This window comes from Ctenopharyngodon idella, chromosome 21 (assembly GCF_019924925.1).
Source record: "Ctenopharyngodon idella isolate HZGC_01 chromosome 21, HZGC01, whole genome shotgun sequence".
NCBI lineage: Eukaryota > Metazoa > Chordata > Actinopteri > Cypriniformes > Xenocyprididae > Ctenopharyngodon > Ctenopharyngodon idella.
In genome coordinates this window covers 28,893,707-28,965,795 of record NC_067240.1, presented here as the reverse complement: position 1 = coordinate 28,965,795, position 72,089 = coordinate 28,893,707, and the positions used below count along the sequence as shown (strand labels likewise).

The 72,089-nt window shown below is 37.5% G+C and overlaps 3 protein-coding genes and 1 pseudogene across 5 annotated transcripts; 2 read left to right on the top strand and 2 right to left on the bottom strand.

Annotated features, from left to right (window-relative positions):
- Positions 1-8,605, top strand: part of LOC127504155 (E3 ubiquitin-protein ligase TRIM39-like) — a 10,299-nt pseudogene extending 1,694 nt beyond the window's left edge.
- Positions 8,606-12,410: 3,805 nt separating this feature from the next.
- Positions 12,411-25,587, bottom strand: vdac1 (voltage-dependent anion channel 1). Its single transcript, XM_051878660.1, has 9 exons — positions 25,454-25,587; positions 24,498-24,567; positions 20,534-20,583; positions 18,505-18,657; positions 18,350-18,402; positions 17,148-17,375; positions 14,918-15,068; positions 13,732-13,789; positions 12,411-13,232 (listed from the first exon to the last, which is right to left on the bottom strand). The coding sequence occupies exons 2-9, from the start codon at positions 24,562-24,564 to the stop codon at positions 13,141-13,143; spliced, it is 852 nt and encodes a 283-aa protein (XP_051734620.1). The 5' UTR covers positions 24,565-24,567; positions 25,454-25,587; the 3' UTR covers positions 12,411-13,140.
- An 8,550-nt stretch (positions 25,588-34,137) lies between these two features.
- On the top strand, positions 34,138-50,941 carry cct6a (chaperonin containing TCP1, subunit 6A (zeta 1)). Its single transcript, XM_051878654.1, has 14 exons — positions 34,138-34,383; positions 37,932-37,995; positions 39,180-39,314; positions 39,400-39,573; positions 41,271-41,374; positions 41,494-41,604; positions 41,697-41,856; positions 41,950-42,032; positions 45,064-45,160; positions 45,234-45,381; positions 45,796-45,929; positions 47,678-47,780; positions 48,302-48,374; positions 50,594-50,941. The coding sequence occupies exons 1-14, from the start codon at positions 34,247-34,249 to the stop codon at positions 50,661-50,663; spliced, it is 1,593 nt and encodes a 530-aa protein (XP_051734614.1). The 5' UTR covers positions 34,138-34,246; the 3' UTR covers positions 50,664-50,941.
- Positions 50,942-51,756: 815 nt separating this feature from the next.
- On the bottom strand, positions 51,757-68,107 carry rnf14 (ring finger protein 14). Of its 3 annotated transcripts, none has more exons than XM_051878655.1 (9): positions 67,965-68,107; positions 60,821-60,981; positions 60,599-60,729; positions 59,735-59,770; positions 58,404-58,907; positions 57,245-57,473; positions 56,894-57,066; positions 55,902-56,032; positions 51,757-52,469 (listed from the first exon to the last, which is right to left on the bottom strand). In XM_051878655.1, the coding sequence occupies exons 2-9, from the start codon at positions 60,969-60,971 to the stop codon at positions 52,412-52,414; spliced, it is 1,413 nt and encodes a 470-aa protein (XP_051734615.1). In that variant the 5' UTR covers positions 60,972-60,981; positions 67,965-68,107; the 3' UTR covers positions 51,757-52,411. The 3 variants fall into 3 exon arrangements, with proteins under 3 accessions (XP_051734615.1, XP_051734616.1, XP_051734617.1); XM_051878656.1 differs by having other exon boundaries at positions 67,797-67,989; XM_051878657.1 differs by lacking the exon at positions 59,735-59,770.
- Between the last annotated feature and the right edge of the window lie 3,982 nt (positions 68,108-72,089).

Below are 72,089 nucleotides of genomic sequence, written 5' to 3'. Positions count from 1 at the left end.
CTCAAGAGCAGAAGAAGAAGAACTAACGATTACAATAGGTGCCATCGCACCTTCAGTGCTTGGCCCCTAATTACACAGTCCTAAAACATATCTGTTTATTTTGAGGAGAGAATTAATAATTTGTATTTTTCTGATCAGCAGCCCCTAGTTTAGTTTTTTTGTGGTTCATCTTGAAAAGGCTTAAATAAGGGAAGAGCAATGGCAGAATCGGCATCAATATCATCAAAAGGAAGAGAGACCAGAGGACAGAGTGTAAGTCTGACTGCAGGTAAGTTAAGAAAAAAGATTTGCTGCATGACTTTCATTTTCCTTTAATGGAAAACATTATTTAATGGATGACTATTGCTGAAGAATGTACAGCACAAGTGAATTTTTGAACAGCTCATTCTTAATTATGGCAATTTTCCACACTTCAGTCATAAGAACTATGAAATAACACAAACAAAGTAGGCCTATGAGAATTATGTAGTGAGCAAAAATGTTAAACAAATCAAAACTATCTTATATTTAAGCTTCTTCAAAGTAGCCACGTTGTTCAGATTCTAGCTCTGCACAATGTTCACATTCTGTCAAACTACATTTGATTACTACTGAAGGTCATTAATTCTCATAATTTCTCTTTCCAGATTTGTCATCCTCCAGTGGTCCACTGACTGAAGAGCTTCAGTGCTCTATATGTCTGGACGTGTTCACTGATCCTGTCAGCACTCCATGTGGACACAACTTCTGCAAGACTTGTCTGAATAAGTGCTGGGACAACAGCCAGACCTGCAGCTGTCCATACTGTAAAGAAACATTCAAGCACAGACCTGATCTCAAGATTAATACCACACTTCGAGAGATTGTAGATCACTATAAGAAGAAAAGTCCTGAGAAAAAAACAGAAGTTCTAAAGAAACTGAAGTTCTGTGTGACATCTGTGAGGAAAGAAAGCGGAAAGCCCTGAAGTCGTGTCTGGTGTGTCAGAGCTCTTACTGTGAAACTCACCTGGAGCGTCATTTGAGAGTGGCAGGTTTAAAGAAACACAAACTGATCAATCCTGTGAGTAATCTGGAGGACTATATATGTCAGAAACATGAGAGACCTCTGGAGCTGTTCTGTAGAGATGATCAGACATGTGTGTGTCCGATGTGTGACGTGACAGACCACAAGAACCACAACACTGTTCCTTTAGAAGAGGAGAGTGAAGAAAAGAAGGTAGAAGTTACGATTAAAACTACTTTTAATGGTCTTTTAAGGCCTCAACACACATTTTATTTAAACCTGTGAAATAAAAGCTTATTATGAAAACAACTGTGTAAGTTTCCTGACAAGACAGTAAATCTCTGTTATGATAAATGTGTCTGTGTTGTTCTGCCTTTAGGCTCAACTGATGAAAACACAGAAAGGTGTGCAGCAGATGATCCAGGACAGAATCAAGAAGATTCAAGATATCAAACACTCATCAGAAGTCAGAAAAGTCAGTTAAATTATGTAATTCAGAGGACTTTTCACAGTTTGTATCAATCCACTTGTCTTTGTTTGTTCCAGACAGACTGTCAGTGTTTAGTGGTGGGGATTTTACAGTGACTCTTTCTGCAGGGTACATCGATAGACCAGTAGGTGGCGACAAGCGACAAGTCTTTGAAAGAATCATTGATCTTAACTGATTTGGTTTAAAGGGTTGCGTGTTTAAAGGGTTCGGTGCATGAATCAAACTGCCAAATTCAGGTGAACTATTGAAATTCCGAAACACTTATGACGTAACGAAGCCTCGTTTACCAAAATCACATGATTTTGGCACTCTGAACCACTGATTCGAAACAAAAGATTCGTAGAGCTTCATGAAGCAGTGTTTTGAAATCACCCATCACTAGATATTGTTGAATAAAGTCGTTATTTATTTTTTATTTTTTTGGCCTACAAAAAGTATTTTGGTTGCTTCATAACATTAACGTTTTTTTGTAAGTTCACAGCAAAATCACCAGAGTTAAATCAACTCTGATTAGAGTACATATGGTCCCTCTCTAAATAGTGTTAAAGTAACACTGAAGCAGAGTTAAAATTAATGAGATAATTAAGCGATTAAATAAGTGGTGATTGAGCGTTAGTGATGAACACCTGCTGTTAACAAGCAAAATCAGTGACAAAAAGAGAAACACAAGAACTACAACTGACTTCAGCCACAGTCTTAGATGAAATCAGCTGAACATAAAATATATTATATCTCTCAAGATCTCAGGAAAGGAGGATTATCTTTTCTTCAGTGATTCTGCTTGTTAACAGCAGGTGTTCATCACTAATACTCATTCATCACTTAATTAATCGCTTAATTGTCTCATTAACTTAAACTCTGCTTCAGTGTTACTTTAACACTATTTAGAGAGGGACCATATGTACTTAAAGCAGAGTTTATTTAACTCTGGTGATTTGTGTTTTGTGTTTGCTGTAGACAAAGTAACTGCCAGTATTGTGTCTATAATGTGAGATACTGAATATTAAATTAGTGTTTAGTGAATTTCTGTATAAAAGCACTGTTGCAATCGTGATTACATGCTGCTTTTTTATTCGTTTTTACTTTGATCACTTTGAAGAAACATTCAGCGCAGTCAGTTCAGGATGGAGTTATTTTGAAAAACCCTTAATACACTGAATTATGAGCTACAGGTGCTGGTCATATAATTAGAATATCATCAAAAAGTTGATTTATTTCACTAATTCCATTCAAAAAGTGAAACTTGTATATTATATTCATTCATTACACACAGACTGACATATTTCAAATGTTTATTTCTTTTAATTTTGATGATTATAACTGACAACTAAGGAAAATCCCAAATTCAGTATCTCAGAAAATTAGAATATTGTGAAAAGGTTCAATATTGAAGACACCTGGTGCCACACTCTAATCAGCTAATTAACTCAAAACACCTGCAAAGGCCTTTAAATGGTCTCTCAGTCTAGTTCTGTAGGCTACACAATCATGGGGAAGACTGCTGACTTGACAGTTGTCCAAAAGACGACCATTGACACCTTGCACAAGGAGGGCAAGACACAAAAGGTCATTGCAAAAGAGGCTGGCTGTTCACAGAGCTCTGTGTCCAAGCACATTAATAGAGAGGCGAAGGGAAGGAAAAGATGTGGTAGAAAAAAGTGTACAAGCAATAGGGATAACCGCACCCTGGAGAGGATTGTGAAACAAAACCCATTCAAAAATGTGAGGGAGATTCACAAAGAGTGGACTGCAGCTGGAGTCAGTGCTTCAAGAACCACTACGCACAGAGGTATGCAAGACATGGGTTTCATTCCTTGTGTCAAGCCACTCTTGAACAACAGACAGCGTCAGAAGCGTCTCGCCTGGGCTAAAGACAAAAAGGACTGGACTGCTGCTGAGTGGTCCAAAGTTATGTTCTCTGATGAAAGTAAATTTTGCATTTCCTTTGGAAATCAGGGTCCCAGAGTCTAAAGGAAGAGAGGAGATGCACACGATCCACGTTGCTTGAGGTCCAGTGTAAAGTTTCCACAGTCAGTGATGGTTTGGGGTGCCATGTCATCTGCTGGTGTTGGTCCACTGTGTTTTCTGAGGTCCAAGGTCAACGCAGCTGTATACCAGGAAGTTTTAGAGCACTTCATGCTTCCTGCTGCTGACCAACTTTATGGAGATGCAGATTTAATTTTCCAACAGGACTTGGCACCTGCACACAGTGCCAAACCTACCAGTACCTGGTTTAAAGACCATGGTATCCCTGTTCTTAATTGGCCAGCAAACTCGCCTGACCTGAACCCCATAGAAAATCTATGTGGTATTGTGAAGAGGAAGATGCGATATGCCAGACCCAACAATGCAGAAGAGCTGAAGGCCACTATCAGAGCAACCTGGGCTCTTATAACACCTGAGCAGTGCCACAGACTGATCGACTCCATGCCACGCCGCATTGCTGCAGTAATTCAGGCAAAAGGAGCCATAACTAAGTATTGAGTGCTGTACATGCTCATACTTTTCATGTTCATACTTTTCAGTTGGCCAAGATTTCTAAAAATCCTTTCTTTGTATTGGTCTTAAGTAATATTCTAATTTTCTGAGATACTGAATTTGGGATTTTCCTTAGTTGTCAGTTATAATCATCAAAATTAAAAGAAATAAACATTTGAAATATATCAGTCTGTGTGTAATGAATGAATATAATATACAAGTTTCACTTTTTGAATGGAATTAGTGAAATAAATCAACTTTTTGATGATATTCTAATTATATGACCAGCACCTGTATAGTAACACTGACCTTTGTCTTATAAAACACCACTAATAATTTGTTGATTGACCTGGTTGAGCAGAGAAACACAGAGAAGGAGAAAGCAGCCCATGTTGAGCTCTTCACTGATCTCATCCGCTCCATTGAGAGATGTCAGACTGAACTGCTGGAGATGATGGAGGAGCAGCAAAAAGCAGCAGAGAAACAGGAGGAAGAGCTCATTGAAGAGCTGGAGCAGGAGATCACGGAGCTAAAGATGAGAAAGACTGAGCTGGAGGAGCTCTCACACACTGAAGATCACCTCCACCTTCTACAGGTCAGTCAACATCTCTCTGATCAATGGTAATGCAGTATATGACACCATAACACTCCCCATGCTGAAGGATTTCTCCTCTCTTCTGCTGTAGACCTACTCATCCCTGTGCAGCCCTAGAATCACCAGGAACTTGTCTGAGATCAGTATGAAGACTGATGCGAGTCTGGAGACTCTGAGTAAAGCTCTAACTCAACTGCAGGACACTCTACAGGAGAAACTCACGCTAATTGGTACGACAGTATCAAATACACCATACAGATATATATTCATCATCTTTTTATATAGTAAAAAGAATCAGTTATGAATAATGAGTCTGGTTCAAGCTGAAATAAGGGAAGTGTGTGATTATGTAGTTACAGGTCTTGGACTGTACACTGAAAACTTAGCTTAACAATAAATGAGAGAGAGACGAGAGTTAGTGGTTACTCAAGTGGTCCTCTGTTGTCTGAGGATAAACATTGTATTTCAGAGTCATTAAGACTCTGACATCACAGTATTTCTTTTTAGCAAGAACCCTTTTCTTAAGTCTTTTTTTTAAGTTGAAAACGGTGTCGTGTAAACGGCCCGAGTTATTAATTATGATGCTTCCTGTAGGGAAAAATGTTTTTACAGTATTTCTGGAAATTTCACAGTTATTTTGTTTTCAAAGAGAAAAAAGGCTGTACAGCATAAATTATGCCTTCTAGTTATGAAGACGCTTTCTTTAACAAAGGACTCAACTTCCAACTTTGCAGTTACGACTAGCACAGAAATTATGTTGGCTAAAATGTAGTGTTTGTTAGTGATTTAAAATTCCATAGTTTGTATGATTGCAGTTGTATGTACGTTTCTAACGGAAAATGAGCTGGAAAATGTAGATTAAAGGATTAGTTCACTTTCAAATGAAAATTATTCCAAGCTTTACTCACCCTCAATCCATCCTAGGTGTGTATGACTTTCTTCTTTCTGATGAACACAATCTGAGATATTTTAATAAATATCCTGACGCATCCGAGCTTTATAATGACAGTGAACAGGGGTCACGAGTACGAAGCTGAAGCAAGTGTCTCCATCCACATCCATCCATCATAAACGTACTCCACACGGCTCCGGGGGGTTAATAAAGGCCTTCTGAAGTGAAGCAATGCATTTGTGTAAAAAAATATCCAGACCAGTTATGAAATAAAATATCTAGCTTCTGCCAGACTGCCTTCTATATTCAAGTTATGAAGAAAGTGTAAACTGCTGTCGCATCAGTTAAGCTATTTTCATAAGTTGAATAGGGAAGGTGTAGGACGTAGCGTAAGCTTCGTGAACTGCAAGAGTTTTACACTTTCTTCGTAACTTGAATACGGAAGGTGGCTTGTGCGGAAGCGAGATATTTTACTTCATAACTTGTTAAATATGGATATTTTTTTTTACACAAACGCATTGTCTCACTTCAGAAGGCCTTTATTAACCCCCCGGAGCCGAGTGGAGTACATTTATGGTGGATGGATGTGGATGGATGCACTTTCTTCAGCTCATACTCATTGATCCCTTTCACTGCCATTATAAAGCTCGGATGCATCAGGATATTAAAATATTTCAGACTGTGTTCATCAAAAAAGAAGAAAGTCATACACACCTATATATATATATAGATATATATATATACTGTGTATATATATATCTGTGTGTGTGTGTGTGTATGTGTGTAATCTCTAGTTGGAAGTTGGTGAAACAAGACACGATTGCTTAGTTTTAGAAGTTTTTATTAGTTTTTATTTTAAATTTATAAAAGTACTTTGTTGGTATTACTTTTTACCTGACTTTATTTACATATGTGACTTTAAAGGAATCCAAAAGTAATTGGATTACATTACTTTCATATTGTGGTGCTTGGATTACGTTACTAAATAATTTTTGTAACTGTAACAGAATATATTTCAAAAGTAACCTTCCCAACTCTGGACCTTGGTAACTGTAGCAAAAGTTATGTGTTTTAAAATGAAATCGCACCAGTTTCACCAAAACTACAAAAGCAGACAATCAAATTAATAGACATCATGGGTTTTAGAGGCAGATCTGATCTTCGTGAGAAGAGAGGTGTGCCAGAAATATCAGGCCTGTAGCTTGAACAGCTCAGCGGTGCTAAAAAAGACACACACATTGATCAGATAAAACATGATATTTATTCAGTTCTTTAAATATAACCTTAAAGCTTGTCTATAATTCCACACATCTCATAGATCTGATGATGTTTTATTTTCATTAGTCTCTGCAGAGCTGAAGAGGATGCAGCAGTATGCAGGTACAGTGTGTGTGTCTGCACTATACTCACAGCTTCATTACTGAACTAATGATTAAAAACCGATTAAATATTAAAAACATTATCATCACAAAATCTTTGTATTTTGCATTTGTAATTTATATTCTTTGTTTTCTCAGTGGATGTGACTCTGGATCCTGATACAGCTCATCCAAGCCTCATCCTGTCTGATGATGGAAAACAAGTGAGATGTGGAGACATTAGTCAGAAACTCCCAGACAAACCAGAGAGATTTGATCAATGTATACTTGTTTTGGGAAAGGAGGGATTCTCCTTAGGGAGATTTTATTTTGAGGTGCAGGTCAAGGAAAAGACTAACTGGGATTTAGGAGTGGCCAGAGAATCCATTATCAGGAAGGGAGAGATCAAACTGAGACCCAGTAATGGATACTGGGCTGTGGTTCTGAGGAATGAAAATAAATATAAAGCCTTTGATGGTCCTCCTGTCTCTCTGTCTCTGAGAGTGAAGCCGCAGCGGGTCGGTGTGTTTGTGGATTATGAGGAGGGTCTGGTCTCCTTTTATGATGTGGAGTCCAGCTCTCATATCTACTCTTTCACTGGTCAGTCTTTCACTGACAAACTCTGTCCATATTTTTGCCCAGGCCTTAATGATGGAGGTAAAAACTCAACTCCACTGATCATCACACCTGTCAATTACAATAAATGAATTTATACCCCTAATATGAAATACTGGATGAAAATAAGGCTGCATGTAAATAATGTTTAAAAACATCAAAAATGTATGTGTTAACTCAAAGGATGAGAATCATCAGTTTACATCATTTACAAGTGATTAATTGTTGTTAATTGTTTTATTGTGTCCAATATTAACCCTACATGATTATCTCACCATATGTAGCAGATATTTTTGAGTGGGATTCACAACAATTAATTGAGTGTGACACGTTTGGTGCTTTAACACTGCGCTTGGCTCGGTTTGCTTTTCCACTGCCATTAGTACCGCTTCAAAGTGGGTGGGATTATAGACTGATCGTTATAGTTGCGCTGTACCATGCAGTGGAAAAGTACCATTAAAGTCCCCCTGTAGTCAATAATTTGATCCCTCAAAACTCATATTTGATCACCAAAATGACATATTTAAACATATTTTTCCTTGAAATTCCTTAAAATAGCTTGATTGTAACTCTACACCCTTGCCTCATTTAGTATATGGGGTTCTATGAATATGCTAATTAGCCCCGCCTCCACTTACTCCCACCAGCTCAGAGATCCACTTGTTGACAATCACACGTTAGCATGATTGGTTAAGGTAGTTTGTGACGTCAGAAACACCAGCGAATTCAAACCACGGGTTTAAGACTCTTTTTTTTTACTGCAGTTTTAAAGAGAAAATACTCAGCAATGGTGTTGACTGATGAATTTGCACTTGCTTTGTCTTAAAGCATATTAAAAACATCACATAGACATATAAACAACATTAAAAACTTGATTTTCACCACAGGGGCACTTTAATATTCAACAGTATTATTGATCTGACTGCACTGACACTATTGGATGAGAGCATGAGGAGGACATCACTGTTTTCTGCAGAGCTGCTTTATAGATGAAATTAACTCATTCAATAATTGATGATTTTACAATGGAACTGAATCGACACTGAACTGACTTCAGCTGAACAATGACATTATCACTATTCTCTTTTAGAGCTGCCGAAATGAACTTTTTGCATTAGTGATCATCATTTTCCTGTTATCACTGTAAAACTGCTTTGAAACAATCTGTATTGTATAAAGCGCTATAGAAATAACTTGACTTGATTCTTACATTCTAGGTTCACAACCATAAATCAGGGTCATTGGTTTGATTTGTACATACAATTCACACATTCTAGGTGGCCTTATAAACATGTTAACTGCAAAAGAATTAAGAGTGAGACCATCAGGAATTTTACACCACTTCTGTAGAAGCGATCCATATGTTTGGGCAGTTACATAAATCTGAAACGCTTTGAAATTGTAATTATTTTTATGAGTTTCTTGTTTTTGTGTTTTCATATTTGAAAGTTTCAAAGTATATCATGAGATCAGTAACAAAAGACAATATATGAGGTTTTCTTATGAACGTAAAACTTTACCAAGATAATTAAAAGATGTAATTTTGTTCTTCAGAATAAAATGAGTTTGATAAAGTAAAATGTCACAAGGTTTCAAATGTAAAGTTATTTGTCATTCTATCTTGGAATCAATCCAAAATGAAATAGAGAAATATACCTGAATATGTTGCAAAAAGTACATTTATCACAAACAGTAATATATCTACTAATGTGTGCATTTATGGGATAACATCTATGAATAAGTTATTTCACTTTGTTAGAAATAATATATTTATACGGTAATGTGCCATGATACAGTATAAGGTGAGGTTTAAGCAAAGAATACAGAATAACACAAGACACGTCACTCGTATTGTTTTGAATGGGAGAAAGTGCAACGCAAGGATGTGGTACTAGGTTTTATTGAGCAATCTTAAAAAAAGTCAGTTTTATGTTATTAATTTGATCTTGTTACTAGCTAAATTCCACATTCATAAATCTAAATATCTAAATACTAAACCTCTTAATACCTCACTTCAATTAAATTGTCTGAAAACAAAAATACCTTAAAAACATTAGCCTGTTTGAAATTCTTTTCCTTTTTTCAGTGTCATGTAATTCTCATAATTTGTCAATATGTCCAATTTATATTATGTCCCCCAGGTGTTTGTTTTTTTTCTCCTTTGTATTTTGTTATTACCTGTGAACTGCATAGAGTGTAAAAAAATATGGACGTAGTGACCATGACGTCATCCGTAGATTTCTGAAGAGCATTTTTGAAGCAAAAATGAGGCCGCTGCCATCTTAGCAATGGGCAAAGAGGCGGGACGTGGTTGGAACTGAGGTGACTGATTACTGAAACCACGCCCGCCTAGCGTGACGTGATCATGTTATCAGGCAAAGGATAAATCTATCTATCTGAGACACTATCTAAAATATTAATAAAGATAACAAGTTATATCATTTTTTTACGATTACGTAAAAAAAACTATTTAGATGCTCCAGCACCAGTAATTGTAATTTGTGTCGGGTGTGCAAATAACAACATGAAAAATCAAACAGGACTTCATACCTTTATAATGAAAAAGCGATCGCGAGATGAATCCAATCCGTTGCATGTGTCCATGAGCGTCCATTGAAAAACAAAAAAACAGTACTTTTTGTCCACAAAAGTGTTAAATCCATTAAATATTGATATATTATCCATTGTTTGCATCACATTTCTTCTGAATGATCTGCTCTCTATCATCGTTCTTCAAGAAATGATGCAACTTGAGCAGCGTTTATGTTGTAAAACTGTATATGATCATATATATCTCACAAACAAATGAATCTGCGTCCAAAGTATAATTTTTCAAAATGCAGCAGTTAAATAATATCCAAGCAGTGCTGTCGGAGTTTTATTCCCTCCCGCCATTGTCATTGTAGTAAATCTCAGGAACAAATCTTTTAGCTAATGCCAAGCCGATCCAACAACGTGTGTTCCGTTTATCTTCTGCATGCGTGCACGTCTCAAGTCTCGACCATTAACGCAGCAAGCCATATTATTTTATAATTGTATATATTATTATTTTATAATTGTATAAATTAATCCAGAAAAAAAGCACAAACGCGGCAGAGATGCCAAATTCAGCGGCTGGAATTAGCTGAGGTAACATGACGGCTCACAGACAGCAGCGGCAAACCTGTCACTCAAATGACCACGCGCTTAATTATGCAGAACTTTAAGACTTAATATAATTTAAACGGATGAGTTATAAAAAAAAAATTCACCCCCCTCAGAGTTGTCATGAAGGGCAAAATTAGCTGTATAGACCAAAACCACAATTTGATCCAGGCTGTAAACATGTTTTTTTCTGCTGTAAAGTTGGTCATTTTAACATGGGGGTCAATGAGATTCTGTTCTCTTTTGGAGCCTGTCCCTAGCGGCCAGTCGATGAATCGCAGTTTAAGTCACTTCCGTTTTGGCTTCAAGAGAAACTGGGGGAGGTTGCTGCTTAGGGTGCTGTTGTGAGTGTCAATAAAAAAATTAAAAAAGTGCAACGCACAATATGGCGGAATAAGTCCCGCCTTCTAAATAAGAGCCAATCACCGATTGGTAAAGTCATCGCATCACTGCAGCGGCCATTAGAAGCAGTATATTCTATAGTACCTATAGAAACAGTCAGACGCGCGCCTCATAAAATAAGGCAAAAGAGACACGCATTTAGGACTGCGTTATGCATTAGCTTGATCCAGTCTAAAAAATACAGGTTTTTTTTTTGTCATGATCTGAGCGTTTAGAAACAAAATTTATGAGACAGTTGTCAGATTTCATTGGTGATTTCAAATATGAAATGTAATCAAAAGCTTGGCAAACAGCTTTGGAGAATTTGATGTTTCCCCATTCAAAGAGATAGAAGCTGCACTTGAATGCCCGAGAGGCGTTTCTAAGATGGCCGCCGAGTGAAATGACTTGTCTTTGGTTTAAGCCTTTTTGAATTAACATGGAACAATCAATGAATCAGTCATTAAAGGAGTTTCTTATAAAGTTGTTATTAGAACATTTATTAGAAAAGAAAAGACCATTTACAAAAAGTTGGGGATTTTGTAAGGCTGTATCATTGATGTTTACATCTGAGGATTTGGTTAAAATTATTATGCCTCTGGGGACAGCCCTAATCATTTTTCACACACACACACACACACACACACACACACGAAATCTGAATTAAATGGTACGTCCAAAGATTTCAGCATTTTCCTGTGCGACGGAGGAGTTTTGGACTGGACACGCAAAACTTATTTGATCACTTGCAATTAATAGACAGTCAGCCTGAAAAGATCTGATTTGAGGGAAACATCTGATTGGCCTGCAGTCTGAACATACCCTAACTCTACTCACACTACATTTTTTGGGAAGTAATAGTACTTTTACTTGAGTATATTTTTTCAGTACTCTTTCCACCCCTGCTCTCAGGCAACAATGTTTAATGTTGATTATCTTCAAAACTTACAGTGATAAAAATGACGAGTTAAGCTTATCAATCTCTGTTTATCCACTTGGACACACTTTAATAGATTTTCTTTTTTTGCACACTCTCCTCTATTCAGACTAATGTCGGAGGGTGAGTGGTTGATTATGACTTGATGTATAAATTACAAATTTGAACTCATTTACAATTCTAAACAAAAGCTAAAAATGTTTCCTATCATCATTTTTAACAAATAAGCTTTTGATTTATGTTTTATTAAAGGAGATTTTGAAAGAATGATTGGCACAATGGCGCCCTCTCCCGTGCAGCACTGAATATAATGCATTTTCATTTCCATTTTCACACCCCTGAATTTACACACCTGTGTCAGCCTTGTGGTTTCATCGATGGTATTAATACAATGAATATTGATTTGGATTATAATGTTTTATTGCATTCTTAATCACAATTTTCTGAGACACCTTAAAGTGTGTGTAATATATATATATATATATATATATATATATATTATTTTGAATAAGAAATCAAACTGCACAATCCAGTAGTGTGGTCCAGGTTCAAATGTTTTATTCAACTTAAAGTAACCATACTGCCAAATCCACAGTATTCTACTCCTACATTTAAAAACGGAAGACTACATCCACCTATTCAGATCTTTAAAGCTCTTCCCCGGCACATCTGAAGGTTGTTTCCAATCTCCTCTAGTCCAGGGACAGCTGAAAGAGTTTGCCATAGAAGGTACAGGCAGTATGCAGCAGTAAAACAATAATGGACAAGATACACGTGTGGTTTCACTCGCACAGACAAGACAAACACGAAACGCACCCAAAAGTCTGGTGTCTACAACTAAAGTCGTGAAGTCGGAGTGTGTTCTCTTATATACGGGTCCCTTCTTTCAAGGTTTGTTGGGGTGAAAACCGTGGATCAGGAATGTTGTCACCTAGTGTTAGTGTTTTCTGATGTAAACGTCTCTGTTTTTAGCGGCTCTTCCCTCCAAAAATCTGTAAAATATTCTGTCATGATCAACACTGAAATAAATAATCTCAATAATGTACTGAAAATACATTTTTAAAGCCATTTACGCTCTTCTTTCGTTCTGTGTGACCTATAGCAGTGTCGTTTGTAACACTCTCAAGTAGTGAGCCACCACTAATGCATAATTTGACCGAGTGTATGTCCTCGGCCAGGGAATCTAAGAGAGACAAGGTTTGTGAGGGTAGGTAAAAAAAAAAAAAAAAAAAAAATCAAGTCAGGATTATTGCAATCCTCGGCTTCCTATGCCTCAAACTCCAGACCCAAACCCAACTTGTGGCCGCCTGCATTAATGTTCTTCCCATCCAGAAGAGCAGAAAGGGTCAGCTTGATACCTGAGCCAAGAGATGAGAAAAATTAGACAAGGAACATTCACATCCAGGAGATCTTACTGAAAGTAAAGGAACTGCTTATACATCAGTACTAACGCTGCACTGGTAAACAAACGCCACAAACTAAAGCTTTTTAAATAGTTTAAACCAGGGATGTCCAATGCCCTGATGAGTTCAGTTCATGCATATTAATTCAGATTCATTTCATAAAAAAAATAAATAAAAAAAAAGGTTTTCATTTTCCAAAATGTGCTTGTCCACACTGAAACAAGTTATTAATGCTCTATTAATGCTCAAGAAAACAATCCTGGAGCCGCCACTGCCAGACACGCCTGAATATTTCTATCAATCATCAAGAGCTTGATTAGCTGGTTCAGCTGGTTAATTCAGGACTGGAGCTCAACTCTGCAGGATTGGACACGCCTGGTTTAAACAGTTGCATATGCGTTTTGAAAAGGTTCAATAAACTTTATGCACATAATTTACATCTAGACATACTTACCGGGCTTCAAGGTTTGAGTATATCCCAGGCCGACAAGGCTAGAATTATTCACTTTGGCCTGTAAGACAAACAAAAAGTGTCACTGACATTGACAACAAATATAATTTTGTAGGATAATTTTTTTATAATTTTATAACTTTTTACTGGGATAAATGTTTATAACTCAGATATAAACACTGATGCCTACGGAAGCGATCAAAATAGAGCAGATCCCCTTTTGAAAGTAACCTGGCGCTTCAAATAAAGATTGTATCATTACATTGTTACACCAGTAGGTGGCGACAAGTGACTGTTAAAACATGTATTTGTCATTGAATCATTCATTCAAGAGATTCGTTCAAAAATGCAGATTCATCCAGTAATGAAACAAGTGAAATATTTATGAGTGAGTCATTGAATCATTCACTCAAACCGATTTTTTTAAATAATGCATTCAAATTAATTAAACATTTTAAATAGTCTGCAGCAATTAACATTTTGTCAGAACTTCTTGTAAATTAAATGTTATTTTGATTAGTTGGGAGCATTGTGGGAATATTTAATAAAAAAAAAAACAATTGTGATTCTCAATTTATCCAGAATTGTGCAGCTCTAAAACCCAGTAATCTGAGTCTTATATAAAAAATAATGGATACATTTTGGATAATACTCTATATCGTGATTCATTTTTCACTTTATTTTTTATAATCGCAATATATCATGACACCCCTAGAAAATAGACAATTACCAGTTCTGTGGGGTGTAACAGAAAAGTAACATAAATAGTGTAATGAAATACTGTAATAATATTACTTTTGAAAGAAGTAACAAGAAATAAATTACGTTTTGAGTAACAAGCCCAATACTGCATGTCGTACACCCCTAAATCCACTAAATGTTTATTAACTCCTCCTGAAACAAAAGCAGCTGTCAACGCTGTCGTCAACACTGTTGTTTCTTCTTTTACACACGCAAACGTCGTCTTCTGCTCACGCTTTGCTCCCGCAGTCAACACCAACTACTAGCGTTGAAAGACGCACAAATATGGGACTATGAACACAAAAGGCCACCGTAGGTTTGACGCAGGCGTATAACGGGCGATCTAGAAGTGGGGATTTATTCAGTGCCTCTTAACACAGGTTGCATCATTAGATACCTAGATAAGAAAAGTGGCAATGCTAACTTCACTTAGTTTCTCCACACATACCGAGAAGGAAGCGTCGGCATCGATCTGATACTTGGCAGCGATGCCGAAGCGGGTGTTGCTGTTGCCGGCGGTCCAGGCCAGGTTAACTGCCGTCTCCAGGTTATCATTCACTTTCTGGTAAATGGAGCCGCCGAATTCTGTTCCATCATTCCTGCGATTTGAAAACACATTATTGAGACACATCTTTCTAATCTTTTCCATTCAAAACTAGGCAATTTTTCTTTAAAACAGTAAATGGTACTAAATTAATAGGTCAGATAAACTGCTCTAGACACAAAGAATCCCAAAGAATATTTCAACTTCAACCATGTTTCAAATAACACAGATCCAAAAATGGATAGACATAGTTTATTGCATATTTATTGCTTTGAATAATCAGATAAAGCCACATTTTATTAGATTTTTTTTTTTTTTTTTTTACATGTTTGCACCATTTATAAGTGCATATTTACCATGAAACAAGATCCCAGATGGCATACATACATCACAGAGACGTCTAATTGTGTTTACATTTGAAAGATGTATTTTTTTAGAGTGTTTGTTTGCTCATCTGCAATACGTCTCTAAGACGATTCCTGTCACATGTTATATAGACATTAATGAAATGCCTTTAAGAAGTTTATGATTTAGAACGGGTCATGAACTGTGTTGTTTTATTGTTTTATAATGTTTCCTGGGGTGCACTTATAATGTTAGTATGCTTTCTACATCAAAAATTGTCATAATTTAGAAATAAAAGACATTTTTCCCACCCTGATTTTAGCCCTCTTATTTTGAACGCTCTGTTTTAAGGGGCGTGTCTGCTGTGAGACTTCAGTGTAAACGCCCACTGCTGTGATTGGCTGACATCTTTGCATATGAAATAGATAAATATTACTTTCTCTAAAACTTTTAGCACTTTACTATTACAGCTCTCAAGGTTAACTAATCATGAAAAGTGTTGCATTACATTTAGATCTATGGCATTATATTTAGATCGTGGCATGAAAGGTTGCAGTGATGAACATTGTAGTCGATCACAGACATGTTGTTGAGCTCATGAAAGCAGTGATCTCGTCACTGAAACTCAATTTCTGCACACTAACAAATGCTTTCATCATAACTAACAGTGCAAACACAATGTAACTAAGAGATTCGTTGAATAAAACGGGAGTCCAGAACTCAGTCACTGATAAACTCACGCTGTTTGATTGACAGCTACAGCGATTGTAAAGGGAGCGTTTTTTAATCGCTTTCTATATATAATTTAATTACCGTTTAGATAACAGATTATTTTTATCCTACTAAGAGAAACAATGTGAAATTGAGCGTTTAGTCACTGGTTTGATTTACTGACACACAGACAAAGATCATCTGACTGTACATGAATCATTAATATCAGATCAGGCATTAGAATTAACACAGTTACTGACATGTTGTTTTATTACTGTCGAGTCCATATCGTAAAAGTCTGTTTGCAAAGCCTGCGCCGAAATGCAATTGATTTACCAAAGAATCCACAGTGAAATGTACGGAATACAAATAAATAAAGCTCAACTGAGACATTCACATTGTTGAAAATAAATAACCATATTCCTAGCATTAGGATCCTTTGCAAGGTAATGTTATTTTATTCCTGTATCGCTCTTCTCTCCTGGTCATCACACTAACACACCAGTGGGCGGGGCTAACATTGCAATGACGAAGCAGGCGTTGGTTTCTTCTGCGGACACGTTCAGGCACATTCCGGCACGAGTCATTTGCTGGGCCTTTTATTGGACTAACAAGGAAGTTTTCAATTCTGAAACTTACAGGATATTCTTATAGTAAGATGACCTCTTATACATCAATAGCTCAAGGAAAAGTTGATTTCTCAATTCATGGCCCTTTTAAAAGATGTTTGTACACAGCAGACGAAGTGCTCTTTAAAAGACATCTTGAAGACATACGTGTGCTATCTGGGATGTTTTTACTGTAAAGTAGCAGCACTGATGAAGGTTGTTCATTCTTAGTGCACTAATCTTCGTTATATGCAGCCCTAAACACAACTGCACAGATCTTTTATTTGAGCCTCAGTGATATAAAGAAGTAGGCAGTGACATCCGTATGCTCCTTCCTGCTGCAAAGCCCTTGACAAATCCAATCGCCAGGGAATAAACGTATATATAAATAACCCACCTTTCTAACCTTGAGACTGGAAAAACAACACACGTCTACATCTCACTACTGCAGGTTTGATGACAGTACATACACATTTGTGTGGAGTTGAAACTCGTCGGTCTTGTATCCGACAGCAAAGTTGCTCTGGGAGACCCGGTTCCTGCCCGCCTCAAACGTCATCTGGTACCCGGCCAGCCAACCCTCAAAGCCCACGACCACGGCTCCGTGCACTGCGGTGCCGTTGATGTCATAGTCCACGTCACAGCCCAGGTTGATGTGCTCGTGCTGGTAGCAGCTCTTGATCTTCCCGCTCTTCTTCCTATGGGAAGTCGTCAGAGAAAATGTATTCAGAAATGTACTGGTGATTCTGTGCTGTGTGACTCGTGTGGAAAAATAATTATAAATCATCATCATTGTTACTATTATTATATAGGCATATTGATATAATCACAATTTTGAGAAAATTGTGCAGCAAACCTATAATTATTTTAATCAATTAAATAAAAAAAATTTAAAAAAAATTTTCTCAAATTGTGCAATATTTTTTGGACAATTTTTGATCAACTTAAAACCATTGGCATATCGGCTATAGCAAGAAAAAGCCCAATATAACACATTTATTAGCCTTGCCAATTTAAATATTCAAGCACAAGAAGATGAGTAAGAGAACTCAGTTTGATACTCGCTGTGTGAGAAGTTTTGTGTGCACAAACATCCGAAGCGCACACCCAGAAAGCCGCTTCTCAGACAACGCCCGAAAACTGAATTGAGTTCTCTTTTACATCTTCTTGCAAATACACACATAATAATGTCAACATGCCTGTCTTGGCGGGTATCCTAGTAATCATGTTATCTTAAGTGAACTTAAACAAAAAAAAAAACACATGTACAGTATCAATATATTGGATCCGTGCATCCAGTCTTAAAGTGACAGCAGCCTAATATTCCTGCTGCTGCCTGTTTTTAATGTTCATCAAAAAATAAATAAATAATTCGCTCAAAATAATGCATGGGTTTTTGAACGTTGCTAATTTCAAAACACGATCAAAACAGTAATCTATTTTAATGATACATCTTCAAATCAGTGAAAACATAATACCATGAACAAAACACATGTTCACATGTCTGCTATTCACTGGTCAAAAACCTCAAAACTCCACTGAGCTTGATTTTGGTAAAGTGTTAATAACATGACACATGCAAGTGTCTGACTATATTATATTATATATATATATATATATATATATATATATATATATATATATATATATATATGTGCTGAACGAGACATACCCAGTGTTTGGAGAAAAGGAGGAATCAAATGTCAACTTCAGCCCTTTGGCCAACTGGGGAAAATAAAGCAGAATTCATGTTAAAAGACAAGTCTGTAACTCATTTCACATCAAGTGTATTTCATGTGTACTGGATCAGTTTTTCAGGTGTCTCACCTGGTCCTCTAGAGTGATCTCCGTGCCGAGAGTGTTGTCAGTGTTCCACTTCTCGGTGAATGTCAGGCCGTGTTCGGCCCACTTGTACTTGGTCTCCAGCGTTCCTGCTACCTTGCTGGTCTCCGTGTTAGCCGAGCCGGAGCTTTTGAATTCCTACAGAAGCAGGAGAACATGATAAACGCTGATGGGTCAATCAGTGAGAACAAGTACGAAAAAAAGGGTGTGTAATCGCTCAATCAGCGTTTCAACCGCAGAAAGATGTCAGTAAAACAGATTGTAAACAATGTCACATAATATCAGAAAAGCCATTCAGTGTCCATAAATCGATAGTTAGCTATAAAAATTAACTCTAGAGAGGAGCATATATGAACTATATTCAGGGCTCCAGATTGTAACCAAATGGTTGCATTTTACGACCTTTTTTTCTTGTCGGTGCAACTAACTTTTGTTAGAGGTTGCATTGGTGGCACCACCAAGATGTAGGAAAACAAAAACTGGTAGCACTTTTATTTTTTAAAGGGGACCTATAATGCCCCCTTTTCACAAGATGTAATATAAGTCTTTGGTGTACCCAAAATTCCCCACAGATCATTTATTATAACTTGTCAAATTTGCCCCGATTTGGGTGTGAGCAAAAACACGCCGTTTTTGTGTGTGTCCCTTTAAATGCAAATGAGCTGTTGCTCCCGGCCCCCTTTCCAGAAGAGGGCGGAGCTTTAACAGCTCGCGCTTCGGTCGCTCAACAACAACGAAGCTGGAGAAGCTCACACAGCCAAAATGAGGATATATATATATTATATATACACACACACATTTTGCTTTTGAAATCATAGTTAGACATTATGAAATCACTATACAAAGTATATTTTTTACACTGAAGTATGACGTAGGAAAAGTCTAAACAAAAACGTTTCTTCAAATTGAGACTGAATGGGGGTTATATGCAACAAATTATGTGCAAACAAAAACTCTTTGTATATGTATTTTGTTAAATATAGACTAAATATAGATTCGTTAAATATAAATAATATTTTACTCAAGATGTCTTTACATTTCTTCTTCTCACTAACATTTAGATATTTAAATTGAACAAAACAGCAACAATGAAAAGAACTAGCTAGGTTAGCTGATTATCTAGTCCATACATACCGCTGTCAGAATATTACTATTTTTCACTATAAAAATTAGGTTTTGCACGTTATTGTTGTTAATAAATGTTCATTTTATCTGCATCTCAACTTAAGCTCAGTGCTTTTGTTAAATGTGCATTTCCAAGAAATAAACCTAAAATTATTAGTAACTGCACTTATTAATTCAAAACAGCATTAATTTTATAATTAAATATCCAAATCAGGTGCTGGTGCCTCCGTCTGTATAACCGGTGCTACTGCTCTCAAACGTCAGTCTGGGGCCCTGATATTACATATTCAATATATTTTTCCTTAACCTGTTAGTGATGTCTTCATTATTTAATGTATGTTTAAAAAATCTGTCATGAAAACAACCCATCGCTTAAATGTTTATACTTCAGCAACGAATTGGAGTAGAAACATATCATTGAATATACAAACTGCTTTATGTGCAGTTTAAATGTCTGTGTACAACTCAGTTTTATTTGAGTGTTGATTATTATATCCAAATAAAGCAATTATCATTTAAATCATCTGTCACACCAAATGGTATGACAGTTTTAACATACATACATCACCTTTCATTGTTGATGGCAGGTTTGAGTGCCAGACATTACCAGTCCTCTCGCTCATACTAACACGAGTAAACAGTCAAAAGATCAAGTGCTCTGTACATTTTTTCGTGTCTGCATTAAACTCTTGGCTTCCCATGGCCAAAAAAGCAAGCATTAATCATTTTGGCTTTATAAACTTCACATCAGCAGTGTTTCAACTATGTTTGTCTCACTGTGAGTGAAATATCGACATCTGGACAGAAATCACATCAATATTTTATCAAGCTCGGCAGTATAATGGCGTTGTTGATTATGTCTGTGACTTGAAATCCACTGTCTACTTACCAATCCATTCTCTGACCTTGTTTTCAAGTCCAACTTGATAAGACCAAAACCTGCAAATGACAGACAAACATCACTAACACAAAACAACATGAAGAGCGATCTGACCGCTGACTTACTGCATGTCATTGTAAAGCAACATCTGTAACTCGTACACTACGAGTTAACCCAGAAGTTCAACATGAACATTACTGAAAATCCTCTGGGGTTTGTTTCACACCTCTGAGAGGATCTCAATATCTCAGTGAATTACATATTCAGTTTAATAAGCCTCCCGTCAAAAGGGTTTTCAGAGGAAGTTTCCATCAACTGTGTGAAACGGCAGATCGATAAAATCATGAAAACAAATCATTTTATAATATAATTTCATCATATTATAGCAGATGCTCTATTTCTGTTCAATGTCTGTTTTTGGAGGATTCTGACTTGGGTTTTTTCTTCAGCCGATGTAATAGAGTTCAACACTTGGGTTGCTGAAGTAAAAATCCCATTCATTTTCTCCATACGGGAACTGATTTTTAATGATAAATTATGAGCCATTAAAGACAAATGTACTGTGAGCTATGAGGTTAACTGATTAACTTTTGTTGAAGCCGTCATCCAGCATTATTTACACTTGTTTTTAGAATAACATTGGAATTTCAGGTGAAAAACTACATTACTAATGATTCTGCAAAGTGCCCACTCCCATGAAGCAATCTGATTGGCTGAGAGGTCTTTCCAGCCATGCGATATTCTACCAGTATCACTTCACTGTTTATATCACTCCGCTTGTTTCTGCAGGATCTACACTGGCAGCATTTCTCACAGCGAGCGTCAATGGTGGAGGAGCAAACCCACTATAATTTTACAAATACTACTGTTATTATGTCACGGCATGTAGTTTTAGGAGCTTTTAGGCGAGAATGTAGTTATTTAGACCTCAAATATAAAAACACTTAAAAAAAGCAAAAAAATGTTTCGGTCACATGTCAAGTAGGCTTTGAAAGGTCACATGACCAAAATGTTTGCCACTTTTTCATTAAAGCAGTGGTTTTATCATGCAATTGATGTTTTTCTTCATTGTTAGAGTCTGCGGGCCTTTTTGAAGTGTTTTCTTATTTGAAGTCTTTTAGTCTACGCACCTCGCTTGGACAGATTAGATGGTAAACAAACAATCAGTTCTCGTAATCATCGTAGGCTCTTTCGGCGGTGGACAGGGGTCATCGTAGGCTCTCTGATTGTTCTGCGGCTACACAGCCCCATACGCAGAAGAGTGCGACACACTGTGTGTTGTGACACAATCCTCCGATAACCGTCATTAACATTTTGTGTTGCCACAGTTGACCTTCTGTTGGCCTTCATTGCTCTCGCGCATCGATGAGTCTTGGGCGTCCAACACCCTGTCGCCGGTTTGTGTTTGTCCCTCCTCAAACACTGTTGGTTAATTCTCACCACTGCTGACCGGGAGCAACACACAAGCCTTGCCGTTTCAGAAACTCTGACTCAGTCGTCTTGCCATAACAATTTTACCCTTGTCAAAGTCACTCTTATCTTTATTCCTGCTCATTTCTAAACACACTGATTACGAGAACTGACTGTTTGCTCAAAATAACAGGACTGTGTTGCATTTCTATACAAAACCTTGTGCATTTTTTGTGTTTTTAAGATGCACAGTGCAGTCCCTCTGATTGTTCCCTGTGACATTTGCCATGCTTGCTATGTTTCAAATGCTTTTTCTCAAATCAAAGTTTGTAAAATTAGAAATAGCCAAATTACAACAAACTGCTCTGCTTGTTGTAATGGTGAGAAAACGCTTCAAAGGTTACATTTTTAGGCTGGTCTGCCTCAGCAGTCTACCAGCGCTCGTCAATGCCAAAATAAGAGAGATGGCCACTCAAATGAAAGCAGGCGGGGCTTACAGTTCACAAATTCTAACGCGACGCTTTAGTTTTAACAGTGTGTGGCAAGATTTAAGTAGCTAAACATTTAATATTTGACCACTGTCTTACAACAGAAATGTTCAGCAACTGACAGTAATATCCTGTGATGCAAACTACTAGGGCTGGGTATTGACACAAATTCCAAAATTCGATTCGATTTCGATTCACAAGCTTGCAATTCGATTCGATTTCGATTAAATTCGATTCGATTCAATTTAAATTATTTTGGATATATATAAGGAACAGTAGCTACATGCCAAATTTTCTCAAGGAAAAAAAAAAATCTCTCAACTAATGCTGTAAACTATACATGTGAATCAGTTCTACATTACTATAACACTGAAGGTTAAAATTAACTGATTTGTATACAAACATTTAAATTAGTGTAAGTTATCCTTAAATCAGTAAAAGTTTTTATAATAATAAAGTTAAAATACTAACTTTACAATTATGTAATTATATTTCTACTCCAATTCGTTTTTTGAAATACATTATTTAAATGGTGGCTGTTATAAAAACTTGATGGATTTATTTAAACATCCATTAAATACTGAAGAACATTATAAATTATAACGAATGTGTAATATGGTGCATATATTTAACAAAATGCTCCTCTCTAGAGTTCAGTTTTATAGCTGACTAATGAGTTTATGGTCACTGAATATGGTTTCTGAGGTAAATGTGACGTTACGTGACATTGCTTACAAACTGTTTTATTGACGTCTTTCGCGTTTGAATCACTGATTGAGCTATTCCATAAGACAGGATAGGCCTATGGATTTCGGTAAGTTGTATTGTATCTTTCAACATACCTTTGGGTGTTCATTCATGTTTATTTCGCGCTGTAACTGGTATTAAAGCGGAGGAGAGGATCAGTTCACACACGCTTTGCGTTGCCACCTCTCTTGATCTGAGGCTACAGCCATCTGTCATGCCACATTAAACAGCGGTTATTTTTTGAATTTCGTAATAAAATGGACAGAATTTGAAATCTGAGACTTTGTTTCATATCAAAAGTAACAAAGCACAAAGCTTATTGCCATTTATTGGATGGGAAGAGCGCTACAATGTTCTATTCATTCATCAACTGAAAATAGACTAGACTAATCGATTCTTGGGATTTAAGAATCGATATCGGTTTGTAAAAATGAGAATCGATTAAAATCGAGAAATCGATATTTTTTTACCCAGCCCTACAAACTACTCAACTTTAAGAAATTTCACCATTTTGAATTGAAAATATGCTATCATTTATATGATTCATGTAATTCTAGGGATGCACAATATATCTGCCACCATATCGGTATTGACCGATATATGTTAATGTTATCATTATCGGCCAGACAAGAAAATTTGGCTGATATATTAAAGCCCGAATATAATGGATTATTCAGCTGAGACACTTCAGATGCGCACTGTTCACCATGATGGTTTTGAATTGCTTGAAATATGATTGAAATCACTTCAAAAAGTAAAATACAGTTAAGTACAGCTCAAGTCTGTCATATGAGCTACATAATATTATAATGAGAATATTATAATAGTGTTTCGGACATGGCTTTTAATGGTGAGACTTTTGTCTTTGCAATCAGGGCTCTCAAAAATTATATATAAAAAAATTTAATTTAGATTTATCGGCCAATATATCAGTTATCGGCTTACAAATATAAAGAATTATTGGTTATCAGCATCAGCCAAAATTTACATATCGTGCATCCGTATTAAATTCATAACTGAAAGTGACAAGACAATAAATGTTTTGCATTTTTGACATACTAAACATACAAATAAGAATGTGTATATTTTAAAATAAAATATTATATGCAAATAGTTTAAATTTATTACTTCATAACTACAATTAGACCTAGAATTTTTTACGTTCTTATTTTTATTTTTTCGCTGAAATCCCTTTTAATCCCTCAATTACTTCATTCTTTTAAATAAAAAGACCAAATAGACCCCCCCCCATTCAAACTTTAGCCCCCACCAATGTTCAAGACACGGTTACAGCCTTGACACTAATATATAAACAGGTGAATTCATACCGTATCCTTTGGTGAAGATGTCCCTGGCAGACTTGCCCAGGTCCACATATGTCGGAGGAGCAGCCATTGTCTGCAATGCAGAGAGAGCGTCAGGTGAGCAGGACAGAAGCCGGCAGAGGTCACGTCAAGGTCACATGGGGAGTGGTGTTCACTGCAGAGCCAAATGACCTACCGCTTCCCCTCTCTAGACATCATGGGTGGAGTCTGACAGTCCAGCCACACCTCTGTGGATCTAAGGGGCGGAGCTTGACCTAATTAGGTTTAGGGGTAGGTTATGGGTGTGACTGGACCTTCAAGCTCCACCCACTAGAGAGAGGCGGGGCTGGACGTCAAGCCTCCTCACCCATTTAGAGTTATTTTACACAAAAAAAACGTAATCAACATAATATACAAGTCATTAATCATTTAGTGAGGAACACGCTAGCTCTTGTGTAACATTTTACAGAAACTAGAGAGCACTAACCAATCAGAAACGATTATCAACTGATGCAGATCATCTCAAAACGGCCCAAATGTTGATTGACACATGAATACTTCCATCACACACACACATTACAATGAGGCCTATTCCCTTACACACACTATACGTGATCCACGCGTATATTAAGCCGGAGAGCACTAAGAGAAAGAAAGCACAAAGGACATGCAAATGCTATTCATCTGCTTGCGCAGTGAGACAATGACAAGAGTCATACATGCGCGTATGCATTCAAATAAAAAATCATTAAACAGGATAAAAGCATTTAAACAGCACGCGCACATTTGATCTCGACAGCGCGCACTCGATGCTCATGCGAGCGCATTAAAAGCATTAGTTGTAACATTCAGGCCCTGCGCGCGACATTGATGCGCTCCACCATCAAAATCACACGAGTCACTAAAATCACCACAGAATCACCCTCAGTGACGAGACTTTAATATCCACCTTAGGATAAATGTCTTAGCTCTGAACATACCTCTGTAAGGTCGTGAGGAGGACAGCGCCGAGCGGGCAGGACTCACAGCGGAGAGGATGAGACGTGCAGAGAACCACGACAGATTTACGCAAGAGCGTACGCAAACGGCGCCACGCCTGCGCAGTAATCTTGAGCATCATCAGCAGATTCCTCATCACCTCCGGATGACAGTATCTCAGTAAATACGAGTTCCAGTGGTTTATTTTAAAACTGTCTTATATTATCATCATTTTTGTTTATTATGTTTGACAGCATCATCATATTTTTGTAATATGCAGTGGTGGAAATGGTTGAGGACAAACCCTAGTTGAGGACATGTTACATATTTTTAAACCATAGATGCAGAAAATCCCACTATATCTATGTATGAAATCTGCATTGTGTTGGAGGCTGTTAAAAGATGGAAATCCTCTACTTTTTGAACTTAAACGTCGTCCCCCCTCGAAATTCACTTAGCTGGAACCACTGACTAGCTCCATAAACTGAAGTGTCGAGGTTAACTCTACAAAACGGCATGGCTGTAACCAGGGTTTGAAAATTAGTGAGGTCCAGGCTGGGTGTTAAAGACACAATATGTAAGATTTTGGATTAAAATATCCAAAAACCACTAGAACAGTGTTATATATTTTGTTGACTTGTTTACTACATTATCCAATATGTTTCCAACAATGTTTAAATCCAGAGAAATCAGCCATTTTAACCAGTATATTGACCAGTGTCATCTTCAGATTGAACCTTGTGTCTATTTCCTGCCCTGTACTGTGTCTGGGTAATGGTACCACTTTACCATTTGTTCTCTTTCTTCTGTGAGTTTCTTCAAAGATTTTGGTACCAGGTCTTTCAGAGAATCTCTCATCCAGCTCACTAGTTCTGTGATCTGAAGGGATAGAAGAGATCACCTGATAGTGGTCTTCCACTAACTCTGTGGATATGTTTGGTCTGTAATTTTGTTTTACCGATATCTTACTCTTGGCTGGGATCACATCAGCTGAGCTGGCCTATAAAAACATAGGCTGAATCCGTTCTAATTTTTTTGATTGCATATGATTTGGCGTACATTTCTTGCCTCCTCATATGCCGTGATGATGTCCAAGTTGGTAGTTGGTAGAGGTTGCATATAACCCAGCACTTTATTGGCCATTACAGCTGTAAAGATGGTCTCAAAAGTTTCAGCACTATGTCAGAGAGTACTGGCCTTTAGTAACTTCTACCTTCATGGTCTCCAAAACAGAATGTATAGCAGCAAACTTCTCCACAAAAGCACTTAGTGTGTTTGCTCTGCTACCCCATCTAGTGTCAGGTACAGAAACTGAATAACCAAATGTAGAATAACACTGCATAGTCTTCATTGTATAAATGAACTCTTTCCCCGCTATTGATGGAATTTTCTCCGTGTTATTTTTTATTTACTGTTATATGGTAGGGGGCGCTATAACACATCTTCTGAAAGATTACTGAATCTCCTGATCAAAACACAGGCGAAGAAGAAGCAGAAACAAGCGATAGCATATGTAAGCAGATGCATATGTATTATAACGCGATCATCAGCATTAAACAGCATATAAACCAAAACTGCCTAACCGAATGAAATGTCGACCCAGGACGAGCTACAGGACTGAGAAGACTTGGGGGTGTTGATGGACTCGATCTACTCCATCTGTGTTTTGATCATCGCTCTGAATCTGATCCAGATGTAGTCTTTGACAGAAATGCTCAAAATCTGAAACTTACACATTTAAAGAATGCATGAAGCTAGAATAAAACGTTTTTGTTTAAAAATAGACAGCGACTGTGTTTACGTGGATACTCACAGTGACAGGTTTTTTAACATAATTGTGTCTGTTCAAGCACAAATAGATGTGGAAGAGAACTGAATTCGGTTTTTGCATGCTGTCTGTGTTGCTCTGTGTGTGCGCGTTGAATAGTATAAAATGGCTTGAATGTTTAAACTGACAGGACCTAAAAAACATGCAAAAGATAAACATGCTCTATGATGGTGTTACACCACGCCTGTCCTGGACTCCAGTTCCCATGATCCTCCTTGTTTGCACACCTGAACTCACTTCCCTCATCAGTCTTCCCGCTTCTCCTGGATTCCCTGCACCTGTTTATTGTCATTAGCACTCCCTTTAAGTTGGACTCACTCCCAGCAGTCCCTGTCCATTCTATTGTTAGTTTAATGTGTATGGTTGTTTGTCTTCAATAAATACCCTAATATTGTGGATTTCCGTATACGCCTTGTCTCTACAACAACCACACGTAACAGATGGTTAAACTTTGCAACTGAAGAATTAGTTCACTTTAAAATGAAAATTACCCCATGATTTACTCACCCTCAAGCCATCCTAGGTGTATATGACTTTCTTCTTCTTTCTTCCATTTTTGCACAAAGTTCTGGAAAAGTGTGTACTAAATCAAATTTCCCCCTACTTAATCTCTAACAACATTCTGGATCCTTTTCAGTCTGGTTTCAGAGCTAAACACAGTACTGAATCTGCACTTTTGAGGGCAGTAAACAACCTCTTACTATCTGCAGCAACTATACTATTCTTTTATTATTGGACTTAAGTGCGGCTTTTGATACTGTGGATCATCGTATCCTGTTAAAGAGATTAGACCTTGAAGTTGGCATTCATGATGTTGCATTAGATTGGTTTGCATCATATCTCACAAATAGGAATTTTTTGGTGGAAATTGGAGAATTTTCATCAAGCTCAGTTCCTGTCACTTGTGGGGTGCCCCAGGGCTCAATTCTGGGTCCAATCTTATTAGGGGTTCGAGCACGTAGCGCTGAAACACTATTGCAATTGTTAAATTTTCCAAGGATCAGCATTCTCCTCTAAAAGTGATTGGGCAGACCAAACCGTAAGACGTAGAGACTTGAAACTTTGAGGGCTGGTAGTACTTCATACCACCTACAACGTCACCAAGGCTCGCCCCGATCGGCCTGACGGGGGCGATGCAGTGGTCAAAAGTACAAAATGGCTCATAACTGGCAAATTTTCGGGTATTTTTTTTTTTTTTTTTTTTGAAAAACCTACTTTTGTGAACTAGTCCAAGGTCTTGACCCGATCGGAACCAAACCAGTGTCGAAATTTTGATTCACGGTCACTGAGGGGCGCCAAAACGTATGATGTGGGCGGAGCCACTTCTACTAAAATGGCTAGAGAAAGAAATTAGATATTTGCACCAAACTCGGTTCACGTGTGTAGGGGCTCAATCTTTGGTTACGATAAAAAAAATTGCGTCGATTGGACACTAGGTGGCGCTATAACTTGAAAAAACCATGAAAACAGCTGTAACTACGCAACTGTTAGTCCGATCGACTTGAAATTTGGGGCATGATAGTCTATGAGGACATCTCAAGAAACATGGCCGCCATCGGTCAATGAATTTTGAGCACTTAGACAAGGTTAACATAGGCCGACCGGAACAAAACTCGGTGGGCATGTTCAACTCATGGTTCTAGAGGTCTGTAAGAATTTTGAAAGAAATCGGCCACAAGTTGGCGCTAACGAGTTTTACGCCTCAGTAATCACGTGGTGTTTCACAGATCCACACAATATGCATATCATTTGATAGATCTCCTCATGCTGAACAACTTTTACCAACTTTGACAGCACTGGTCAAGAACCAATGCTGCCAATCAAATCATTCATTAATTATTCGCAAATATGTGAAAAACCTACTTTTATGAACTAGTCCTAGGTTTTTCGCACGATCGGAATGAAACCAGTGCACGACAATTCTCTGGACACTCTAGATCAATAATTATCAAAAAAAGTTGAACTTCATTAGGGTCGCTATAACTGGGTCATTTAGAAAATGGGCGTGGCTAAATATACCCAAAAGCCTATAAAGCCTAAATGAAAACTCAAAACTTCACGAAAATAGGTGAGCACATGCAGCATATGATTTTAAAAAAGCACACCAATTTCTGTGTAGATCGGACCATAGGTGGCACTATAACTGTTAAAAACCTTTAAAAAACATATGTTTTCAATGGTTTTGGATGAAAATGTGCATAACTTTGGGTGTGGTTGACTTATTTTCACGGGAGTCACATCCTTAAACTCCTGAATCCTTGTCGAGTACAATGATACCAGACTTGCCAGGTTTCGGTTTATGGTTTGTGCAACGTTGTGATTTAGCGCTTAAAAAACTTCTGCGAATATCTTTGAAACCGTTAGTCCAATCGAGATGAAACCACCGTAGGAAACACGGAACCTAAGTTGGTTAACCAATTATTATTGCCCAAATGTCAAAATTTTGATAGGAATCAAAGTCGCTCATGAGTCATTTTTTATGCTCTCATATATATAAGTGTCTAAAACTTCAAAATGAAATGAGATATTTTCGCCAAAATTGGCACACATATATATGGACACACTCTGAGGACACCCCAAAAAAGTAGTGGAGATCGGGCAGTAGGTGGCGCTATAACTGTCAAAAAACCTTTAAAAAACATGTTTTTCCTTACTGAATTGCCTGTATTGCCTGTAAATGGTCTTTTCCATCTATGATCTAAGTGTTTACATGCTTGCTAAATAAAATATAATACCTTTTTATGTGCTTAAAGGCCTTAAATTGCTTGAACCCCGGTAAATGCTGCTTGCAGCTTTAATTTTCTCTATATTTACTCCCTCTTCGTTTAATTTTTGAGTCCCATAAAGTTTCATATCACATTTATGCCGATGACACTCAGCTCTATTTTCCGTTAAAATCAGGTACTGATTCAGTGTCCTCTCTGCTAGCTTGTTTAGAGGACATTAAGGTTTGGATGGACAATAATTTCCTTCAATTAAATCAGAAAAAGACTGATGTTATGTTGTTTGGCCCTTCACACCTTTTAAATAATCTAAGTTCTACCCTGGGCCCCCTTCAAGATAACATTCGTGATGAAGTTAAAAATCTGGGAGTTACCCTTGAGTTAAAATTTGATAAACAAATCAATTCTGTAGTTAGAGCCAGTTTTCTGCAGCTTAATGGAGTTTTAGTGATTTGGAGACCGTTATTCATGCTTTCATCTCAACCAGGTTGGATTATTGTGACGCTCTATACGCTGGAACAAATCAGTCCTCGCTCTCGCGATTACAGCTGGTACAGAATGCCACGGCTCGTTTTTTGACAGGGACAAAAAAGAGAGAACATATTACACCTGTGTTAGCATTACTTCATTGGTTACCTGTTCGATTCAGAGTTGATTTTAAGGTTTTAGTATTTGTATTTAAATCCCTTCATGGTCTTGCCCCTTCTTATATTTCAGACCTTCTCCACTCCTACTCTCCTGTGGGAACGCTTAGATCTTCCACCCAGACGATATTAAATGTTCCAAAATCTCGACTTAAATCCAAAGGTGACAGGGCTTTCTCAGTTCTTGCTCCTAAGCTCTGGAATTCCCTACCTTTGTCTATTAGACAATCCCCTACTCTATCTACATTTAAATCTTCTCTTAAAACATACTTTTTTCCTTAGGCATGTGCTTAATTTGATAATAATTTTCGTTTTAAATTTTGTTTTATTTTGCATGCTGTTTGGTCTTAATTTTATTAATTTTGTTTTGTTTTCTTTCGATATATTTTATTAGTATTTAAATTGTATTGTATGAGGATGTTTTGTCTTGTATGTTGTGCAGCACTTTGGTCAGCATTTATGTTGTTTTAAAGGGCTATATAAATAAACTTGACCTTGACCTTCTTTCAGAAGAACACAATCTGAGTTATATTAATAATCACCCTGATGCTCCCAAGCCTTATAATCGCAGTGCACGGAAACCACCTGTTTGAAGCTCAAAAAAGTGCATCCATCATCACAAATGTGTACTCTTCGCAGCTCCGGAGGGTTAATAAAGGCCTTCTGAAGCGAAGCGATGTGTTTGTGTAAGAAAAATATCCATATTTAACACGTTATATAGTAAAGTAACTAGCTTCCGGTCAAACAGCCATACGGATTCTACTAACGTCTAAAGCGTAACTTACACAACGTATAACATAGGAAGTAGTGTAGTATGTCATGGTGTAGCGTCTCGTAAGTTACACTTTTGGCATAAGTTGAATGACATAGTTTGGTAATAACTAAGTGAATATTTATTAGTAATTTCTCACTATAAATGGCATCAGAGGTGGAAAACATAACGTACATTTACACAAATTTAAACATTTACACAAACTGACCACCAACCTCAACTTTCAGACACCATCTTTATTTTTCTAGCTTAACTGTCACCGAAAGCACAGGATTGTGGGATATCGAAGGCAGTGAAGGATACATCTATGCTGCCTTCAAAAATCCATCAGGTGAAGGTTTCTCAGGAGACAGTGAAGATAACATTGGATTCGGATGTGCCTTGATGCCTTCCTTGGAATGCGTCCTCCGAAGGCAGCCATTTTAAGTTTTCGAACGCAGCCTTTAGGTGCGTCCCAATTCGCGTACTTATGCACTATTCTATGACGTTTTTAAGTACAAATAGTGCGAGTAGTGCGTTTACGCAGAAAACTCCGGACTCCGTTGTTAAATGACAAAATAACCTTATACAATTCACGCACTACATGGATGAGTACATAGTGCATAAGTACATAGTGTATAAGTGCATAGTGCGTCATTTGGGATGCAACTTTTGTTCACTCAGTTTGCTCATATGGGGTGCGTCTCAATCAGCTCATTAGTTCAGTACTCAGCCACTGATCAGGGAGTCGGCCATTTTAAGGGCTCTCTCAATCGCAAAATCCTTCCAGTGCACTGGAAAGTTCGCTCTCTGAAAAATCCCACAATGCACCACAAAAACCGAAATCAGCTGGTAGCCAACTGACCCTTCGCCGGGAGTTTGATTGACAAGCGATCTAACCAATCATAACGCCGAATCCGCCATTTTGTCCGACAAAGCAGTCAGGAGTTAGAAGATTAACCTCGGTGGACTTGAACTTGAAAAATGGTGTGTACTGACATTTTTCCTGCGTTTGAAACAGCTCCTTCTCATGTTCATTCATGTTTATTTGATGATATACATTATGAAGAGATGATCGGATTACGAGCCGCTTGAGCTGAGAACGCTGCAGCGATCTGTCACGACACATTAAAGAGCCACAAAACGGTTTTTATTGTCTGAATTTCTTAAAAAAATCACACAGTTTAAAAGCTGGGAGTTTGTTTAATATCATAAGTAACCTGCTCTGTCTTGTCTGTCGCCGTGTTGTCAGTGTCCTCTTTGCTCCGCGATGTATTTTTCACTCTGTGTGGCGTGACGGCACCATGGCTTGTCGGACAAAGCAACAGTAACTAAGGGGGGCGGGTCTTTGCGAAGGGTCAATTGATTAATCTGAGGGGGCATAGGGACTGCCACCCAACAAAAAAAGGTGTTGCAAACATGTTGGGAGAAGGAGAGGATGAATAGAGACAGATTTGGGTGGACAGGAGATCAAGTAGCAATGTGGGAATATATGATAAAGAATTTGGAGAAACCATTAAACCAGTCTGGGTGCTTTAATATATAGAATTACTGAATATAAGACAAAATAGAAAGACTTCTGATGTAATAGATGAGTACTGTAGGGACTGTAAATACAAGGACAGTGTTCATATTTCAAGAATAGCTAGGGAAAAATGTCTCATTTATGTGCTCATTCAGGTATACAGGACAATGAAAGAGCAGACAAAGCAGTTAAAAAAGAAAATGTTGAAATCAATATTAAATTAGGCCTAAATCAGATGGAAAAGGCATAGTGTGGAGGAAAATAAATCAAAACTGGCAACAACGGTGGAATAATGAAGTAATAGGGAGACATTTATAGGCCTACTACAAAGCAGAGTATTAAAGATATAAAGATAGTAATAATAAGGGACATGGAGCCAGTTTAACATATTCTTACATCATGTGTGAAATTTACTGAAATTAATAGATACGAAAAGAGAACAATGTTAAACGTATTCTACATTGTGCAGGCAGTTTACAAGGGAGGATGTGTCTATTGAATTTTTTTCTTAAAGACTGGACTGGACAAGCGACTGTTAAAATAAACACTTTAGAACTAGTGATGGGAGAAACGAAGCTTTTCAAAGCTTCGAATCAATTGAACCAATTGCTTCGTAAAATGATTCACTGTTTCGAAGCGTTCGAAACGCGACACGCTGGTGACCCCTGCTGGTCAGAACTGTGTAATGCAACAAAAACTCAGGCCAAACATGCATAGACCCATTGCAAATGTTTTAATGAAAATAAAATCTACCAAGTGCAATTAACTAATCATCTAATAAGATTTAATATCAAGTGTCTGTATAATATGTGTTCTTTTATCAGTTTTCAGCAGGGCTTGTTTTTGTTCCACGGATGGCTCAGCTAAACAACGACTATTAACTACTATTATTCCCTTTAATTATACTAATGTCTTATTAAAACGTCTACAAATGTATAAAACTGATCAGAAATAAGGTAAAAACCATAGATACTCGATTAATGGTTCGCCATCTCAGTGAATCAGCATGATTCATTGGTTCACAGAGAGATCATCGCCCCCCAGCGGTGAACCATTGTAATTAGCCTCGTTTACTGAAATCACGTGACTTTGACAGTTAGATGCAGGCTCCGACCTACTGATTCAAATCAAAAGATTCGAAGCTTCATGAAAACGCCCATCAATAGCCTATGTAGAACAGTAGGTGGCAGTAATGCCACAATCCTGATGCCAACTGCTGCAAAACCCCAACGAAGAAGAAGAAGAGGCGTGGAAGCTTCCAGAAGCCAGCACGCTAGCTTCTCTTCCTTTATCCCCGTGAAGCTGTGCTCTGGTTTTCAGCAGAATGTCCGCGGTAAAAGCACTAAACCCGAAAGCGGAGGTCGCCAGGGCTCAGGCGGCTCTGGCTGTGAACATCAGTGCCGCCCGTGGACTTCAGGATGTGCTGAAGAGTAACCTGGGACCAAAGGGAACAATGAAAATGTGAGTTTGTGATGCGGCATCAGACCGATAGCCGCTTTGTTAGCACGTGCTTGTCACACAATAATCAGCTAACCGGTTAACCGGCTAGATCCGACATGTGCTCCAGCATTTACGCACGGTCTCCCCGTCATTGAGACATGTCAAAATGCATTGTTTTACAATGCTCAGAAAATCTGTTTGTTAAATGAAAGTGTATTTGGACCCTCTGTGGTTGTCAAGAAGTTAGCATCAGGGTTGTCAACTCATCGTGGCAATAAACTTGCATACATAAATTGCACACCTCATCTGGAGAATACATTTTTTTTTTATATTCTGTGATGGAAGTGGACATGATTTAATACATGTTTGCAGTACTTTATTTTTTTTTTTTATTGAATCCAGCCATTTTAATCCAAGCACGCATGAACCAAAAAAGGAAAGGAAAAAAAAAAGTGTCGTATTAAAGTCGACATGAAATAAAAATTAAAAATTCTATTTTTTTTGTGGAATATTGCAGTACTTAATATAAGTTATTTGTGTAGTTTTATTTATTTATGTGTTCTCGTAATCTTTAATCAAAACTCCATCCTTTTCCTTGCAACCCTGAGGGCGGGACAACCTGTCACTCATTCTGATTAAACGACAATGATTCAGTAAATACTCGATGGACTAAATTAAGTCATGGTCTACATTTTTTTTTTTTTCTTGTTCGAGAAGCCGTTTAGGGAAGGAAAGTCTGTTTCATTGCGACTTAAACGTTTTTTTTTTTTTTTCTTGTTCAGAATTAACAGTGCAAACTCAATGTTTTTGTCTTATCATGATTCACTATGGTAAGCCTGTTATAAGTGTTTGTATTTTAGAACTGACGTCGGGATGGTTTTCGCGGGAAATTGCGTACATGCGTCACTCGCCTGTGCGCCTGTCGTAATATCCGTAAATAGGCATGCGCCACCATTTTTTTTTTTACTCAGAATACTGAATATCGGCCGATCCTGATTCGATTCCAGTGCTGAATTCTTGATCGTTGTCTACAGAATATCAATACTTCTGTGTGTGCGGAACTGATGATCAATCTTTTGTTTAACACAATCCACTAAATTCTAGGGGTGTCGCTAGACCTATTTTACAGAAGCTTTAGCCAACCTAAAATATTTATTAGCCCCACCAAATAAATCAAAACATATGTCAATACATTTTCCCTTTAAGATACAATGGAACGGTTGACAAAAACAAAATAAAATTGTGTAAATCTAATATGTCATTCTGTATGCGCATGCTGAAGTTCAAGGCAGTATTTGTGCTGTAACAACTATTTGGGACAAATTTTATGTAATTTAATGGAAAACCCTATGAGGTATACATTTAGCCAACCTTAAAGTCGCCATGAAATCAAAAATGACCATTCTTATTTATGTAATATTGTAGTTTATAATAAATGCTTTATCATTATTTTTTAAAAATTCATGTGCCCTCATAATATTTAATCAAAAACTTCAACCTTCCATCCCCCCTCAAAACAACTTCTCTTCCTGTCATGTGCTATGCGCGAGGGCAGGACTATCTCGTTTCTGCCTCCATTTTGTTAGCAATTTCCAACGATCCAATCAATTCCCGAAAGATGAAATGAAGCCACGCCCTACTTTTTTTTTCTAATTTCAGGAGCCGTTTCACTTGGATATACGTCACAATAGGGGGAAAAAAGAACAATTACAACTTCCGTTTCATGCCGACTTTAAGAAACTTTTACTTGCGCGCAGGCGCAGAAGGCATGTTGACGGTCACTTTTAGTCCTTTTGGTGTGTTCAAGTGAGCTTTTTTCACCGCTAGTTCTTTGACGTCTGCTTGGTGTGTCCTCGGCTTAAGGTTTAGTTCTGTTTATATTCACATGAGGAATAAGGATGCATTAGGTCAAGAATTGCACATAATTATCTAAAAGCTGCAAAAAAAAATGCTACTTTAAAGCTACATGGGGAAGCGTTGTATATCAGCGGTCCTAGTTCCAGTTTCCTTTTTTAATGATGAATACAGACTACTGTTATTTCACCTCACACGGGCTCAGAACATACTTTCTCGTTAGCCTTTGGCTGTCCTCTTTCTGATTTGTTCCAGTGCATCTTTTGACCCAGATGCTGCTGATGTGAGGCGACAGCACAGCTGGCTTTCATCACTGCTAGTTCTTTGACGTCTGTTTGCTGTGTCATAGTCTTTAGCCTTCACTGGGCTTACTGCTTTTATAAAACATACAGCGTATATTTAGCAAGATTTCATAAACAGCAACAATTTTTTTTTTTAATAATTTATTGATAAATTGAAGAGTTTGGTTCTAAAACATAAGTCGATTTTTAATTTTACTCAATGCAAAATCTGCCATGTTATTCTGTCCTACTGATCTGCTTTGTGATCAACAAAAACATAAAAATGAATAATTTTGATGGCATTGATGAGCCTGTGGTGGTTTCTGCGGTGGGCAAGAAACGTAAGCATCGAAATCTAATCATTTATGTGAGGAGATTAAGCAGATGAGGCACTCAAATTGGGAGGAGGAAAAATGCTGAGGAAAAATGCACAACAGCATCAAACTTCTGTCACGGTCCCCAAAACTGAATCATGAACAGTTTTTAAAAGCCGTTTGACCAAGAATGATTAATTCTCGAATCTGGCATTGCTAGTTTTGATTCTAAACATCTAAATAAAAAAACAAAAAAACAAAACATGATTGCTATTTGAATGTTTGCAGTATAGCGACGCCCCTGGGTAGTTACAGTCAATTCCAATGTACTCTCGGCAAATGTTTTTATTTTAACCGTGCAGTGCCGCCAGATACTCTTTAATCGGTAATGACAATCGGAGACATAATTAATTTATAATATTAACAAGATGACCCGATAAATTCATTTTGGGAGCGACGACTGAGTGTCTTTTTAGTCCAGTGTCTGTATATAAAGTTAGTATTGACCAAGGTCAGAGGCTGTCATATATGTGAATCAACTTTCTTACGTATTTTCAACAGTTTCAATATGAAAAATAACTTTTATATTGATTCAATGGATTAATTGCATTCTCGAAGAAAAGAAAAAAAAAATAGATTTATTGCATTTTGGGGAAAAAATCAGTTTTTTTTAAATCTTTGAAAATCAAAATCTGGATTAGAATTTTTAATGTTAATATAACCTAAAGATGCTATGTGAAAGTTTGAAACAGAACTTGGTAAAGAAAACACATTTTTACTCGAATTAATCAAAATGGATTTATGGTGTTTTGGAACCAAACTCTTCAGGCTGATTCTTTCACCAAGCAATGTAGTTCACTTCAGCAGTGTTCAGCAGAATGCTTTCCAAGCACACAGACGCAGTGCTGCAGTAATAGTGAAGTAAGGAGGCCACAGGTGTGTTTATAGAGTATCTTACAATGGCTTCGAACACTGCTTCGCCAATCGTGATCAAAGACTGGAGCTAAGTGAATGGATATAAAGTGATGCTGCATGTCCAAGATGTCATGTTTGTTGTGCGTGTTGAACTTAATCCTCTTATCTATTAAACCCCAAACAAGTTGTTCTGTTCCTTTCACAGGCTTGTGTCTGGTGCAGGAGACATCAAGCTCACCAAAGATGGGAATGTTCTGCTGCATGAGATGGTAAGAGCTTTACTTCAAAAAAAAAAAAAAAGAAAAAAAGTCCTCACTTTCAACTGTTTATTTCCAGCAAGGTTCTCAACGTGCAAGTATTTGCATGAACCTAAAAAAATGCAACAACTGAGACAAACTAAACAAATTCACAGATATTTGATGAACACAAATATGGGGGGATGGGGGGCATTTCCACCGAGGCGTTTGCAAGTTCTCGAACACGTCTATGGGGTCTCATGGTTACATGTAGTTTGGCACCAGAGCTGTCCTTCCTGTCTCCCTTTTAACACTCTTACATCACAGACATTGCAGTTTATTGCTCTGGCCACATCTGCATTCGTCATGCCTCACTGCCCCATGACCGATCATTTCACTAGACAAGACCCATAATAAAATAAAGTCTTAAATGACTGTAAAGAGTTGAGGACATTAGAGATGTGTGGGGTTGCAGAATTTAAGGCTGGAAACTTTGCATGAGAATTAACGGGAATATATGGGAATTACTGAAAATATATAAGTGGAATTAATGGGAATAAACAGCAGAATTTATATAAATTTATAAAAAATCCGCCTCTTCGCATCCCTAGATGTGTGTCAGATCCGTGTCATGTGTGTCAGGATCTTAAAGTGACAGCAGACTAATAAACCTGCTGTGATGTCATTTCATGTGAAAGAACAAAAGAAAAAGAAAATCACCCACTGCTCTTGATTGAATAATTATTTTAGCTTTAAATAAGGATTAATCCATATTTAATTTATCATTTCTGTAGTGAAGACTGTGAAGTGTTTGATAACTTTGTTCAGTTTCTGTAAATTTCCTACCTGATCAAATTTTTTTTTTTTTTTTTTTTTTAATATACTGTCTTTGTTTCTACATTGTTTTGGAGATTAAATGTGAAATTATTACAGAATACATATTAAAAACTTAGTTAATTACTTAATTTTTTATTTTTTTTCATCATTTGACAGCACTAAATTATATACTATGTTTGTAAAATTATTACATTTATCTGGGCATGAATCTCTGGATGGTTGGGGGTTCAGGGTGCTGTAACATTAGATCTTTTTGTCACTGTTGCTGACACTATTTGTCTGTGTTATGTTTTTGGTCTGTGAAGGATTATTAATTCCCTGTTATTCAAGCCACTCTCTGAAAAGTCATGTTTTTTTTTTTCTCTCTCTTCTTTTTTCAGCAAATCCAGCATCCCACCGCTTCATTGATTGCCAAGGTGGCCACGGCCCAGGATGACATTACGGGAGATGGCACAACATCTAATGTGCTTATCATTGGAGAACTCCTCAAGCAGGCAGACCTCTATGTTTCTGAGGTTTACACGCGCTTCTCATATTTCTACATTTTTCTTAAGTTAGAAGTCATGTTCCCTTTTAAACCAGTCTTTTTCTTGTCTGAAGGGTCTTCACCCCAGAGTAATTGCTGAGGGATTTGAGGCTGCTAAGGAAAAAGCCCTTGAGGTGCTGGAAGAGGTGAAGGTCATGAAGGAGATGGACAGAGAGACTCTCATCCATGTAGCGAGGACCTCACTCAGAACCAAGGTCCATGTGGAGTTGGCCGATTTACTAACAGAGGTGAGAAACGTTTGAATATCTAACACTGTGTTCTAGCCAGATATGATGTTAGGACAGAAAATCATTTTAACATGGAAGAAAAAAGATTTATTGCATATCACTGTAAGTTGGCATCATCTTCAATGGGGTCATGAAATGGAAAATTAAAATGTCTTTGGTATTTACACACATTAGAGGTTACACTACAATAAAAACACAGCAAATTTCTCCAAGCAAACTCCCCAGTTTAGAATGAATTTTTTTGTTTTTTTCCACTAGACATGTGCCGAGAGACAGTAATATGTATACGGTAATACGATATATCCAGGTATTATCATGTTTTTTTATTTATTTTTTTATTTATTTTTTTAAAAACCTTAATTCTTTATGAATTTAGTGTTTAGAATGCCTTTTTAGAGTACTTTTCCTTCAAATGGTTGATTTCCAACACTGCGTGTGCTGCGTAACCACGTGTAAACGTTAGGGCTGTCAAGTGATTCATTTTTAATCCAATTTTTATCTAATTAATTTCAAATTGATCTCATCAAATTTGGCTGAGAAATGACCCCCCAAAGATAACTTAAAGTCATTATTGTATTAAATGAGAAAAGCATTAAATATATATGACAAAAATGAGCTTTAGAAAGAAATATTTTGATTCAACATAGGATTTATTACATGCAAACTTTGGGCCATGATTTTTTTTTTTCTTCAGAAGCTGCATCTGAATTGATATTTCGATATATTTACAGACCAAAGCAATCTGGTTAACAACATTCTTCAAAATATTATATTTTATGTTCCACAAAAGAAGTCATAGAGGCTTGAAACGACATGAGGGTGAATAAATGTAAATAAACTGAATTTTCATTTTTGGGCAAACTCTCTCAAAAATATAAAATTATTTTTTAATGAAGTGATACTCTAAATAAGAAACTCAAACTTGCCAGTAGGTGGCGGTAAATGTCTCTTTCATTTCATTCATTCATTCAGGAATGAAGTAAATGGCTCTCTTTATGACTGGACCATTGAATCATTGGTTCACCCGATTGATTCGTTAATAATGCGAATTCATTCAGAAACGAGAAACAGGTGTGTTCGACTTGAAGCGGCAGGCGCAGACCGATCGGTGTCTGACATCAAAGTACCGCAAGATTTGATTAGAGAACAAGATCCTACACACTAATATTCAGTTATAGTCATAACGCCACCAGCTGGCAACAGGAAGCGACATGTTTAACACTGTCATGCACTCCTAGCATAGTTCAACATGGTAGAAACATGTTCATCACTGCTTGCAGGTTTAATAGTTTTAGAACTATATACAGATTAAAATTTAGTTACGACACTGAAACAGGCGTTTTCTTCTGAATTGGGATCAAACATATACGGCTCTATCACACATCTGGTTCTCTCGAGCATCAAAGCATCAAGCATACTGTGGGGAGGGTGTGAATATGGTGCGGTACAGTTTGCCAATCACCATATTGGGCATTTATGTGCATTTCTGAAAGATGTAACGGCCTTATGGAAAATGATTTTTACAAATTTGATTGGTGCAAAATCTTTACTAACTTCACAAGCTAACCTCCAGAAACACAAAGATCTGAAAATGCATTTCATGACCCCTTTAATGTGATCAATATTAATTAGATAGGACATCTTTCCCCAGTACACTGACATTTGGTTCACCTGTAACACGTGTGCTTTTACTTCAGGCTGTGGTGGACGCTGTTCTGACTATCAGGAAGCCAAACGAGCCCATCGACCTCTACATGGTGGAGATCATGGAGATGAAACACAAAACTGACAGTGATACACAGTAAGACTCAGAGAATGGCTTCCTCTCTTGTGTGGATTGTAGGCTTTCTTTAAAGGAATCATTCTCAAAAAGTGGAAAAAATTGTAGATTTACAACTGTTTGTGTTTATTTGTGCTTAGACTGATTAGTGGATTGGTGTTGGACCATGGAGCCAGACATCCTGACATGAAGAAGAGGGTGGAGGACGCTTTTATTCTCACCTGCAACGTTTCTTTGGAATATGAGAAAACGTAGGCTTTACATGTTCATTTGTAATTATTTACAGTAGGTTACTGGGTGCTGCTAATTATCTATGTAATTAAATAATCGCCTGTTTTCACAGAGAAGTGAACTCTGGGTTCTTCTACAAGAGTGCAGATGAGAGAGACAAGCTGGTGAAGGCTGAGAGGAAGTTCATCGAAGATCGTGTGATGAAAATCATCGATCTAAAGAATAAAGTGTGTGCAGATACTAAGAAGGGCTTTGTGGTCATCAATCAGAAGGTAATGTATGATTTTTAGTTTGTGGAATAAAAGATTTAACTTTTATAGCTTGTTAAATCACTTAGTTAAACAAACAAAATTGTTTTTGTACAGGGTATTGATCCATTTTCTCTGGATGCTTTGGCTAAAGAGGGCATTGTGGCATTGCGCCGAGCAAAGAGGCGGAACATGGAAAGGTAAGAGAATAATGTTCATGTTATAATGGTTTTTTTTTTTTTTTGTGGCTTGACTGATTGGTATTTTTTGTGTATAAATCACAGAAAACTAAAACTATTGGTCAAAAAACATTTTTGTAAACTGATTTATTATTTAAAAAAAATAAAATAAATAAATAAATGAAATACTAAAACTAAATGAAACTAATAGTAGTTACTGAAACTAACAAATAAAATAATTCGTAATAAGGTCATCCTGGGGTGGAAAATCTGACCTGTGGCTGTTTAGGGAAATACCTGTAGATGGCGCTTCATGCACGTGAGGTTAGCTGAGGCAGTAGGGCTGTAGTGTGACGCGCTCTATGAAGGACTGTGACGTAGAACACATCGCTAGTCCAGGGTTTTTCTTGGGTCAAAAATGGTCTTCGGTGGTGGCTGACAGACATGGTCATCCACACAAACAGTAAAAAGTGCCCTACCCACGTGATCTGCGAGCCCAATACTGACAATAAATTACCTGCCGCTCTTACTGTAATCCTTCCTCGTCCTCTTTGCAAAAAAATCTGTGATTTCATAGCTTTGTAAGAGAAGATGCTTCTTTGCGAGACCTGAAAATTATTTTGGTATATATAATATTATTATTATTATTATTATTATTATTATTATTATTATTAATTATTAATCAGTATTGAAAAGTCGCATTAAAAAGTTAATTTAACTAAGTCTAATTTTCTACCTTATACAATTGAATGCAACTTCGTTCAGGTTTCACCTCACTCCAATCTAAACTAACTGATTTTATAGGTAATTTACTACACATTGTCAAATAAATAACCTGAAAATACTGTGGATTATTAAGGCTAAATCTTACTAACCACTCTTGAGGTAAGCACACTTACGTTCTCATTTCAGAGTTGTTCTGAGTAAACGATTTGTTATACACTGATTCAGACAGTGGTGTCTACTGAGTTCAGTGTTGAACAGATAAGTTGTTTTAACCATTCATTAAAATGAATCGGTTCAAATGAGTCATAAGGTCGCGAATTGGACATTAGCGGACATGGATGCGTTGTGCGCGAATCGCGGCTGTTTTTAGGACATCGCAAAAGATTTGTCAACACAGAAAACAATATCACTGTAACTGTATAAGATTTTTTTTTTTTTCATCTATTGAAAGTGTGGTATATGTCAGCTGAATGTGCGGGACGCCTGTCAGAGAAGATGAGGTAACGTTCTTTTGAGTACTATTCACACCCTGCGGTTATTCAGGAAAAAAAATTCTCCGAATGCGCCACGTGAAACATGGATTCGGTCTTCCGAACTTTTAGCATCATGCCAGTTGATTTAGATTATGTGCGAGGGAGAGAGAGAGGGCAAAGACGGTGCTTAGTTTGAAGACAGAAGAGTACGCGGTCACGAGGGAGGAGCTCTCTGCTCGTTCTGTCCGTCAGCGCAGCAGTCATCCGCGTCACTCATGAACAACTCACAATAACTGATCAAATATGGCTTTGGCGGGACAAAAATTTGTTTTGTTTTTTTCAATGTAGGAAAAACCCTGTAGTCCTAAGTGGCTATTCATGAACATCACAGCCTATTCATCATCAAACTAAAAATGCAGACAGCCAAAAATAAAGTTATTCACCTTAATTTAAATTCTGTTGTAGGCCTACAATATGTCAGCATGACCACAGCCTTAACGTCACACTGGTATTATTCAAACACATTTTTGAGCATATGAAGGATGCCATTTTATGTGGATATTGGGACACAAGTGAAGTACAAAGCATTATTATTTACATAATAAAAAATAGTTTAGAATCCAAACACATGCGAATTTGGAAACATTAGAGAGGGGAGCCCAATGACAGTGTTCTGACCCCTGCCAGGTTATTACCCCCCTAAGTCTACAGCCTAGGAAGGTTTAGGATTAGGTGTGGGTAATGTTGTTTGTAATGAATGCTGCTATAATTTATTTTATAGGCTAACATAACATACTAAAATACACGTTTATAATGATTGTAAACACGTTTTATATACCGGTATTTTACATTATTTTTTAATGTAACATAATGCGACCAATTTTTCCCTTCCCCAACAACTTAAGTTTGACTAAAAATTTGGTTGACTAGAGGCACAGTCGACTAAAATTTTATTAGACGTTTAGTCACAGAAAAAAAACCTTTGTGGTGAAGTCACACAGTCCGTCAGAGACAGATCGTTAACGGCTGGTGATTACAGTGTCAGGCCGGAAATTCAAATGTTCGCCTATCATCAATCAACCTCAAATATGGCTTATCATTTGAAACTTAGCAAGCAGTAGCAACTTTACATGGCTGCTCGCTCTGACATTAACCTAGATAAATGTGCACTATTATTATCCAATATCCATATCCAAGTGTTTGTGTGGAGTGTGGAAGCTGAAGTATAAGCGCGCTTACTGCATGACATCGAACACTTGCATTTTTGAAGCGGAAATAACTTAAAATACTCCGCCATTTTTGGTCATATAAGTAATACATCATTCAAAACTGTAAAGGGTCTTTTATTTGTGTAAAATTACAATAACAAAACTTTGTGCCTTTTGACCATCTCGGTCTCCCTGAACTGGAGCGCATCACAAAAATGAACCGAAACTCAGTGTATAGACATTTCAAGCCTACTTTTAAACAAACCAATTCAAATCGAAAAGAAATACTCTCTGCTATCTGTATGAAAGGAGCATTTCTCTCTATAGGTGCGTTCACTGTACTGCGGAGATAAGTCAGCATCATCAACTTCATCTTTGCAGCCAACTCAGAAAATATTAGTTTATTAATGAATAATTACGTCTCCTTGATATTTTTTTTCAGACACATTCATAGTCATTAGTCTACTTTTGCCGGTGCTTTGCGGCAAGCGATTAGTGGACTAATGAACGTCTAATGGTCAACCATAAAAATCTTTAGTCAGGGGCAGTCCTAGAACTTAGTTTAAACATTTCTACATTTATTGCATTTATTGTCAATATCCATTTTCCCCTCTTACTATTTAAAATATGTTCTCTTCCCATAAGGCTGTGTCTGGCATGCGGTGGTGTAGCTATGAACTCTGTGGACGATCTGACGCCTGATTGTTTGGGATATGCTGGGCTTGTGTACGAGCACACACTGGTGAGTGCACAAAAGTCTGAAAAACAGTCTAAATGTCAGTTCATTGTTACTTATGTTTGGCTTTTTGTTTTAGGGAGAGGAGAAATTCACCTTCATTGAGAAGTGTGGTAACCCTCGCTCCGTGACCCTGCTGGTGAAAGGGCCCAACAAGCACACCCTGACACAGATCAAAGATGCGGTTAGAGACGGGCTCAGGGCGGTCAAAAACGCCATTGAAGATGGTAGGGAGCCAAACCTTCAAACATAAAAGAACATGTTGGACGTGATGAATATTACTGAGAAGTAAAGAAAATATTACATTTCACATTGAAGAACCATCACTTGGGAATTAAGAATCTCTAGTGCTCCACTAACTTGACCAGACAATGACCCCCATGAATGTTTATTTACCAGTCTTCCTGTGTAGTTAATACATCATAAGACTAGTTTTAGCAGACACTTGTTCCAGATGGATGATTACAACATAAGTATATACATTTTTATAAATTTTCATATTCCTTAAACACTTTCATTGCCAAAGAAAGAATATATTGCCTCTTGGGATATCTAGTTAGCATTTCCATTAGCCGTTTTAGGGGTATGGTGACATTCTAGATGTATGGTGCTTGTTTTCTCATCCTGTTCTGTGTTTGCAGGTTGTGTTGTGGCTGGGGCCGGTGCGTTCGAGGTGGCTTTAGCTGATGCTTTGGTTAAACATAAGCCCAAAGTAAAGGGTCGGGCCCAGCTGGGTGTGCAGGCGTTTGCTGATGCCCTCCTCGTCATCCCTAAGGTACTGGAAAAACCATGGAACAAAAATAATCTTTTTAAAAATGTATGCACTATCATTATCCAAAATATCAATATATAAGCGGTTCCAATACTCCTTTTCTGCAGTATCGATACACTGATACCAGCTGTGCGTACTTGCTTGCTTCTTTCTGACAGAATATTGATGCACACCGCCTCCTCTCACTCAGTCGTCTCGTGGTTGAGTAGTGCTTGTATTGCACATAATTTTACTCATTCCCGCAGGTTTCACGCTCACACTAAAAGCATCCGCACCACTGATCTATCTATATAAGTGCCGCTCACATAAAGCCGCTCTCAAACAGGTCCTTGGTGGCTAATTGCACATAAAGTCTCATACATAGTTATGACAAAATGTCCGTCTTGCTGAGTATTCAGACAGTCAGTTTTCGAATGTAAATAGTTGAAAACACATGTTGTGTTACAGTATATTGGATCCGTGCATCAACTCTTAAAGTGACAGCAGCCTAATAAACCTGCTGAGAAAATCACTCACTGCTCTTGACTGAATAACTTTTGTAACTTTAATTGTAAGTATTAATCTGTATTTAATTTTTACAATGAAAACTATTCAGTGTTATTTTACATTTGATTACTTTCATTTCTGTATTATTTCTTATATGAATACTACTGTTAGGGCTGGGCGATATGGCAAAAAAAATAAAATCTCGATTTTTCAGAACGATTGACCGATTAACGATTTCGATTTATTTATTTTTTTTAACTGTTTAACTAGTCACCTTAACTTAACTACAATATGATTTAAGTAACATTCTCTTTATTAACAATCTGGTTAAAAAAAAAAAGTTCCACTCCAAGTGCACCACACATGAAGTGATCAACATGGTGTAAATGTAAAACAATTTGTTAAATATCTTTGCAGAAATATGCCTGAAATATGAAGACAAATGTTGTACAAACTTATCTTAAACACATCCTACTCAGAAATAATATAAAATAAGAAAATGCTAAATATTTCTTAGCCAAAAATAGCAATAAATAACACCAGTAATAGGCTATTAACAGCAAATGCGTTGTAAAAACAGAAAACAACAGCAGCTTTCAGCCTGTCACCATCATGCAAACATGAAATATCAAACAGGTTTACAGTTGTTTGCATTCCATTGCGCTATTTGTACTATTGCTTTTATGTTTGGCGGACATGTTTAGGTGTTGCACTTGTCTCGCGTCTTTTGCAGCGTCTCACCCATGAAATGGCATTCTAAAAACACAGCGGTCAAGTTAAAAAAAAAAAAAGCTCAACTCGCGTTTAATATCTTTGCACTTTTTTCTCATTCCACTGCCTGCCTCTCATTTTTAGAGCGCAATAACGGATTTCTAAATGAACAGCCGCTTAAGAATAGCTAGTGATGTGTTCTCTGTTCATAGAGCGTCACATGAGAGCGGTTATCAGGCGCGCCGGCGCCATCGTGAGGACGGATCATTTCCTTCTCCTAATACGGTTATCATTGCTGCATTGTCAACATGTCTAATTATAACGCTTGCTAACATTTTTATTGAAAATCGCGGTTTCTCGATTCAAAAAATAATCTATATGGCAGTTTTCCCTGTGGTATCGAAAACAGTATCAAATAACAATATTTTTCAAGGTATTGAAGTTAGAAATTCCAGTATCGTGACAACACTAGTGTGCACAATATAAATCACTTGAATCAAGTTTTTGTGTGTAAAAGTGCCTTTGAATTACTCAAGTTTATCTCCTTTTCAAAGGTTCTGGCTCAGAATTCAGGCTACGACCCGCAAGAGACTCTTGTGAAGCTGCAGAGTGAATTAAAAGAGACTGGAGAACTGGTGGGAGTGGACCTGAACACAGGCATGTGACCATCTCTCTGTTATTTTTCAAAATTTCCATATTTGCTCTGAAATGGCTTAAAAGATGTTTTTGTGCAGTCAATGTTTAAGATGTAAAAATTTTGTAATTCTTTAAATCGGGTGTGCGGCAGAGCCGATATCTGTATGTGTTACAATCACTAAATCATCTGTATCTGAACAAATGATAAAGAATACAAAATGCTCCGGGAGTGAGACGGAGAAACATATCAAGTATCGTATCATATACAAGGTTTAAAACATTTAAATAGACATATCAAGTAGTAGAAAATGTTTGATTCAGTATCTTAGTTATTACTCTTGTCAAGCTCTTGTTATTTTTGAGATGCTTTGGGTGCATCCCTACATATATATGATTCATGTTAAACATGAATGTCTTTGTCCTCCATCTATGAGCTCATTTCAGGTACTTGTTGGTAGTATTTTGGAAGGGAACATCTGCGTTCTTCTAGTTGATTTGTGTCTGGTTTCACATCAGTGTTGTGTGTGCTGTCTTGTTTGCAGGTGAACCGATGGTTGCGGGAGAGGCCGGTGTGTGGGATAACTACTGTGTGAAAAAGCAGCTGCTTCACTCCTGGTGAGACCTGTTCCTCTGTTCTGTAGTGCAGGACTGGTAACTCTCTTCCTGTTATCAGCATGGCTGAATTCTGTTTATCTATAGTGATTGCCGTCAGACACCATCATCTCTGCGTTTGAATGTGTCTGTGAAGGGAACTGGCCATCTTCAGAAAAGTTTTGATGGCATTTTCTTTTCATCCTCCCTCCATATATCAGGGCCGGATTAACACAAGGGGCTAGGCGAGGCTGAAGCCCCAGGGAGAGGCCTGTGATTGGCTTAATGTGTAGCATATTGTCATTTTACATTAATACCATAGTTTTATAAAGCCATTTAGTTATATACTTTTTTTACCATGGTATGGAGGAGGCGGCATGTATAGGTTTTACCTCCTCTATAAATGAATGGGGGTCAAAATAAACTGGCATAGGGCGGCACGTATTATAATCGTGATAATGATTTCTGCCTCTATGGATTAATTCAAAATAATCAGCCCAATATTTGCTCCGCTGATTATTTGTCTTAGTTTTATTTTTTATTTATTTATTTATTTATTTATTTATTTTCTTCTTAAAGGCACAATATGATGTAAGATATGGATTAAAATCAAAAACCACTGAAACAGTTATATTTTGTTGACCTGTGTACCTACATAATCCCAAATGTTTCCAACAATGGTTAAAATAGCTGATTTAACCAGTGCAGTGGCCCGTGTCATTGCGCCGTCTGTAAATGATGTCTCATCCGCGCTACTCTTGATTTCTGTAGTTTTTACTTCCGTAGAAACACCAAAGACGCTTTATTTGCCACGTTTTGCCGCGCATTAAACTCTCTCTCTCCCCATTGCATTACCATCAACACACAGCGAATTACTCAAAACACTTATTAAAACTAAGTTAACAAATACATACAGATCTTATGCCTTTTTCGGGGGGTGCTTAATAAACGGACAAACTTTAAATCTGCAAAATAACTCTGAAGAACTGCGCGCTCTCCTCAGACCGTAGACTAGAACACTCGTCAAAATAAGAGTCCCGCCTTAGTAAAGGAGATCTCATACATATTTAAACTTACAAAAAAATATTAAAATGTGTACAAAAACAAATTAGATTAATCACAAAGTCTGTTACAATAAAGGATTAATATGTATTTAATTTATACAGTGAAGAATATGCAGTGCTATTTTATATTTGTTTACTTTATTTCTGTACCTGAGAACTTTTAAACCTACCTAAAAAGCACTGTTTATTTCATATGTATCTTTGTTCTGTTGTCTTTATGTAGGACTGCTGAATGTTAAATGGATCCAATCCATGTTCATTAAAAATAATTTGATGCAGCAATGAACCTGCTAGTATATTTTAATGCAGGTGTTTCTGAACTTTGCTTATTTAAAACATGATCAAAATACTATCTATTCTGATGACAAAATTTCAAATAAAAGAGGAAATGACAAATATCGGGATCGGCCAATAATTGTTTGTTAATATCAGTATCAGCCCCAAAAAATCATATCGGTGCATCCCTAATATAAATTATATAAATATATATAGAGTATATACATCCAAATATTTCTTAAATATATACATGAATATGTGTGTATTTATATATACATAACTATACACAGTGCACACACACATGTAAACACTAACTTTTATTTTGGATGCGATTAATCTTTTGGCAGCCCTAATTTACACTCAATGGCAAACCATTATGCTCACACTGTTTGGAAAAGACAACCACATTTACTTACAAATCTGATTTTTTTTTTTTAATGTACTTTTCACACAGCAGCTCAAATACTTCCTGTATGAACGAATGAGTCACAAGCCCGTATTCTATTCTTGTGCTTGCCGTCACCTGTAACCATAGTGACAGTGATCAAAGTATATCAAAGACGCCCATAAAACAGGAAATTATCAGTCGACAGTACGAGTTTCAGTGAAATCTTAATTAACCAACAGCAGCTTTTATACCCGAGTAGAGAGCGAAGCATTTGAGTCACACACAGACCACACAATGCAGCGCTGATGGAGGACAGACACGTACTTCACATGACAGACAGCTAATAACTTAATGAAAACGCCGTGCACGAGACACGCTTGTGTGCAGCGCAGTAGGGTTGTCTAAATGGCTGAAAAACTAAATTAAATGCAGCACAGAAAAATGAAAAGTCTGATCTAGAGTCAGTTTTAGGCTCAGGCATCAGTCTCATCTCTCTCTCCTCTCTCATCTGACAGCACTGTAATTGCCAGTAACATCCTCCTGGTTGATGAGATCATGAGGGCTGGGTTGTCTTCACTCAAATAATAGTCCACCATAAAGAAAGCCACTGTGTCAAAGAAGAGGAGACGACCACCCAGATCTCTGCAGTTATCCCGCCTGGACTCAAGACTACAATCCTAGGCTGTTGTCAACATGTTTGTCTGCTCATTCTCTGTGCCCAACCAATTTTGTCCATTTTTATGACCCTAGGAAACGTTACTCCCCTCCAATCAGTTGGTTTATTTAAGAAATTGTTGCATAAGCACTGAATTGCAATACACTTTGTTTTGTACCCATTAAACGTTTTGCTTTCTTTGTGTGAATTTAGCATGAGCTATTTCTAGTCAAATCAAGAATATTCATTTGTGTGTATACAGTACAAAGAAAGATGGTTCATTACTGTTACTATGAATGGGAGACTGTGCAACATGGAGTATGTCATGCTTTACATAAAAATTAACAACAACAAAAAAAGGGCACATCACTGCAAGGTCCAGTTCTCATAGAAACAGTAGGTATCCAATCAAATATAAAATTTGTAGTTTATAAATTAGATCTTTTATTTCCAGCAAATGTTCATGTATAGATATTTGTATGAACAAAAATACTGAGACGAACAGAAATGACTCAATATCAAAAGTAACAATAGTTGGTATCTGGTGTGGCCGCTAGCTGCATTTGATTATTTTCTTCATCAGCCCTTTTAGACAAGAATGCACAGCTGCGAGAAGAAATGACCATGTTGGTCAAGCTTCTGTAATGTTTGTTCAGGTGTCAGCTTATATATATATTTGCAGACAGTGGTAAAGGTGTTATACTTCATTTCTTTATCGCATCATGACATTTGGCCTACAGAGGATGTTTGTCGCCCCTTCACCTAAAAACGCTACTCGGCCTGCAGTTAAAACTGGTCTAGACTAAACGTCTTTGGTTCCATCTTGTGTCCTGTGACGCCTTTTGATGAACTTTTTCCTGTTGCGGGTGGTAACCACATTCTGTTTGGTATACTATAATGACTAGTGATAGTGACTTAAGCGAGAGGGGGGTTAGGCGCCAACATTTTTCAGAATTATTACATGTAGTTGGCTTAACCTGCATGTCTGTGTGGGTATGCGATAATGACAACAGACTACCCAAAAACCTTATAAGCATTTTATTAAATGATACAGATGCTGCATGAGCATTGTTTATTACTGCCTTGCTGAGGACAAGATTAGAGAGGGGCAGAGCTCAGTGATCATCTGGATGGTAGAGTGCCTAAACATGCTCTTCTTTTCAACTTGCATTGCATAAACCAGGGAGCTGAGACAATCTGATAAACCTCTCACTCTACATATATACAATTTTAACTTAAAATCTTGATTGTGTGTCAACACATTTACTTTACTTTCAAGTCCATCCAACATTTCTGAAATATTCAACATTTGCCCAAAATTCCATGATGAAATGTACATTAACAAAATTGGTGAGAATACCCAAGTAATCTTGTTAAAAGAAAACATTATAGCAAAGGAACTGTATTCCTATATTTAAGATATAATATATATTCTGTACTTGAGCACATACATTTGCTAGGTTGATTTGCAGCATGGCTGTATCAGTGAAAATAAGGTTTGTTCACAAATTTCAGTAAAACTATTCGAAGGGACATGTGCATGCACAACAGAAATGCCAATTTGAATGTGTAAAAGTGAAAAGCAAAAATGGGGGGGGGGAATATATATAGCTAAAAAGGCAAATACATTCTGAAGAAAGATCGTGTGCTTTTAAATAAGCTTTTCATTTATGGTGGATCAGTCTTCATCACTTCCAAAGCCTTCTTCATCTTCCATTGCCACTCCCTGAAACAATCTAGAGCAGAAAATAAATAAACACACAAGTTAACAAACTTTTAATCATCTGAAATCAATTATATATGACTTTAAGACCAGAAACTGTATTTGCCAAGGAAGGACACTCCAAGGACACCACTATGTGATAGTGGGTTCACACAGTACATCTTACCATTATAGAAAGAGAAGAAACTTGTACACCTCACCTTGACTTAATTTATACACAGTATAGAATGTCTGAGTGTGTTTACATAAACAAAAACACATTTTGTAGAATGAGCTGATCTAAAATCAAAGCAGGGTTAACATTACATAAACCCTGAACTCTCAGTTGATTAACCCAAACATTGCTTGCTCGTGGTTATCGGTTCCAGAAACACAGTCTGCCGTTAGTTCAGTCAACTCAGAGTTTGAAATGAGTATCTATTGAGACATTCTTAATAGAGTGCCAATTCCAGGAGTCACTATGGGAATAGATGCTAAGAAGAGTGAATTTGTTTAATGGCAGTTCACATTATTTGTGCATATCACAATCTACTGGACTGCTGTGCAATCATTTTCTTAATCATCTTGTTATCACTGAATAAGAACCATGTCAATGTTTTATCAGTTGCTCCTGAGCCTGCTGTATTAGACAGGCTCTATGAGGATAATGACACAGCGACATCAAATGCTACATTCTGGAATCAGTAGTGGATGTAGTGCTTGGCTACTCCTCAGAGATGGCAATCAAGGAACTTCCTCCTATCCAAAGTGGCCATGGGTCAGCTTCAATCACGCAGAGAAGTAATATCGACAGATGCCTCCAAGACCAGCTGGGTTGCAGTCTGGCACACAGGGGAGTGTGGGTGGAATGGTCACTGCACAAAGCACAGGAGCATAAAAATCTGCTCGAGATGCGTGCAGTTCGGCTTGCATTAAAACATTTCCTCTCTGTCCTACAAGGTCATTATGTACTTGTGCGCTCAGACAACCTGTGCACCAATTTTCATGTAAATCACTGGGGGCACCAGGTCATCAACACGACTTGCTTTCACACATGAGCTCTGGACATGGGCACTGTCCAATCCTGCTCCTGGAGGGCCACTGTCCTATAGAGTTTAGCTCTAACCCCAATTAAACACACCTGAACCAGCTGATCAAGGTCTTACAAGGCATACTAAAAACTTCCTGGCAGGTGTGTTGAGTGAAGTTGGAGCTAACCTCTGCAGGACAGAGTTTGGACACCCCTGCTCTAAAAGCAATGCACCTGCCAAGTGTGAAAAATGGCACAGCAGATGCCTGAAACCTGGCCGATCAAGACTGCATCCAGAGATCCAGAGTTCCAAAGGCATATGGAAAACATCTTGCGATGCACAGGTGGATCTGTTTGCCTCCGCAGATACAACTCACTGCCATCTATGGTTCTCGGAGCATGACCAGGACAGCCCACTGGGTCAGGATGCCTTTGCACACTACTGGCTAGACCTATTGCTGTATGCTTTTTCACCAGTCCCTCTCATCCATGCACTACTGGACAGAGTCCAGAGAGAGAAACACTGCATTCTCCTGGTAGCTCTGCGGTGGCCATCACTGGCATGGTTTCCCCTTCTGCTGTCACTCCACACCCCACTGGAGACTTCTCCTATGGAAGGACCTTCTATCACAAATGGGAGGGCAGGTACGAACCCTCGGCCGGAATTTCTACAACTGTAATTGTGGCCATAGGGTGTCTTCATGCACTTCACATGTCAGACTCAGCTTTACATAAAAGAGCCTCTTTAAACAGGGCAATGTACGAGAGCTGATTAAAGATATTTCAGGACTGGTGTCCATAAAGGTCACCAGTCAAACCCACTATCCTGTTCAACTGAGTCAGTTTGTAGGCCCCTACAATTGCTGTTTAAAGTGGGGAAGTCGGCATACACTCTTAAAATCTATGTGGCTGCGATCTTTAGTCAGAGACTTCATTGAGGGTTCCTCGCTGGGTTCACATAACCTACTAAGGGCCTTTCTCAAGGGAGTGAGGAGTCTATGTCCAGCCCGATTGTTTGAAAAACCACTGTGAGATCTTCCCACAGTTCTGGACTTTCTTTGTGCCCTTTGATCAAGCCCCCCTTAAGGGTCTCTCATTAAAAACTTCCTTTCTCCTTGCTGTCAGCGAATTACATGTGCTTTCTGAGAGCCCTTCACATCTCCATGACACAGGTGTTAAGACCTAACCCAACATTCTTGATCAAGGTCCTCACAGTGGAGTTCCTAAACCTACTGATTTATCGGCATGCACTGATAGCAGTGATCAACAACGCCTGCTGTCCCCTGTCAGAGTTTTGAGCCACTGTTACAGAAACAGACTGGGGGTATGCTGTACAGATCAGCTCTGTTTTTCTCCACAGCCAAATGGGGTTTCCCACACTTTAAGCAGTGTTTCTCCCACTGGGTGTACTACTGTATCTTCCAACATACCTTCTGATGTTCATTCATGTATATTTTGATATATAACTAGTAGTAAAGAGGAAGAGATGATCAGTTCAGGTGCGCTTCACATGAAAGAGTGCCAAAACGTAATTTATTTGAATTTTGAAATAAAATGAATTTGAAAGCTGAGACTTTTTTTTCATATCAAAACTAACAAAGCTTACCGCAATTATTGGATGAGAGGTGCACTACAAACAGTGTTTAGTGAAGTTTTGTTCACGCATAAACAGCATAGAGTAAAAGATTGATTCTTGGGATTTAAGAATCAATATCTGTTCATCAGAATGAGAATCGATATTTTCAACCCAGCCCTAAATGTAAATGTCCACTGCTATAATTGACTAATATCTTTACATATAAAATAAGTGCAGACATGTGGAAAAGTTACTACATTTTACTTCACTCTCACAGCTGCCGAGATTAAGACTATTGGTGTAAGACATTATCTGGGTGTCCAGAGTGGTCTTGTGGTTGAAGTTGATCAAAATTGTGGTTAAGCAGGCATATAATTGGTCTGTGGACAATGGCAGTGGCATGGTCTCAGCATTTTAAGAGGTGAGGTTGGTCAAAGTGGGTAAGCGGGTGTATAATTGGTCTGTGGACAATGAGTAGGGTGTCCAGGGTGGTCTTGGGGGTGAAGTTGCTCAAAACAGTGCCAGTGCACAGCATCAAAGAACCAGTGTCCACGGCCACATTTAAAATATGCTATGATGCCACCTGTTCATACTCATGGGGCTTCAGTGGTCACTTTGGCTACTTTCTGGAGTGGTTTTTGCATTAAAACGTGTCAGGGTACCAGAGTGAAATCAGGGTAATAGGCAAAAATTGTGTGCTGATCACAAGAATCCTTCATGACTAAAGTTGCCCAATAAACAGTTTAGGACATTAGCATGTCCTTGTTGGGTTACTAAGCATTATCATATAGACTGTGGATGTAATGGCATTAGCTCTGGAACACATACGCTTTTCGAAGACAGTATATGAAGGAACTCACTGGTTATAGCATGGTGAGCTGGGGTTGTTGAAGTGGCTATAGGGGTTCACTTTGCTGAGAGCTCCTAGACAGATCCAGCAGAAATACTTCTGACAGGAGGAACAGGTCATCTTGTTACAGCCATGTACCTTCTACAGAAATGGGAAAAATGAGAAGAGCACTTTCAGTCAATTCGCTCATTGTCTTGTGTTTTCCCTGAGAATCTACTTAAACTGCACACCTTTGCACAACACACCATCTCAGTTTGCAGAAGGTTCTGACATTTTTTCTTCGTTTTTCATTGTAATGTTTCAACGAGGATAAGGCTTTTTACAAAAAACATTTTTAACTTTTGACACTATTGTCCGAAATTCAATTTATGTCATATAATCTGTGGTTTATTCCAATTCCAGATTAGATGTGCTTGCTAAATATGCTATGCTTGCACTGCCTTCAGTGCTTTTCCCCGAATTGTTGCTTGCAGCTATATTTTTCTTCTTCCTGAATGGGAGTCATAGCAGCCCTATAAGCTGCATATAAGAAAATGATGAAACTTAGCAAACTTATTGGGGTGGCCATGAATATACCACTGACCAACTCTTGGGTCTCGAAGCACCAACTCTGCAGAACCAGTTAAAAAATCTTTTGAAAAACTTTGTCCAGTAAATTAAATACATCATTGAATTCTTAAAACTTCAGTTTTTTTGTGGTTTGTTTGGACTGTTTTTTTGTGTATTTACGGACTACTTCAACCAGGACTGATTCAATACCACGTTCACTTGCGACATGAAGGTTGCGGGGTCGACTCCCCTGTGGTTCAAAAGTCAACTATGTACATCATGTGGTTTCTGTTCTTCTCTTTCTCATTTGTTACCGCGGCTCAAACCAAGATAAACCAAAATCAAACGATCCCGGTGTATTTTCCGGAATCTCTGTGTGAAAGGGGCTTTAGTCATTCGGATAACCCACCTAGTATATTTTGAAAATATGTAGCATACATGCTTAGTACTGACCTCTATATTAGAGCCACAGCAAGGGCACTGTTTAGTGTTACTCTTCAGCCACTCTGTGCTATAAGACTCCTCCACTGCCTTCTGAATGACCCGTTTTCCAAAACGCTTTTCAAGGAACTTCTTTACCTCCTCACTTGCATTAATATACTCATCCCGCAAACTGCGAAGCTCATCTGTTAAAGAAAAGCACACCTTTTGAACTGTGCAGAGGAGAACAAACTCACAGAGTGCCTGTAGCAAGAAAGCTGGTCACTGAGCATCCAATAAACTTATGGAAACACTAATATGAGAAACAGGAAACAAATTAGCTAGCGGTGACAACTCAATAGGTATAAATATACTTTATCTTACCAGTAGTCGCTATGCAGTTCGAAAGGCCATGATAGCTTCTCTTACAGAGGGTACAGAAGGCATATCGGCAAGAAGGACAGATGCCCATGGTGGAGTCAGGCTCTACCATAACAGCCATACAGCAACTCATGCGGGGGCAGTACACAACATCCGCCATGAGGTCCAGACTTGACTGCAGCAGAAGACGATCGTAGCGGGCAAATTCATCTTCACCCACAAGAAGTTTGACCTATTATATGAGCAATGTCCCAAACCATTCGTTCAGTTCTCAAAAAAGGGTTAGTTCACCCAAAAATGGAAATTCTGTCATTAATTACTCACCCTCACAGAATTTTTTTGGGTGAACTAAGCCTTTAACACATTTCACCTGTTTTCACACACTGTTTTTTGCAAAACTGCCATCAATTTACATAGGTTTAACCATGTTCTCATTCATAAAACACAAACGCAAAATATAATTACCTCAAGTGTCACAATGGGAACTTATTTTACTATACTGTAATAGACAGTATACTGTAATGTGTTGCATACCGAGTTCATGTTCAATTATTTGGTATTTGAACATTTCTTCTCTAATGCTTTTCATCTACTGTAAGATCACTTTATAGTAGTGTAATGAAAATGAATTTTTCCTAAAGCTCATTGTTGTATTTTACTGTTTATGTGCTCTTTCATTTATGTTGTATACTGTAATAGACATTGAGCTGCAAAATTATTCCAGAATTCCAATTAGAGGTTTTTATTACAGTGTTATGAATTCTAGGAAGGAAAGTAGTCTGTGTGTTTGTTAGGTTTTGTGTTATCTGAGGCCAAAGTTTGATTCTGACAAAAGAGAATACGTTTGACATAATTCTGTGTGTATTTTTCCATTCAAGCATAAGACATGAAAGAAAACTCAATTCAGTACTCGAGCGCTGTCTGTGAGGCGGCTTTCTGTGTGCACACTCAGAGTCTATCAGACAGCCTCGAGTGATGAATTAAGTTCACGTCTGTGTCTTCTTGTGCTTAAAACTGCTTTAAACCGGCAAGACTTGAAAATATGTACAAATAATAAACTAATAAAAACGCGGGCCATCGGCAGTCCTTATTGTCGAGCCCTATATTACCTATTCATAGCTCACACAATGACACAATCATACAAAAAAAAGACAAAAGATACCTGTGTCGGAGTGGCCATGGACATACACTTTGGCTCAGGGCAGTTAAGGTACTGAACTTTGCCATCTCTTATTTGGATCTGAAAGTATTCCTTAATGCAGGCCTTGCAGTAAACATGCTGACACTCTTTGAAGAGCAAAGAGTCGGATCCCAGCTTCTCCGAGTAGCAGATGCCACAGCAGAACACCTTCCCATCAAACACCTTCTGCTTCTGAGCTTCGTCAAAATCCAGCAGCTGAGTTAGTATATCTGTGTGAGGGTCAACTTCTTGAACAGCTCTCGGGTCTAAATCTTGTGGTTTACTTTTTTCTCCAGAAATGCCTACTGCTTCTTTCTGACCAGATTCACATTGATGCTGACTGCAGTTGCTTTGGATTTCAAGCGGAGACTGGATTCCCAGGAATTCAAGAGTCTCTTCCTTTAGGAACTGGATCCAGGTAAAAAGGACCACATTGCCTTGGTTCTCCTCCCAAAGCTCATCCAGTCTCCTGCAAAGTGCAGTGATCTGATGGAGTGAGAGTGGAAGATTATCTATAAGATTATTATAGAACGCCACATATCAATAACATCAGAAATACTATACTGCAGCAGAAAAATAATTACGTGACGTCTGCACCACTAGCGTCACCAAACATAATGACCCAAACATTTCTGGAGATCATTGGAGCTTGAGTGTGCACGTGACTGATGGCGCAAAAAGCAAGTTACAAACGCTGAATTTTAGGATTGATTATTGTAAATGAAAATCATAAATTATACCACTGTAATGCTTTAACGTGGACATGTCCACATCACCGTCGCCAATAAATTGATTCATCTCGATTCGTGGATCAATTCTGAGATTTTCCGAAAATATTGCGATTCTCTCTTGAATCGATTCTGAGCTCATGAAGAAGAGAGCGCTCGTGCGTTCGGTTATGTACTCAGAATTAGGGCTGAAACTATTAGTAGACATTATCGACAACGTCGACAATAAAAAAAAAAGTTGTCGACAAATATTATATACAGATAAGACAGATCAGGTTACTTTTGATAAAAAACAAAGTCTTAACTTTTAAATTCTGTCAATTTTACTACAGGATTCAAACAATACATGTGGTTTTGGCGCTGTTTAATGTGGAGTGGCAGATCGCTGTAGCGCCTCAGGTCATGCGGCACGTGAACCTATTATCTCTTCCTCTTTTCTGCTATTACAGCACGAAATAAACATGAAGGAATATTAAAAAGTATGTTGAAAAATACAGTACAATTTACTGAAATGAATCCAGCTCTAATGTAATCACTTAATCAGAGTTTCAACCGCAGAAAGATGTCAGAAAATGTTATATTTACCTCAGGAAAGCCATTCAGTGACCATAAACTCGATAGCTAGTAAAAAGAAAAAAAAGAAATCTAAAGAGGAGCATTTTTCAGAAATTTTTGCACAATATCACATATTCATGTTTTTACTCTTATTAAAAAGTTATTACAATTCCCAAACTTAATAAAAACACAGTACAGCATTTTAACAGTATTTAATATTGTGCAAAAATTTCTGAAAAATGCTCCTCTCTAGATTTCTTCTTTTTTTTCTTTTTAACAAATTCATTAAAAATACACTTTCAAAAGCTGAAGTGATTTCCTTGTTTTAATTAGTAGTTAAAGTATAACTCAGTATTTTAACTAATTGCTAGTGGAATAATCGAACAAAGCATACTGATTAACCAGTATAATAATCGATGAGTAGTCGATTAATCGTTCCAATAATCGGTAGATTAATCGATCATCAAAATAATCGTTTGTTGCAGCCCTACTCAGAATGCTTTTATGATGCGAGATTAATGTAAACAGCCCACTGCAAATTCATTTTATAGAAGGTTCAAGTGGTGCGTGTAAGGAATTGGAAGCAAGCAGACGGCAGTTTGTAAAGCACAGCGCCATCTGCTGTTAAAAACTAAGCTCAGGATCGATTCAAGAGAGAATCGCAAAGCATTCGGAAAATTACAAAATAAACATTCTTCAATCAGTACATTTTTACTTTTAATACTTAGTACATTAAAAATCAAGTACTTACAAGTAAAATTGAAAAGGAGTACTTAATACTTTTATTGGAGCGATATTTTAATAGAGTATCTGTACTTTTACTCAAGTATGTGTACTAATATGTGTACTTAATCCAACCCTGCACATTTCAGGACATCACTAAATAGGACTCACCTGGACTCTTGTGAGCCATTTGCAGCTTATAGTAAAGATGGGCGACGATACTGAAGGGTAATCTGCAGGGAGTTCAAAACTCAGAACCAGTGGAGGTAGAAATGATATGTTATACTCTGTGGATGTCTGTCCTGAAAAAAAAAAAAAAACAATGTGTGTGTTTAAACTACCTCTATGACTATGTTAGAACAAGGTTTAAATATAAAAAAAAAAGTGTCTCACCCTTGACTAGCAGCTTGAAGTTAGGAGGAAGCTCTAGGCACAGATGAATCTCACCCTCGTTTCCTGATTCCACCCCGTGAAACTCCTCTTCATCATATATGCTTGTTAGAGCAAGCAGTTCATCTTTTTTCGCTTCCTGGTCGTCTGACATTTGAACATTCCTGAAATTATAATGAAATCATTTGTTTATATTTTGTAAAGCATCTTGAGGATTGGAAATAATCTTAATCAGGGTGTCAAACTCAGTTCCTGGAGGCCACTGTCCTGCAGACTTTAGCTGCGTTCACGCCATGTCATAATTACCATCATCTCACGATGACAACACGTGACATGTGAGATTTGAAGCTGTTCATGTGCTTGGACTGGGAATTATGTGCCACCACCATGTTGCCCAACTGATAAGAGCTGCCGTTTCTATTGCATATGAAAAACATCAAACAGCAAACGAAACAAAAATGGAACGAAACCGTGCTTCTCATTTGAGCTGCACAGCACGGGCAGTTTATCAGCTCGGGGCAATATTAAGCTCAGAACAGGGCTGCGTTCAGCCCCGACAAAACGTTGCAAAACGTTTTTTAAATGGAAACAGTGGTGCCTTAAACACCCTGTTCTGATGACGCAAGAGTTGCAACTATGGCAGCTGAGAAGGCCATTCTTTGTGTTCTTATTGAGGAATTTTCAGAGCCTGATGAAATCGGTATAAATACGTGTTTAATATTGCAATATACGCTCGATGTTACAGTTACTGCCCTTGCCATCTAGAATAAAAGAGAACACATTTGTGAACGACTTTACTTGGACCCATTGTGCGAGCTCTCTTTTATACCGCATGGTTTATATACATGTTGCTGCTGATTGGGCTGACATTTTTGACACACCCACCAAACAACAGAAAACTTCTCAAACCCCGTTGCACACCTTTTCTAGGAAACATGTCGTTCAACCCGGAACCCATAGCAAAACGTTACGCACCGGTTTGAGCTTGAACGTGCACCTGGTTTACTTGCTGGCTGATCTTTGATCACGTGACACCTTTAAGTAAGAAAGCAGTTGAATTCGGCACAGTATTAATAACATTGAACGCCGACTCAGTATTGGCCGAAGCGGAACACGTGAGCAGCACGACCCATGCATGTTATGCTGACGCAGGAGCCGGCCAATGATGAGTCGGCATTCGGATGTAAACAAGGAAGCCTGCACTGAGTTCACTACATCAACTACATATGACAACGGTTCAAATTGGTGAATAAAGTCATTATTTTTTGTTTTGTTTTTGCACACAAAACGTGCATAACATTAAGGTTGAACCACTGCCAAAATGATTGTCAGTAACGGAGTCGGACACTGATGGAGAGACTCAGGAAGAAGTTACAACTTTTAGAATGAAACTGGACGTTTCTGAATGGTTAGTGGATAAATTTATGTAGTTGCTGTGGAGTTGATTCAACTCATCCATTAGCATGTGCCTTCATTTTAATCTTTTGTGCAAATCCAGCGTTGAATTGACCCTCATTTGTGAAGCAGTCCAGCGTAAAATGACGACATGACAACAACACTCTACTACAACAGCTCTTCCTCTTCTCTAAAGCAGCCCAACATGGCCTCGCCCCCTTTGTTGCATGTGGGGGCGGGGTTTATGTAAATTTTAGGGTTAGAGATGTCACCATCCCGGGAAGAAGCTCATTGTAGTCCCTACCAGCCATTTGTTGTAGTCCTTAAACATTTCTGTAAAAGAAAATATTCCCCTTTGCATTGAACTTTGAGCGTCGTAACTTTGCAGATGTTGTTTATGATCAAATATAACATTACACACTAAAGTTAAAAAAAACAAACAAAAAAAAAAAAACAGAATTTACACAAACGAAGGTTATGTCAAAAGTACATACTCTTGAGTTGACTCAAAATTAATGTACTCACCCTTACACTTGTATGACTTTCTTCTGCAGAACACAAAAGAAGATATTTTCAATAATGTTGGTAACCAAAATGTTTTGGTGACTACTGACGTCCGCCGTACCAAATCAAAACACTTCTCCAGATGTACTCTTTTTATGTTCCCCAGAAGAAAGGAAGTCATGCAGGGTTGGAACAACATGAGGGTGTGTAAAGAATTAAAAAAAAAATATATATATATTTTTTGGTGAACTCTCTCTTTAATACTTTGTCTTTACCTTGATGATCCACACTTAATGTATTTATGTTTTGTGATAGTTGTTCCTTATTAAACTGCCCAATTATCCAGGTCCTACACATTCTTTGATCTTCTGTTTATCAGATTTCTACATATTTGACCTTCTTTTAACTGTGACTATATGACGTTGAAATCCATCTTTTGGATGGACACTAAGGACAATTGAGGGATTCATACCAGTGTTATTTTTGTTGACGAATAATTTGTCATAATTTTCGTCAATGACATTTTTTTTTTACGGACGAAAACGTAACTAAATGTAACCTAAATAAAAATGCGTTTTGAATGACTAAAATCTACTCTAATTTTCTTTAGTGAATAAAAAGGAGATGAAAATGATAGAGAGGGACGATATCCAGTCAGGGCTGCTGTCAGCGTGTAGAATCAATGGTTCGGAGCGCCAACGTCACGTGATTTCAGCAGTTTGGCGGTTTGACACGCGATTTGAATCATGATTCGATATGCTGATTCATAACGCTCCGAAGCTTCCTGAAGCAGTGTTTTGAAATCGGTCATCACTAAATGAGTCGTTATTTTGTTTTTTTGGCGCACCAAAAATATTCTCGTCGCTTTATAATATTAATATTGAACCACTGTACTCACATGAACTGATTTAAATATGTTTTTAGTACCTTTATGTATCTTGAGAAAGGAAATGTCATTGCTCCCTATGTAAGCCTCACGGAGCCATCGGATTTCAACAAAAATATCTTATTTTCTGTTCCGAAGACTAACGAAGGTCTTACGGGTGTGGAACGACATGAGGGTGAGTAATAAATGACATTATTTTCATTTTTGGGTGAACTAACCCTTTAAGCATGAGTGATATAAATGTTAAGTCAATGCAAAGACGCGATAGACATCCTGCGGCACGATTCGCGTGAACGACGTGGCGTAACTTGAGCTTTTCGGGCGTTTGACGCGCATAACGTGTGATTCACGCGACTTGAAAAATCTGAACTTTGGCAAAAATTCGTGCCGCGGTAACTAATCAGGAGCTTGCTCTAGTAGTGATGTGATTATGACGTAGCGAGCGGAGGCAGAAATCTGAAACAACAATGGAGGACAAAATCATCGTCGCTGTATGTGGATACCCGGAGCTGTACGATACATCTTCGTACTTTTATAGAAACAGGAATAACAAGGATCTTGCTTGGAAAAAAGTGAGTGAGGAGGTCGAACAATCTGGTAAGTTGTAAAAAACGCTCTTTACTCAATTTGAGCTATATATATATATATATATATATATATATATATATATATATATATATATATATATATATGTATGTATATACACACACATACATATTGAGACTACAAGCTAGCTAAAGCTGGCAAATTGAGCTTATTCGCCGTATTTCAGCCTTCCATAGCACATAAGCGCAGCTACCCTCTCAACAAAATCCATGTCAGCCATTTCGCAACGAGACCGGAGCCGCCTGGCAGAAGCCCCTCCCATGACGCAAATTCGCGTCTGTTGTGAAGTGAATTTCACGCACGAATGAAGCGAATTTCACGGTCGAATGAAGTGAGTAAACTCAAAATGTTCAAGCGTCCAACTACGCGCGAATAGCGCGATTTATTCGTGCAAGTCGCGTCTGATGTGAACGCCCCATAAGAACATTATTTAACACATTATTCAATATATTTTATAAGTATAAGTGTTATTATAGTTAACTAAGGCTAAAACCATAAAAAAAAAACTTCATTACTTGAAATAAACGTTAACTGAAATAAAAAAATAAATAAAAAATGTAAACTTATTTTATTTCATCTAGTTTCTAAGCTTTAGCTTAACCTGATGTACTAAAATAACTAAAACAGAAATAAAAAAACTATTTAAAAGCAAAAACTAAAAGACAAACACACAAATTGCTAAAACCTTTAACTAAAATTACAATGAAAGCAGAAAAACTAAAAATCAAATCTAATTAAAATTTTAAACAAAAAACTATAATAGTACCCTGACAAGTCCTGAATTGAGCTCTCTTTCGTGTCTTTTTGCACTTGAACGGTCAAAAAACAGTCACTCTTACATGAACAAACAGTTTGGAGAATATCAGATGTACAGGTGCTGGTCATATAATTAGAATATCGTGAAAAAGTTCATTTTTTTATTGTAAATTATTTAAAAAAATGAAACTTTCATATATTCTAGATTCCCTACATGTAAAGTAAAACATTTCAAAAGTTTTTTTTTTTAATTTGTTGATTAGAGCGTACAGCTCATGAAAGTCCAAAATCCAGTATCTCAAAATATTAGAATATTTACATTTGAGTTTCATTAAATGACCATCCCTACAGTATAAATTCCGGGTATCTTTTGTTCTTTGAAACCACACTAATGGGGAAGACTGCTGACTTGGCAATGGTCCAGGAGACAATCATTGACACCCTCCACAAAGAGAGTAAGACACAGAAGGTCATTACTGAATGGGGTGGCTGTTTACAGAGTGTATATCAAAGCATATTAAATGCAAAGTTGACTGGAAGGAAGAAATTGGGTAGGCAAAGGTGCACAAGCAACAGGGATGACCGCAAGCTTGACAATACTGTCAAGTAAAGCCAATTCAAACACTTGGGAGAGCTTCACAATGAGTAGAATGAAGCCGGAGTCAGCGCATCAAGAGTCACCACACTCAGACATCTTCAGGAAAAGGACTACCAAGCCACTTCTGAACCAGAGACAACGTCAGAAGCATCTTACCTGGGCTAAGGAGAAAAAGAACTGGACAGTGAACAGTGGTCGAAAGTCCTCTTTTCAGATAAAAGTAAATTTTGCATTTCATGTTGAAATCATGGTCCCAGAGTATGAAGGAAGACTGGAGAGGCACAGAATCCAAGCTGCTTGAAGCCTAGTGTGAAGTTTCTGAAGTCAATAATGATTTGGGGGGGCGTGACGTCTGCTGGTGTTGGTCCATTGTGTTTTATCAAGTGCAAAGTCAATGCAGCCATCTTCCAGGAGATTTTGGAGCACTTTATGCTTCCATCTGCTGACAAGCTTTATGGAGATGCTGATTTCCTTTTCCAGCAGGACTTTAGCACCTGCCCACAGTGCAAAAACCACTTCCAAGTGGTTTGCTGAGCATGATATTACTGTGCTTTATTGGCCAGCCAATATGCCTGACCTGAATCTATGGGATATTTTCAAGAGAAAGATGAGAAACAGTCGATCCAACAATATACAGATGATCTGAAGGCTCAATAGTGCCTCAGCAGTGCCACAGGCTGATCACTTCCATGCCACACTTCACTGATGCTGTAATTTGTGCTAGGAGCAAGTCATTTGCTGTAATATGTCCTGCCGATCAAGTATTGAGTGCACAAAAGAACATACTTTAAAGAACTTGAACTTTTCTGTTTTGCAAATCCATTTTTTGATTGATCTTAGGAAATATTCTAATATTTTGAAATACTGGATTTTGGACTTTCATGAGCTGTACGCTCTAATCATCAAAATTAAAAAAAAAACTTTTGAAATGTTTTACTTTACATGTAGGGAATCTAGAATATATGAAAGTTTCATTTTTAAAAATAATTTATAATAAAAAAATGAACTTTTTGATGATATTCTAATTATATGACCAGCACCTGTATATCAGCAGTGGCGCCTGCAGCCGTACGGCTGTATGCACTGTGCGTACCATGAGAGGGCGCTCATTAATGCCGTTTTTATTTTTTACATAATTTTTAAAATCTTTCTGTGTACACTCACGACATATTAAGAAAGCAAGAGAGAATGAGAATAAATAAAGGTGTGCGTTTGTGTGTTGTAAAGTCAAATGTATTTATGTGCGTGCATGGGTGGGCGTGGGGGATATGGGTGAAAAGAAATCTGATTGGATAGTTTAGTTTCGTCACTTTTTCCACACATAAAAAATATTACAGATTTAACAAAACAAGCTCAACATGTTTAAACGCTCTCTAAAACAGCTAAACTTGATTGAAACATTTGGTTGTCTTACATGAACATAAACAGTTTAGAGAATATCAGATGTATATCAGTGTATTGGATCTGTGTATTGTTAGAGAAATGCTTAATGCACTACGATTTAACTCAACTAAGTCTACTGTAGATTTAGTCGACTAAAATCTTATGATATTTAGTCGACTAAAACTAGACTAAAACTAAAACAATTTCCGATTACTAAAATATGACTAAAACTAAATCAAAATGTGCTGTCAAAATTAACACTGATTCATACACAACTATTACAAAACGTAAAAACATTAATTGATGCTCAAGAAGGAAACAGACTAGGTAAACTTCTGATCAGTGTGTAGAACAGGATGATCAATGTAAATTGTTCTTATTTTAAAACAATTTACACCGACCATACTGCTAAAAAACATAGGAGACAAATGGGGTATGAAAACATGCATTAAATGAGTCAGTCTGTTCACCTGCTACAACATTTGTAATGTGAAATCAAAATTTAGGTGAATTATAGTGAATATATCAGTAAGATAATTGCATCCTGAACATTTAAAGGGAGATATTGGGACCCATAGCAAGTCAGTCCGACTAAAAGGAACCTACTGTAACCACTGGAATATGAAAATAACATTTAGGTGAACTATAGCCTAATGACTTTTATTCTTACAATAATTGAGTACTGCATTCGTATAAAGGGAGGTACTGGAAAAGTCTCACCTGTAATAAGTCTAGCACCTCATTGTGAGCCTAACAACAACCGTTTATAATGTTAAAATGTGTTGTTTTGTTACATATTTTTGTTAAAAACTCGCATACGTGTTGTACTGTATGGAAATTGCAGATGATACCTTGAGGAGCATAGTCGAACATCCAGCGAATCTCAAAGACGAATCTAATATCTTTACGACGCTGTCATCCTACGAACACGGTCCAACTGATTGTGGAGTTTAGTTATTTCGCTTTTTTTAATTATATGAACTGCGACCTATTAAGATATTAACTTGTAAAACACGTACCTTGCCCTGTGCCTGATGTAACTCCAACAACTGCCGCTTCTTCTTCTTTTGGTTTTATGGCGGGTTGCGAACCAACATCATAGGTGCAGACCGCCACCTACCGTCATGGAGTGGGAAGAGAATGAATTCACTATACAGGTGCTGGTCATATAATTAGAATATCATCAAAAAGTTCATTTTTTTATTATAAATTATTTTTAAAAATGAAACTTTCATATATTCTAGATTCCCTACATGTAAAGTAAAACATTTCAAAAGTTTTTTTTTTTAATTTTGATGATTAGAGCGTACAGCTCATGAAAGTCCAGTATTTCAAAATATTAGAATATTTCCTAAAATCAATCAAAAAATGGATTTGCAAAACAGAAAAGTTCAAGTTCTTTAAAGTATGTTCTTTTGTGCACTCAATACTTGATCGGCAGGACATATTACAGCAAATGACTTGCTCCTAGCACAAATTACTGCATCAGTGAAGTGTGGCATGGAAGTGATCAGCCTGTGGCACTGCTGAGGCACTATTGAGCCTTCAGATCATCTGTATATTGTTGGATCGACTGTTTCTCATCTTTCTCTTGAAAATATCCCATAGATTCAGGTCAGGCATATTGGCTGGCCAATAAAGCACAGTAATATCATGGTCAGCAAACCACTTGGAAGTGGTTTTTGCACTGTGGGCAGGTGCTAAAGTCCTGCTGGAAAAGGAAATCAGCATCTCCATAAAGCTTGTCAGCAGATGGAAGCATAAAGTGCTTCAAAATCTCCTGGAAGATGGCTGCATTGACTTTGCACTTGATAAAACACAATGGACCAACACCAGCAGACGTCACGCCCCCCCCCAAATCATTATTGACTTCAGAAACTTCATACTAGACTTCAAGCAGCTTGGATTCTGTGCCTCTCCAGTCTTCCTTCAGACTCTGGGACCATGATTTCAACATGAAATGCAAAATTTACTTTTATCTGAAAAGAGGACTTTCGACCACTGTTCACTGTCCAGTTCTTTTTCTCCTTAGCCCAGGTAAGATGCTTCTGACATTGTCTCTGGTTCAGAAGTGGCTTGGTAGTCCTTTTCCTGAAGATGTCTGAGTGTGGTGACTCTTGATGCGCTGACTCCGGCTTCATTCTACTCATTGTGAAGCTCTCCCAAGTGTTTGAATCGGCTTTACTTGACAGTATTCTCAAGCTTGCGGTCATCCCTGTTGCTTGTGCACCTTTGCCTACCCAATTTCTTCCTTCCAGTCAACTTTGCATTTAATATGCTTTGATATTTCACTCTGTAAACAGCCACCCCATTCAGTAATGACCTTCTGTGACTTACTCTCTTTGTGGAGGGTGTCAATGATTGTCTCCTGGACCATTGCCAAGTCAGCAGTCTTCCCCATTAGTGTGGTTTCAAAAAACAAAAGATACCCGGATTTTATACTGTAGGGATGGTCATTTAATGAAACTCAAATGTAAATATTCTAATATTTTGAGATACTGGATTTTGGACTTTCATTAGCTGTACGCTCTAATCAACAAATTTACAAAAAAAAACTTTTGAAATGTTTTACTTTACATGTAGGGAATCTAGAATATATGAAAGTTTCATTTTTTAAAATAATTTACAATAAAAAAATGAACTTTTTCACGATATTCTAATTATATGACCAGCACCTGTATACTATTTTTGTAACCCACTAATCCTAATAAATTTCATGATTTCATGATCCCTTTAACTGTTGATCGAAATGCCAATAGTTCGATGATCTCTGTGAACCCATAAACCAGTGTCCATATGGTTTTTACCTGATCTCGATGATTTATAAAGTTGTAGACATTTGTAATGACATTTTATAATAAATGGTCTCTTATTGGCCTGACTATCCACGTCCTCCATAAAATGCAAAAACAATCCCTACAAATTAATAAAAGAACACATATTATACAGACACTTACATTTAATGATATTTGATGATTTGTGGATTCAATTTCTTTATTAAAACATTAAATAAAACATTTGCAACTGGGTTTTAAAAGGTGTTTTATACAAGTTTTCGTTGCATTTACACTGTTTTGACCAGCAGGCGTCACCAGCGCGCGGTGATTCGAGCGCTTCGAAACAGTGAATCATTTTGTGAAGCAATTGGTTCAATTGATTCGGAGTTTCGAAAAGCTTCGTTTCTCATCTCCTCCCATCCCATCTCTCCCGGAATGTCCGGGAGTCTCCTGCATATTGATAGCGGCTCCCTGACGCCCGCAAATGATATACAATATCCCGGAAATCGAGCGAGCGAGAGAGAAAACATGTTTGCACCTGCTGTCACAGGTATCATCACGCGTTTCAAATGCGTCTTCTGTGACCACTTGCGCTAGGATATCCTTATTATAATAATAATAAGGATATTTGAAACCTAAATCCTGTTAAACAAGCCTGTTAATCTTATATAATTTACTCTGTAGCTATACTCTCTCCTGTTTAAGAAGATTTTGCATTATGTTAATTACACGCATTGCAAGCAGCTTTTCTTTTTCACTTGCTGAACAGTGAAGAAGCACATGCTCCATTATTGTCTCTTTGCAGTAGGCCTACATTTATTGTCCTGGTTCATGTTTTCCTATTATAAATAGTGAATTAAGACCTGAATGCCCTATATTTAGACGAGTAATGTCAATATGTGGGTGTCCTAAAGCTTGTTTAGCCAGTATCAACAATTTCATTACCACTTGCTGTCCAGAAATTACAGGATTAACTGCAAGTTATGGTTTCTGAATAAACTGAGAATTGCATATAGGCCTATTATATCATGTCTTGTTGAATATGTTAAAACTGAGAGTGCATATCACCACATTTAGAGGGCCATAAAACATTTTTATCAGATACAGGTTGCACATTGCTGAAAACAATGGTAGCCCTTATTATGTTCATCCCTAAAGGGAAATTATTAAGGGGTTATTTTTTTCATTTTTCTGAGCCATTTTGTTCTTAAGTTGAAGCAGCATCACAATATGAGACTACATGTCAACGTCATCAGTTTCTGTGCATTTCCGCATTTTTGTGAAAAGGAATTCTGTATGTCCAATCACTGTGCTGTGTTATGGACAAGACAGTATTACAGCACATAATTAAATTTTTTTCGTTCTATGGCAATGACTTTGCATTGATAGGTCAACAACTGAAACATGGAGGGTTTGCAATACAGATGTTGTCTTATTTACAACATGGCAATGTGTATCATTTGTACGAAGCATGACATGCAGGAAAAAAATAGTAGGCTAAATCGTGCGTACAATTTATTAATTCGTTCCCTCGATTTACTAAAAGGTGCGCACGATTTACTATTTCGTTCCCTCAATTTACTAAAAGGTGTGCACGATTTACTATTTCGTTCCTTCGATTTACTAAAAGGTGCGCACAATTTACTATTTCGTTCCTTCGATTTACTAAAACGTGCGCACGATTTATTAATTAGTTCCCTCAATTTACTAAAAGGTGCGCACAATTTACTATTTCGTTCCTTCGATTTACTAAAACGTGCGCACGATTTATTAATTAGTTCCCTCAATTTACTAAAAGGTGTGCACGATTTACTATTTCGTTCCCTCAATTTACTAAAAGGTGTGCACTATTTACTATTTCGTTCCTTCGATTTACTAAAACGTGCGCACGATTTACTATTTCGTTCGCTCGATTTACTAAAACGTGCGCATGATTTATTAATTCGTTCTCTCGATTTACTAAAACGTGCGCACAATTTATTATTTTGTTCCCTCAATTCACTAAAAGTTGCGCACAATTTACTATTTCGTCCCCTCGATTTACTAAAAGGTGCGCACGATTTACTATTTCGTTCCCTCGATTTACTAAAACGTGCGCACGATTTATTAATTCGTTCCCTCGATTTACTAAAACGTGCGCACGATTTATTAATTCGTTCCTTCGATTTACTAAAAGGTGCGCACGATTTACTATTTCGTTCCCTCTATTTACTAAAACGTGCGCATGATTTACTATTTCGTTCCCTCGATTTACTAAAACGTGCGCACGATTTAGTAATTCGTTCGCTCGATTTACTAAAACGTGTGCATGATTTACTAATTCGTTCTCTCGATTTACTAAAACGTGCGCACAATTTATTAATTTGT

What these genes read in the sequence shown, in the direction of transcription:
- vdac1 (XM_051878660.1), bottom strand. Translation starts at nt 24,564, where the DNA reads ATGGCTGCTCCTCCGACATATGTGGACCTGGGCAAGTCTGCCAGGGAC. An exon ending in CATCTTCACCAAAGGATACG is followed by an intron (nt 20,584 to 24,497) that starts GTATGAATTCAC and finishes TGTCATTTGCAG; the next exon opens with GTTTTGGTCTTATCAAGTTG. An exon ending in TACTCAAACCTTGAAGCCCG is followed by an intron (nt 13,233 to 13,731) that starts GTAAGTATGTCT and finishes CTCTTGGCTCAG; the next exon opens with GTATCAAGCTGACCCTTTCT.
- cct6a (XM_051878654.1), top strand. Translation starts at nt 34,247, where the DNA reads ATGTCCGCGGTAAAAGCACTAAACCCGAAAGCGGAGGTCGCCAGGGCT. An exon ending in TCTTTGGAATATGAGAAAAC is followed by an intron (nt 41,605 to 41,696) that starts GTAGGCTTTACA and finishes CTGTTTTCACAG; the next exon opens with AGAAGTGAACTCTGGGTTCT. An exon ending in CCCTCCTCGTCATCCCTAAG is followed by an intron (nt 45,930 to 47,677) that starts GTACTGGAAAAA and finishes TCCTTTTCAAAG; the next exon opens with GTTCTGGCTCAGAATTCAGG.
- rnf14 (XM_051878655.1), bottom strand. Translation starts at nt 60,971, where the DNA reads ATGTCAGACGACCAGGAAGCGAAAAAAGATGAACTGCTTGCTCTAACA. An exon ending in AATGGCTCACAAGAGTCCAG is followed by an intron (nt 59,771 to 60,598) that starts GTGAGTCCTATT and finishes TCTTTTTACTAG; the next exon opens with CTATCGAGTTTATGGTCACT. An exon ending in GCTGTGGCTCTAATATAGAG is followed by an intron (nt 56,033 to 56,893) that starts GTCAGTACTAAG and finishes CCATTTCTGTAG; the next exon opens with AAGGTACATGGCTGTAACAA.